Source organism: Salvelinus alpinus, chromosome 20 (genome assembly GCF_045679555.1).
Source record: "Salvelinus alpinus chromosome 20, SLU_Salpinus.1, whole genome shotgun sequence".
NCBI classification, from domain to species: Eukaryota; Metazoa; Chordata; class Actinopteri; order Salmoniformes; family Salmonidae; genus Salvelinus; species Salvelinus alpinus.
Window position 1 is genome coordinate 2,700,768 of NC_092105.1, and position 72,089 is coordinate 2,772,856.

The 72,089-nt window shown below is 39.3% G+C and overlaps 2 protein-coding genes across 3 annotated transcripts in view; one reads left to right on the forward strand and one right to left on the reverse strand.

The window, feature by feature from the left end:
• xrcc5 (X-ray repair complementing defective repair in Chinese hamster cells 5) overlaps positions 1–1,051 on the reverse strand; it is a 46,174-nt gene extending 45,123 nt beyond the window's left edge. For both annotated transcript variants that reach the window (XM_071354320.1, XM_071354319.1), the window contains exons 1-2: positions 927–1,051; positions 1–66 (exon numbers count right to left, since the gene is read on the reverse strand). The exon at positions 1–66 is cut by the window's left edge and continues 48 nt beyond it. In XM_071354320.1, the coding sequence (XP_071210421.1) occupies positions 1–66; positions 927–944 (84 nt within the window). In that variant the 5' untranslated portion in view covers positions 945–1,051. The remainder of the gene's footprint in view (positions 67–926) is intronic.
• A 17,715-nt stretch (positions 1,052–18,766) lies between these two features.
• LOC139547196 (uncharacterized) lies at positions 18,767–44,049 on the forward strand. The gene is made up of 5 exons (XM_071356287.1): positions 18,767–19,014; positions 19,251–19,401; positions 19,489–19,533; positions 43,319–43,346; positions 43,561–44,049. Exons 1-5 carry the CDS (start codon positions 18,857–18,859, stop codon positions 43,704–43,706), a joined length of 528 nt encoding a protein of 175 aa, XP_071212388.1. The 5' UTR covers positions 18,767–18,856; the 3' UTR covers positions 43,707–44,049.
• The last annotated feature ends 28,040 nt before the right edge of the window (positions 44,050–72,089 follow it).

Here is a 72,089-nt window from a genome sequence, read left to right on the forward strand (position 1 = left end):
CGGTTCCTGTCCCGGGGCAGAGTTGGACATGGAGAAACCCACATCCAGACACAGAACCAACGCTGTCTAGTTTAGCAACACAGAGATGACATACTTTTAATGATTCAAATACAATACACATACTGGTGTTGTGTTCTGACTCATAGTTAGTAATGCATGTAAACAGCAGCAGTTAGACCCATCCTTTGATCAAGAGGCTGTCTTTGTTTGGGAGAACACAAGGGCAAGGCCCACTTATCTCCAGAAGGGGGCGGGTTTACAGACACTAACACATTTCCTGGGCTGTATTCATTACACCGATGCAGTTGGAAAACTTATCTTAAACAGAAGCAAAAGGAATGGGGAAGGACCTACATTCTCTCAAGTTTCAATGTCACATGCACAAGTACAGTGAAACGCCTTCCTTGCAAGCTCTAAACCCAACAATGCAGTTGCAAAACTGAACGATCACACCCCTATGGTGTATTACGCCGATTCTATTGCGAAACGGTTTACTTCAAACTGAGTTTTCATTGACAAATTCAGGTAGCTAAGACCTTCCCCGTATCGTTTCAGTTTGGTTGTTAAACTGCATAAGGTTTCCGTCGCAAGACGTAATGAATACACCCCTGGATTGATGTGACGATATAGTGAGAAATGTAGCCATGGCGTAAATCACCAATATCATCACAAACAACTAACGTTAGCTAGCTAAAGTTCATTAGCTAACTTAGCTGAGTGATTCTAGCGGACTAAACTCCACGGTGAAGGACTTCGTTCACTTGGGAGTTTAGTCCGCTTGTTAACAAACTAATGGAAAAATGCACTACTAAAATGTAAGGACTAGCATCTAGATATTATTAATTATTTCATAATTATCTAGTGTTCTTGAACATAAATAAATAATAGCTTGCAAGATATGAGTCAATACATCTCGAAGAACTTGCCTTCGCTGAACGCGCCATCTTAATTTCCTTTCCCTCGCTTTTTCATGAGTCCGGAGGGGAAGCAAACGTAAGGTAGGAATGGTTCCTACTAGCTAGGCTTCCATCCAATTGTCGACAGATTTTCATGCGAATATTCTAAAATTCCGTATAAGAATCAGACCCTCATCACTGCACTTTCACCACCGTGTGAAGTTCATTGTGAGTTATTTAATCTGTAGCCTAATAAACTGCAAGATTTCCCAAATCCTAGTGGGAGGACCACACACCATATCATCCACTGACTCCAAGTTTCCTTCATATGATGGTCATTATATCAATATTTACACATTAGGGCATTTCCACCGCCATTCCTCGCATAATTAATTTTACAGACACAAATAGATCCCACCATGTAAAACTAACAAATTATCTGTCAGCATTTATAAAATTGTATTTTCCATCACAGCTGTCATTATTTTTTTTATATATTTAAAAAATATGTATACCTTTATTTAACTAGGCAAGTCAGTTAAAAAAAATCTTATTTACAATGACAGTCTACCAAAAGGCAAAAGGTCTCCTGCGGGACGGAGGGCTGGGATTAAAAATACAAATAAATGAAATATAAATATAGGACAAAACACCCATCATGACTAGAGAGACAACAACACTACATAAACAGTTACCTAAGACAACAACATAGCAAGGCAGCAACACATGACAACACAGCATGGTAGCAACACAACATGACAACAACATGGTAGCAACACAACATGGCAGCAGCACAACATGGAACAAACACTATTGGGCACAGACAACAGCACAAAGGGCAAGAAGGTAGAGATAAAAATACATCACGCGAAGCAGCCACAATTGTCAGTAAGAGTGTCCATGATTGAGTCTGAGTGAAGAAATTGAGATAAAACTGTCCAGTTTGAGTGTTTGTTGCAGCTCGTTCCAGTTGCTAGCTGCAGCGAACTGAAAGAGGAGTGACCCAGGGATGTGTGTGCTTTGGGCACCTTTAACAGAATGTGACTGGCAGAACGGGTGTTGTATGTGGAGGATGAGGGCTGCAGTAGATATCTCAGATAGGGGGGAGTGAGGCCTAAGAGGGTTTTATAAATAAGCATCAACCAGTGGGTCTTGCGGCGGGTATACAGAGATGACCAGTTTACAGAGTAGCATAGAGTGCAGTGACGTGTCCTATAAGGAGCATTGGTGGCAAATCTGATGGCCGAATGGTAAAGAACATCTAGCCGCTCGAGAGCACCCTTACCTGCCGATCTATAAATTATGTCTCCGTAATCTAGCATAGGTAGGATGGTCATCTGAATCAGGGTTAGTTTGGCAGCTGGGGTGAAAGAGGAGCAATTACGATAGAGGAAACCAAGTCTAGATTTAACTTTAGCCTGCAGCTTTGATACAGTTGAAGTCGGAAGTGTACATACACCTAAGCCAAATACATTTCAACTCAGTTTTTCACAATTCCTGACATTTAATCCTAGTAAAAATTACCTGTTTTAGGTCAGTTAGGATCACTACTTTATTTTAAGAATGTGAAATGTCAGAATAATAGTAGAGAGAAGGATTTATTTCAGCTTTTATATTCAACTTCAGACGTTCTTTAGAGAGGGCCATGTCCCTGAGTTCTCTCTCTGTTATTTTATTTAATTATTTAATTTCACCTTTATTTAACCAGGTAGTTAAGAACAAGTTCTCATTTACAACTGCGACCTGGCCAAGATAAAGCAAAGCAGTGCGACAAAAAACAACACAGAGTTACACATGGAATAAACGAAAGTACAGTCAATAACAATAGAAAAATCTATATACAGTAGATGGCGCCAAACCGTTGCGCTGTAGTTGAAGACGGACAGCCGCGCGCGCGTGGTCGCCTTAACAACACAGTCGACGCAGGTAGAAGCTAACGTTACGCTCAGTTCGCTAGCGTGTCAAGTGTCAGTTAGTCAGCTATAGCCAAGATTTAAAATACAGATTTAAAAAATATATATTTGTAGCCTAAACGTTTGTGTTGAAAGTGAGCTGTAGTTTCGTTTTCGCCTACCAATAACGTTTTAATTCTTTGTTTTACTGCTGCACCTTGCTTAAAGTTGTAATGCTAGCTAGCTAACAGCTTGCTAACTGTTAACCGTTTGACCGTCCCTGTTTGTAAGACCTATTGAAATGGATGACCATGATTCCCTGGGCAGTATGGACAGCTTACTTCTCCAGCTAGGTACGTTTTCAACTTTGACCTTTATTCCACTATACCTTAACCATAGCTAGTGACTTACAGGAGTTAAATGGCTAACTAGCTCATTTACTAACTGTTTGCTTTTCTTTGCTGATTTACAGCTCTGCAAACCAGGGACATCGCTCAGAAGAGGGATCAGATCAATCAACAGATTCAAAGTAAGTGATGGTGTAGCCTCACAGAAGGCAGCTAGCGATATGGGGTGACTGGCTATCTCATGGTGACAGGTTCAAGCCCTGCTCCAGCTGTTAACAGCTACATTGGTGTCAGAAGTGGGATAATGTTAGTCCATCGCTTTTATGTGAATTCTGCTCCACAGGGGACCATGGTACTTTTCAGAATGTGCTATAATGCCCGGGGGTGGTTGAATTCTGGGGGAAAGGCAATGATATAATCTGTACTTATAGACCAAATATTGTCATTACATCCAATAGGGATTTTGCTTTGTGATTACTGAATTGCACTTGACAGAATGCCAATGGAGATGTGGTTGGCAGGAACCACAGCTGCTAAGTAAAAGTATTGTATGAAGGTGGATTCCACCTCATCAGTTACCATTGCAGCAATGTCTGCTCACATTTAAGGAAATTGTCCTTATGGAACTGTCCACGGCCAGGATTCACAGGGCCAGGGTGTCCAGAAAAAAGCAGCAACGGACATTTCAGAACTTTTATCCAACAGTCCTGTACATCCATGAATGGATCTCTATCATTTGTAACTATTTCTGATGTATGTATTGTGATGTATGTTTAATAGATGTACTATGTAAGGTATATTTATGTATCTGTTTTTATTTCACAAGAGATTTTAAATATGCTTTCAGATTGCGGAGTGGGAGTTTTTAAAATATTCATACTATGGGGTCCCAAATTATTGACCCCCTTGAAAAAGATGAGCAATAATGACTGTGTAAAATAAATAATTCAAATTCTGAGGTACAGTTGAATTCGGAAGTTTACATACACCTTTGCCAAATACATTTAAACTCAGTTTTTCACAATTCCTGACATTTAAATCTCAGTAAAAATTCCCTGTAGAGTCACAAGCTTTATGTAGTCATTGCGTGCTAGGAATATGACCAAATACTACACTTTTGACCACATTATTTACAAGAATCTTTAGGGGTGTCAATAATTTTTACCCCAACCTTTTTGAGAGAAAACATTACTTGTTAAAGAAAATATCTGTCTCTGGGAAATTGTATTAGTATAATACAATCTCCCATTTTCTTTAGCATACAATGTAGCTCAGTGTTTGAATTATTTATTTTATAGAGTCATTATTGCTCATCCTTATCAGGGGGGGTCAATAATTTGGGACCCCACTCTATATACATACTGTATATACAGTACATTTGGAAAGTATTCAGACCCCTTGCCACGGCCGTTGTAAGGAGGAGACCAAGGCGCAGCGTGGTATGCGTACATTCTTATTTATTTTAACGAATGAACACTGAACAAACTAACAAAATAACAAAACGAACTGTGAAGCTATATGGATAGTGCTGACAGGCAACTAAACATAGAACAAGAACCCACGAACACCAAAGGGAAAATGGCTACCTAAATATGATCCCCAATCAGAGACAACGATAAACAGCTGCCTCTGATTGGGAACCATATCAGGCCACCATAGAATTACAAATCACCTAGACCTACAAACACCCTATACCTACAAAAACCCTAGACAGTACACATTTACATTTACATTTAAGTCATTTAGCAGACGCTCTTATCCAGAGCGACTTACAAGTTGGTGCATTCACCTTATGATGTCCAGTGGAACAACCACTTTACAATAGTGCATCTAACTCTAAGGGGGGGGGGGGGGGTTAGATGCACTATTACAAAAACTAACGTACCCACCCTCGTCACACCCTGACCTAACCAAAATATAAAGAAAACATAGAAATCTCAGGTCAGGGCGTGACACCCCTTGACTTTTTCCACATTTTGTTACGTTAAAGCCTTATTCTAAAATGTATTTTAATCGTCCATCCCTCCCCACATCAATCTACAGACAATAACCCATATTGACAAAGCAAAGACAGGTTTTTAGAAATGTTTGCAAATTTATAAAATAACAAAACCAGGCAATATCACATTTGCATAAGTATTCAGACCCTTTACTCTGTACTTTTGTTGAAGCACCTTTGGCAGCGATTACAGCCTCAAGTCTTCTTGGGTATGACGCGACAAGCTTGGCACACCGGTATTTGGGGAGTTTCTCCCATTCTCTCAAGCTCTGTCAGGTTGAATGGAGACAGCTATTTTCAGGTCTCTCCAGAGATGTTCGATCGGGTTCAAGTCCGGGCTCTGGCTGGGCCACTCAAGGACATTGAGACTTGTCACGAAGTCACTCCTGCGTTGTCTTGGCTGTGTGCTTAGGGTCATTGTTCTGTTGGAAGATGAACCTTCTCCCTCAGTCTGAGGTCCTGAGCTCTTTGGATCAAGTTTTCGTCAAGGATCTCTTTGTGCTTTGCTCCGTTCACCTTTCCCTCGATCCTGACTAGTCTCCCTGCCACTGAAAAACATCCCCACAGCATGGTGCTGCCACCACCATGCTTCACCATAGGGATGGTGCCAGGTTTCCTCCAGACATGACGCTTGGCATTCAGGAAAAAAAGTGCAATCCTGGTTTCATCAAACCAGAGAATGTTTTTACTTATGGTCTGAGAGTCCTTTAGGTGCCTTTTGGCAAACTCCAAGCGAGCTGTCATGTGTCTTTTAGTGAGGAGTGGCTTCCATCTGGTCACTCTAGTATACCATCTCTGGGAAGAGTCTTGGTGGTTCCAAACTTCTTCCATTTAAGAATGATGGAGGACACTGTGTTCTTTGAGACATTCAATGCTGCAGACATTTTTTGGTACCCTTCCCCAGATCTGTGCCTCGACACAATCTGCATTTCGAGTCTCATAGCAAAGTGTCTGAATTCTTATGTAAATAAGGTATTTCTGTTTTTTATTTTTAATACATTTGCAAAAATGTTTAAAAAAACTGTTTTCGCTTTGTCTTTATGGGGTATTGTGTAGATTGATGAGGAACAAATATAATTTAATCAATTTTAGAATAAGGCTGTAACGTAACAAAATGTGGAAAAAGTCAAGGGGTCTGAATACTTTCCTAATGCACGGTATAGGATCTATTGTATGAATCCTATCAATTGAAAAACTTGATGAAACAAAAAGAAGTGGGACAATCCTACAGTCTCTCAGGCCTTTAATAACATCATATCAAGGGCAGGCCATAGGTAACAATTTCTGTTGTGGTTGTCTTATGTTTTAGCTGTATGACGTTCATTAATCAGTTTATTTTATTGTCTCACCAGTCGGCAAAGCCAATGTTGCTGAGAAGAAATCCTACATCAAAGGGTTCCAGAAAAACATCAGGAAGCTTGAGGAGGAATCTTATCATAAGCAGAACATTGTGAAGCATCTCAAAGGCAATACGAAAAGGTAAAGTGTGTTGTGTTTTTTGTAGGTGGGTCTTTATAAATAATGGGGCCATTGTGTGACATTAGAATCAACATTTCAAAATGGTTTGAAACAAAAATAAGAAGGTTTTTCATGCAGTTCCACATGTGTACTTAGACTAGAGGAATGCAAGGGATAATATGCAAATTGCCCCATAACTATACATACTTTAAGCAGGGTTCATCAAGTCAAATTCAAGGACTTTCAGGGACTTTTTTTAAGTACTTCATTATAATTTCCAAGGACCTAAATGTTGTACAATTGGTTTCTATAACTGTACTTAATAGTTTAGAACCCCCTCCTCCTCAATAGAAGGTAGGCCATTACCACTTTAAGAATAAGGATATAGAACCCCCTCCTCCTCAATAGAAGGTAGGCCATTACCACTTTAAGAATAAGGATATAGAAGCCCCTCAATAGAAGGTAGGCCATTACCACTTTAAGAATAAGGATATAGAACCCCCTCAATAGAAGGTAGGCCATTACCACTTTAAGAATAAGGATATAGAACCCCCTCAATAGAAGGTAGGTCATTACCACTTTAAGAATAAGGATATAGAACCCCCTCAATAGAAGGTAGGCCATTACCACTTTAAGAATAAGGATATAGAACCCCCTCCTTCTCAATAGAAGGTAGGTCATTACCACTTTAAGAATAAGGATATAGAACCCCCTCCCCCCCAATAGAAGGTAGGTCATTACCACTTTAAGAATAAGGATATAGAACCCCCTCCCCCTCAATAGATGGTAGGCCATTACCACTAAGAATAAGGATATACATTTACATTTAAGTCATTTAGCAGACGCTCTTATCCAGAGCGACTTACAAATTGGTGCATTCACCTAATGACATCCAGTGTCATATGCCTCTACTAGGCATATAGAACCCCCTCCCCCTCAATAGAAGGTAGGTCATTACCACTAAGAATAAGGATATAGAACCCCCTCCCCCTCAATAGAAGGTAGGCCATTACCACTAAGAATAAGGATATAGAACCCCCTCCCCCTCAATAGAAGGTAGGTCATTACCACTTTAAGAATAAGGATATAGAACCTCCACCCCCCCAATAGAAGGTTAGTCATTACCACTTTAAGAATAAGGATATAGAACCCCCTCCTCCTCAATAGAAGGTAGGCCATTACCACTTTAAGAATAAGGATATAGAACCCCCTCCTCAATAGAAGGTAGGTCATTACCACTTTAAGAATAAGGATATAGAACCTCCACCCCCCCAATAGAAGGTAGGTCATTACCACTTTAAGAATAAGGATATAGAACCTCCACCCCCCCAATAGAAGGTTAGTCATTACCACTTTAAGAATAAGGATATAGAACCCCCTCCTCCTCAATAGAAGGTAGGTCATTACCACTTTAAGAATAAGGATATAGAACCCCCTCCCCCATTACCACTTTAAGAATAAGGATATAGAACCCCCTCCCCCTCAATAGGTTGGTACCCTAGTTTATAGAAAGACCCATGTACAGCCAGGCCTGTAGTGTAGGTTGGTACCCTAGTTTATAGAAAGACCCATGTACAGCCAGGCCTGTAGTGTAGGTTGGTACCCTCGTTTATAGAAAGACCCATTTACAGTCTAGTGTAGGAGTGCTGATCTAGGATCAGTTTTGCCCTTTACAGTATATGATAATGAATATCATCATATAGACAGGGGGACCTGATCCTGGACAGCACTCTGAGACACTTTGTGAATACAGCCCCTGCTGTGAATACAGCCCCTGCTGTGAATTCTTGTATCATGGTACCCCCCTCTCTTGCAGTCTAAAGGGAACTAACGGCCTCCTGCTGCATTATGAGAAGACGCTGCAGGCTGAATTGGAGAGGAGACGAGACAACTGTAATCAAGACATGTAGGCCTACATTCTGTCTTGACATTTACATCATGGTCATTTACAGTGAAAAAGCACAGAATTATTAGACAACCCGTATAATTGAATGGGTTATACTTAGGCCTCCAATGTGTCTGCTGTAGGAAAGTGTACCAGGAGAGAATAGAGCGCTACAGGAAGGTTTTCCAGCAGCACAAAGAGAGTTACTGCCAGAACCCTCTGGCCAAGCAGCTGCTGATGATCCAGTCAGAAAAAGAAGAGCTGGAAAGCAGCATTAAAGCTTGTGAGGACCAGATAACAGCCAAAGAGAAGGCTCTGCAGGATCTACTAGGTAACTACTAGGTATCTTACTAGGTATCTTACTAGGTAACTACTAGGTAACTACTAGGTAACTAACTAGGTAACTACTAGGTATCTACTAGGTATCTTACTAGGTATCTTACTAGGTAACTACTAGGTATCTACTAGGTAACTACTAGGTAACTACTAGGTAACTAACTAGGTAACTACTAGGTATCTACTAGGTATCTTACTAGGTATCTTACTAGGTAACTACTAGGTAACTACTAGGTATCTTACTAGGTAACTACTAGGTATCTACTAGGTATCTTACTAGCTATCTACTAGGTAACTACTAGGTATCTAACTAGGTAACTACTAGGTATCTTACTAGGTAACTACTAGGTATCTTACTAGGTATCTTACTAGGTAACTACTAGGTAACTACTAGGTATCTTACTAGGTAACTACTAGGTATCTACTAGGTATCTACTAGGTATCTACTAGGTAACTACTAGGTATCTACTAGGTAACTACTAGGTATCTTACTAGGTAACTACTAGGTATCTTACTAGGTATCTACTAGGTATCTTACTAGGTATCTTACTAGGTATCTACTAGGTATCTACTAGGTAACTACTAGGTAACTACTAGGTATCTTACTAGGTAACTACTAGGTATCTTACTAGGTATCTACTAGGTATCTACTAGGTATCTTACTAGCTATCTACTAGGTAACTACTAGGTATCTACTAGGTATCTACTAGGTATCTTACTAGCTATCTACTAGGTATCTTACTAGGTAACTACTAGGTATCTTACTAGGTATCTACTAGGTAACTAACTAGGTAACTACTAGGTAACTAACTAGGTAACTACTAGGTAACTAACTAGGTAACTACTAGGTAACTAACTAGGTAACTACTAGGTATCTAACTAGGTAACTACTAGGTATCTAACTAGGTAACTACTAGGTATCTAACTAGGTAACTACTAGGTATCTAACTAGGTAACTACTAGGTATCTAACTAGGTAACTACTAGGTATCTTACTAGGTATCTACTAGGTATCTTACTAGGTATCTACTAGGTATCTAACTAGGTAACTACTAGGTATCTAACTAGGTAACTACTAGGTATCTAACTAGGTAACTACTAGGTATCTTACTAGGTAACTACTAGGTATCTACTAGGTATCTTACTAGGTATCTACTAGGTATCTACTAGGTATCTTACTAGCTATCTACTAGGTAACTACTAGGTATCTAACTAGGTAACTACTAGGTATCTAACTAGGTAACTACTAGGTAACTACTAGGTAACTACTAGGTAACTACTAGGTAACTACTAGGTATCTTACTAGGTATCTACTAGGTATCTTACTAGGTAACTACTAGGTATCTACTAGGTATCTACTAGGTAACTACTAGGTATCTTACTAGGTAACTACTAGGTATCTTACTAGGTATCTTACTAGGTATCTACTAGGTATCTTACTAGGTAACTACTAGGTATCTACTAGGTATCTACTAGGTAACTACTAGGTATCTTACTAGGTATCTTACTAGGTAACTACTAGGTATCTACTAGGTATCTACTAGGTAACTACTAGGTATCTTACTAGGTAACTACTAGGTATCTTACTAGGTATCTACTAGGTAACTACTAGGTATCTAACTAGGTAACTACTAGGTAACTACTAGGTAACTAACTAGGTAACTACTAGGTAACTAACTAGGTAACTACTAGGTAACTAACTAGGTAACTACTAGGTAACTAACTAGGTAACTACTAGGTATCTAACTAGGTAACTACTAGGTATCTAACTAGGTAACTACTAGGTATCTAACTAGGTAACTACTAGGTATCTAACTAGGTAACTACTAGGTATCGTACTAGGTAACTACTAGGTATCTACTAGGTATCTTACTAGGTATCTACTAGGTATCTACTAGGTATCTTACTAGCTATCTACTAGGTAACTACTAGGTATCTAACTAGGTAACTACTAGGTATCTAACTACGTAACTACTAGGTATCTTACTAGGTAACTACTAGGTATCTTACTAGGTATCTACTAGGTATCTACTAGGTATCTTACTAGCTATCTACTAGGTAACTACTAGGTATCTAACTAGGTAACTACTAGGTATCTTACTAGGTATCTTACTAGGTAACTACTAGGTAACTACTAGGTATCTTACTAGGTAACTACTAGGTATCTACTAGGTATCTACTAGGTATCTACTAGGTAACTACTAGGTATCTACTAGGTAACTACTAGGTATCTTACTAGGTAACTACTAGGTATCTTACTAGGTATCTACTAGGTATCTTACTAGGTATCTTACTAGGTATCTACTAGGTATCTACTAGGTAACTACTAGGTAACTACTAGGTATCTTACTAGGTAACTACTAGGTATCTTACTAGGTATCTACTAGGTATCTACTAGGTATCTTACTAGCTATCTACTAGGTAACTACTAGGTATCTACTAGGTATCTTACTAGCTATCTACTAGGTATCTTACTAGGTAACTACTAGGCATCTTACTAGGTATCTACTAGGTATCTTACTAGGTATCTTACTAGGTATCTACTAGGTAACTACTAGGTATCTAACTAGGTAACTACTAGGTAACTACTAGGTAACTAACTAGGTAACTACTAGGTAACTAACTAGGTAACTACTAGGTAACTAACTAGGTAACTACTAGGTAACTAACTAGGTAACTACTAGGTATCTAACTAGGTAACTACTAGGTATCTAACTAGGTAACTACTAGGTATCTAACTAGGTAACTACTAGGTATCTAACTAGGTAACTACTAGGTATCTAACTAGGTAACTACTAGGTATCTAACTAGGTAACTACTAGGTATCTACTAGGTATCTTACTAGGTATCTACTAGGTATCTAACTAGGTAACTACTAGGTATCTAACTAGGTAACTACTAGGTATCTAACTAGGTAACTACTAGGTATCTTACTAGGTAACTACTAGGTATCTACTAGGTATCTACTAGGTATCTACTAGGTATCTTACTAGCTATCTACTAGGTAACTACTAGGTATCTAACTAGGTAACTACTAGGTATCTAACTAGGTAACTACTAGGTATCTTACTAGGTAACTACTAGGTATCTTACTAGGTATCTACTAGGTATCTACTAGGTATCTTACTAGGTATCTACTAGGTAACTACTAGGTATCTAACTATGTAACTACTAGGTAACTAACTAGGTAACTACTAGGTAACTAACTAGGTAACTACTAGGTAACTAACTAGGTAACTACTAGGTATCTAACTAGGTAACTACTAGGTATCTAACTAGGTAACTACTAGGTATCTAACTAGGTAACTACTAGGTATCTAACTAGGTAACTACTAGGTATCTAACTAGGTAACTACTAGGTATCTAACTAGGTAACTACTAGGTATCTACTAGGTATCTTACTAGGTATCTACTAGGTATCTAACTAGGTAACTACTAGGTATCTAACTAGGTAACTACTAGGTATCTAACTAGGTAACTACTAGGTATCTTACTAGGTAACTACTAGGTATCTACTAGGTATCTACTAGGTATCTACTAGGTATCTTACTAGCTATCTACTAGGTAACTACTAGGTATCTAACTAGGTAACTACTAGGTATCTAACTAGGTAACTACTAGGTATCTTACTAGGTAACTACTAGGTATCTTACTAGGTATCTACTAGGTATCTACTAGGTATCTTACTAGGTATCTACTAGGTAACTACTAGGTATCTAACTATGTAACTACTAGGTATCTTACTAGGTATCTTACTAGGTATCTACTAGGTAACTACTAGGTAACTACTAGGTAACTACTAGGTAACTACTAGGTATCTTACTAGGTATCTTACTAGGTATCTTACTAGGTATCTTACTAGGTAACTACTAGGTATCTACTAGGTAACTACTAGGTATCTTACTAGGTAACTACTAGGTATCTTACTAGGTATCTTACTAGGTAACTACTAGGTATCTACTAGGTATCTACTAGGTAACTACTAGGTATCTAACTAGGTAACTACTAGGTAACTAACTAGGTAACTACTAGGTAACTAACTAGGTAACTACTAGGTAACTAACTAGGTAACTAACTAGGTAACTAACTAGGTAACTACTAGGTATCTAACTAGGTAACTACTAGGTATCTAACTAGGTAACTACTAGGTATCGTACTAGGTAACTACTAGGTATCTAACTAGGTAACTACTAGGTATCTAACTAGGTAACTACTAGGTATCTTACTAGGTATCTACTAGGTATCTACTAGGTATCTTACTAGGTATCTACTAGGTAACTACTAGGTATCTAACTAGGTATCTAACTAGGTATCTAACTAGGTAACTACTAGGTATCTACTAGGTATCTACTAGGTAACTACTAGGTATCTTACTAGGTAACTACTAGGTATCTTACTAGGTATCTACTAGGTATCTACTAGGTATCTTACTAGGTATCTACTAGGTATCTACTAGGTATCTTACTAGGTAACTACTAGGACAATGATTCCTAACAGTAAACACAAGCACACCTGACTCAACTTGTCAACTAGTCATCAAGCCCTGGATGACTTCATTTAAAAAATGTTTTTTATTTATTTTACCTTTATTTAACTAGGCAAGTCAGTTAAGAACATATTATTTTTTACAATGAGGGCCTAGGAACAGTGGGTTAACTGCCTTGTTCAGGGGCAGAACGACATATTTTTACCTTGTCAGCTCGGGGAATCGATCTAGCAACCTTTCAGTAACTGGCTCAACCACTAGGCTACCTGCTGCCCCAAACCCCAATCAGGTGACTTTGCCCGAGGTTACAACAACAATGTGTGCTGTTGGCGGTACCGGAGGACTGGAGTTGGGAAACAGTATTTTTTTATTTGTTTAACTAGGCAAGTCAGAAACACTGTACTAGGTAACCAAATGGTAACCAATATCCTCTACTAGGTAACTAAACGTTTTAGTCCACTGAATATCCTGTGTTGTTGGTTTGATGTACAGTGCAAAGAAGTACAAGCTTATATCTTTCTTCCCTCAGGTCAAACATTGTCCATCGAAAACCCATTGGAAAGGTATCCTTTTGCACGGTTAATGTCAACCGAAATACACTGACATGCAAAATGATTAGGGTTGAGCCGATATATGATGAAATTGAATATCGTGATATTTGACATTGACAATATGTCAGAAAGTGCAAGAAGGTATATTGTGATGTTCAAGACCATACTCTATTTGAACAGTTTTATTTGTTAGGCTGTATCAATATGGTAAATGAAGTCTAAATAAATTAACTAAGCCTTATTTTTTCACCACACAAAGATTATTTACTGAGAATGTGATTATAATATTGTATAAAATATCAACTATTGTAGTCTGGAATGATCTAGTCATTACTAGGCCAAAATGATTATATCAGGTATTGCAATATTTGGAGTAGCATATTTAATTTCAGAATTAGTTAGGGTTAAGTTAAGGGTCAGTTCTAGATTTTGATGAGTGGTTTTACAGGTCAGGAGTGTCCTTATTGCCTCTGAAAGTGTGTCAGATAAGGTGAGCAGTTCTCAACTTTTCTGTCCAGCATCTCTGGTCTATTGACGGCAGCAGAGTCTCACAGACAGTCAGCGGCTCAGACTGAGGATGACCATCAGTCTCCACTAGACATCTCCTCCCTCCATCTCTCCCAGGTATCTATCTCCTCCCTCCATCTCTCCCAGGTATCTATCTCTGTCCTCCCTCCATCTCTCCCAGGTATCTATCTCTGTCCTCCCTCCAGCTCTCCCAGGTATCTATCTCTCTCCTCCCTCCATCTCTCCCAGGTATCTATCTCTGTCCTCCCTCCATCTCTCCCAGATATCTATTTCTCTCCTCCTCCCTCCATGTCTCCCAGGTATCTATCGCTCTCCTCCCTCCATCTCTCCCAGGTATCTATCGCTCTCCTCCCTCCATCTCTCCTAGGTATCTCTCTCTCTCATCCTCCTCCCATCTCTCCCAGGTATCTAGCTCTGTCCTCCCAGGTATCTATCTTTTTCCTCCCTCTTTTTCTCACAGGTATCTATCTATCTCTGTCTTCCCTCCATCTCTCTCAGGTAGCTATCTCTCCCAGGTATCTTTCTCCTCCCATCTCTCCAAGCCTAAGGTATCTATAGCCTGGGTGCTGGGACTCAGTTCAGTCTAGAGGGGTCAGTCATCTTCCTCTGGTCCTTTTGCAGGATGGCCATGAGAAACAAGGAGAGGGAATTGAAGAGCATCTAGAAAAGACCTTTGCTCACCCTCCATCACAAGGAGACACACACTGTGACCTGTGGTCATACCCAGAGGCAATGGGTAGGATCTTCAATGGTTAGGCTCTTCAGTGGGTAGGATCTTCAGTGGGTAGGATCTTCAGTGGGTAGGATCTTCAGTGGGTAGGATCTTCAGTGGGTAGGATCTTCAGTGGGTAGGATCTTCAGTGGTTAGGATCTTCAGTGGTTAGGATCTTCAGTGGTTAGGATCTTCAGTGGGTAGGTTCTTCAGTGGGTGGGATCTTCAGTGGGTAGGATCTTCAGTGGGTAGGATCTTCAGTGGTTAGGATCTTCAATGCTTCATTTCTGGGCTTTCACTTTGTGACCATCCTTGTTATCATGTGGGCCCATTTCCAGTTTAAATTGATTCTGGTGGTAAAATGTTTTAAATCCGTCCTCCAGATGAAATACACTCTTCAGACCAGGAGGAGGGAAGTTTACTAGAGGAACAGGTCTGCTCTTTATTATTAGAATATAATAATATCTTTATTCAACAACATGTGGCACTGCTGTAAAATCACACTCCAAGTAACATCAGCATCAGTTAGAAGAGAACATGGACACAGACCTATTCATTGATTAAGTACTGTGCTGTAGAGTCATTATTCTGTTATATACTGCATACAGTTGTGCGTCCCAAATGGCACCCTATTCCCTTAAAGTGTACTGTGCACTATTTTTGATCTGTGCCCAAGGCTCTGGTCAAAAGTAGTGCACTATGTAGGGAATTGGGTGCCATTTAGGAGGCCTCGTAACTTGTGTTATACAGTGCATTCTGAATGTATTCAGACCCCTTCACTTTTTCTACATTTTGTTACCTTACAGCCGTATTCTAAAATGGATTAAATATAATGTTTTCCTCATCAATATACACACACTACCCCATAATGGCAAAGCAAAAGCAGGTTTTTAGAAATGTTTGCTAATTTATTAAAAATAAAAAACAGAAATACTGCCACGGCCGTCGTAGGGAGGAGACCAAGGCGCAGTGTGATAAGTGTATATTCTTCTTTATTTAAAGAATGAACATTGAACAAAACGAACCGTGAAGCTAATATGGCTAGTGCAGACAGGCAACTAAACATAGAATAAGAACCCAAATACCAAAGGGAAAATGGCAACCTAAATATGATCCCCAATCAGAGACAACAATAAACAGCTGCCTCTGATTGGGAACCAATTCAGGCCACCATAACCCTACATATGCCTAGACTTACAAACACCCCTAGACATACAAAAACCCTAGACAATACAAAACAAGCATACCCACCCTCGTCACACCCTGACCTAACCAAAATAATAAAGAAATAATAGATAACTAAGGTCAGGGCGTGACAAATACCTTATTTATCGAAATTGAGCTCAGGTGCATCCTGTTTCCATTGATCATCCTTGAACTTAAATTAAATTGATTGGACATGATTTGGAAAGGCACACACCTGTCTATATAAGGTCCCACAGTTGATAGTGCATGTCAGAGCAAAAGCCAAGCCATGAGTTCGAAGGAATTGTCTGTAGAGCTCCGAAACAGAATTGTGTCGAAGCACAGATATGGGGAAGGGTACCAAAACATTGCTGCAGCATTGAAGGTCTCCAAGAACACAGTGGCCTCCATCATTCTTAACTTCTCTAGGGTAGGGGGCAGCATTCGGAATTTTGGATGAAAAGCGTGCCCAAATTAAACTGCCTGCTTCTCGGGCCCAGAAGATATGATATGCATATAACTGGTAGATTTGGATAGAAAACACTCTAAAGTTTCCAAAACTGTTAAAATAGTGTCTGAGTATAACAGAACTGATTTGGCCGGCAAAAACCTGAGAAAAATCAATTTGGGAAGAAGTTTTTGTTTTGTAGTTTTCTATTCAATGCCATTACAGTATCCATTGACTTAGGACTCAAGTTGCAGTTTCTATGCCTTCCACTAGATGTCAACAGTCTTTAGAAATTGTTTCAGGCTTGTATTCTGAAAAATTAGGAAGTAAGAGCAGTCTGAATGAGTGGACCCTGCCGTGTCACAGAGCTTTTTCATGCGCGCGACCGAGAGAGTGCCTTTCTTACCTTTTATATTGACGACGTTATTGTCCGGTTGAAATATTATTGATTATTTAGGCTAAAAACAACCTGAGGATTGAATATAAACATCGTTTGACATGTTTCTATGAACTTTATGGATACAATTTCGATTTTTTGTCTGCCTGTTTTGACTGCGTTTGAGCCTGTGGATTACTGAAGAAAACGCGCAAACAAAACAGGGGGTTTTGGATAAAGAGACTTTATCGAACAAAAGGAACATTTATTGAGTAATGAATGTCTGCTGAGTGCAACCATATGAAGATCATCAAAGGGATTAATTTTATCTCTATTTCTGACTTGTGTAACTCTTCTACTTGGATGGTTACTGTTTGTAATGATTTGTCTGCTGGGCTATGTTCTCAAATAATCGTAAGGTATGCTTTCGCCGTAAAGTATTTTTAAAATCTGACACCGTGGTTGGATTCACAAGAAGTTAATTTTTAAACCTATGTAAAATATGTTTTGTTTTCTGAATTTTTATAAAGAGTATTTCTGTATTTGAATTTGGCGCCCAGCAGTTTCACTGGCTGTTGAAGAGGTGGGAGGCTAACGTCTCACGTACCCAAGAGAGGTTAAAAGGAAGAAGTTTGGAACCACCAAGACTCTTCCTAGAGCTGAGCAGTCTGGGGAGAAGGGCCTTGGTCAGGCAGCTGACCAAGAACCCGATGGTCACTCTGGCAGAGCTCCAGAGTTCCTCTGTGGAGATGGGATGAACTTTCCAGTAGGACAACCATCTCTGCAGCACTCCACCAATCAGGCCTTTATGGTAGAGTAGCCAGAGGGAAGCCACTCCTCAGTAAACGGTACATGACAGCCCCTTGGAGTTTGCCAAAGGTCACCTAATGGACTCTCAGACCATGAGAAACAACATTCTCTCATCTGATGAAACCAAGATTGAACTCTTTGGCCTGAAAGACAAGCGTCACGTCTGGAGGAAACCTGGCACCAACCCTACGGTGAAGCATGGTGGTGGCAGCATCATGCTGTGGGGATGTTTTTCAGTGGCAGGGACTGGGAGACTAGTCAGGATCGAGGGAAAGATGAACAGAGCAAAGTACAGAGAGATCCTTGATGAAAACCTGCTCCAGAGCCCTCAGGATCTCAGAATGGGGCAAAGGTTCACCTTCCAACAGGACAACGACACTAAACACACAGCCAAGACAACACAGGAGTTGCTTCGGGACAAGTCTCTGAATGTCCTTGAGTGGCCCAGCCAGAGCCCGGACTTAAAGCCGATCAAACATCTCTGGAGAGTCCTGAAAATAGCTGTGTAGCAACGCTCCCCATCCAATCTGACAGAGCTTGAGAGGATCTGCAGAGAAGAATGGGAGAAACTCCCCAAATACAGGTGTGCCAAGCTTGTAGCGTCATACTCAAGAAGACTTGAGGTTGTAATCGCTGCCAAAGGGGCTTCAACAAAGTACAGAGTAAAGGGTCTGAATACTTATGTTAATGTGATATCTCCGTTTTTTTATTTTTTATAAATTCGCAAAAAAAATAAATTTTAAACAACATTTTTTTGCTTTGTCATTATGGGGTATTGTGTGTAGATTGATGAGGGGGGGAAACTATTTAATCAATTTTAGAATAAGGCTGTAACGTAACAAAAAGTCAAGGGGTCTGAATACTTTCCGAATGCCCTGTAAATATGCTATGTAACATCTGTTTGACTCTTTATAGAAGGAGCGTCTGAACACCTCCAGTACAGTGGGGATGGAAGAGGTGAAGGAGAGGGGGACTGAGGGAGGAGAGGAACAGCCTACATCCCTCATTACTGAGGAGGAGGAGAATGAAGGGATGGGAGCAGCATTCTCTCCTCAGACTCCTGCTAGAATGAAAGCTGTGTCCAGCACCCCAACCTTCTCCCTGAAGTAAGACATCACATGCATAGTTCAAACAGAAGTTAACCTAGGCTGGGTCTGAAATGGCACCCTATTTGGTGCACTACTTCTGACCAGGTCCCAGGTCAAAAGTAGTGCACCCTGGGCTCTGGTGAAAAGTAGTACACTACAGAGGGAAAAGGGTGTCATTTGAGATGCAGTCCTCCCAGTTGTATATAAATGCTTACTTACTTATGTATATGAATGAGTGTTTATAATATCTCCAGCAGTAGCCACAGTGGGTCACCTAGTCACCTAGACGGATCCACAGTGAAATCCCCAGGCTTCCTGTTCTCCATGAGCTCAGCTCCTAGCCCCACCACCACCGACTTCTCTGGCTTCCACTGTGGCTTTGAACTGGGCTCAGGCCAGGAGGAAGTGAGGGAACATCAAAAACACTTTTTTACAATGATGATCAATCCAATAACTCTTTATATTAAACTCTAATATTGTGTTTCATTGTAGGAGCCTCCTTTCCCCTTCAGCAGCTCATATTTCAGCAGTGAAAAGGTACCATTATATATGCTGTTATATGTTATTCTCTGTAGTGTCAGTATCAGACATAATGCTGAACTTGGCTCATTATATATGCTGTTATATGTTATTCTCTGTAGTGTCAGTATCAGACATAATGCTGAACTTGGCTCATTATATATGCTGTTATATGTTATTCTCTGTAGTGTCAGTATCAGACATAATGCTGAACTTGGCTCATTATATATGCTGTTATATGTTATTCTCTAGTGTCAGTATCGTACATAAGGCTGAACTTGGCTCATTATATATGCTGTTATATGTTATTCTCTGTAGTGTCAGTATCGTACATAAGGCTGAACTTGGCACATTATATATGCTGTTATATGTTATTCTCTAGTGTCAGTATCGTACATAATGCTGAACTTGGCTCATTATATATGCTGTTATATGTTATTCTCTGTAGTGTCAGTATCGTACATAAGGCTGAACTTGGCTCATTATATATGCTGTTATATGTTATTCTCTAGTGTCAGTATCGTACATAATGCTGAACTTGGCTCATTATATATGCTGTTATATGTTATTCTCTGTAGTGTCCGTATCAGACATAATGCTGAACTTGGCTCATTAAATATGCTGTTATATGTTATTCTCTGTAGTGTCAGTATCGTACATAAGGCTGAACTTGGCTCATTATATATGCTGTTATATGTTATTCTCTGTAGTGTCAGTATCAGACATAATGCTGAACTTGGCTCATTAAATATGCTGTTATATGTTATTCTCTGTAGTGTCAGTATCGTACATAAGGCTGAACTTGGCTGATTATACAGTATATGCTGTTATATGTTATTCTCTGTAGTGTCAGTATCGCACATAAGGCTGAACTTGGCTCATTATATATGCTGTTATATGTTATTCTCTGTAGTGTCAGTATCGTACATAAGGCTGAACTTGGCTCATTATATATGCTGTTATATGTTATTCTCTGTAGTGTCAGTATCAGACATAATGCTGAACTTGGCTCATTATATATGCTGTTATATGTTATTCTCTGTAGTGTCAGTATCGTACATAAGGCTGAACTTGGCTGATTATACAGTATATGCTGTTATATGTTATTCTCTGTAGTGTCAGTATCAGACATAATGCTGAACTTGGCTCATTATATATGCTGTTATATGTTATTCTCTGTAGTGTCAGTATCGTACATAAGGCTGAACTTGGCTCATTATATATGCTGTTATATGTTATTCTCTGTAGTGTCAGTATCAGTACATAATGCTGAACTTGGCTCATTATATATGCTGTTATATGTTATTCTCTGTAGTGTCAGTATCAGTACATAATGCTGAACTTGGCTCATTATATATGCTGTTATATGTTATTCTCTGTAGTGTCAGTATCAGTACATAATGCTGAACTTGGCTCATATACAGTATATGCTGTTATATGTTATTCTCTGTAGTGTCAGTATCGTACATAAGGCTGAACTTGGCTCATTATATATGCTGTTATATGTTATTCTCTGTAATGTCAGTATCGTACATAAGGCTGAACTTGGCTCATTATATATGCTGTTATATGTTATTCTCTGTAGTGTCAGTATCAGTACATAATGCTGAACTTGGCTCATTATATATGCTGTTATATGTTATTCTCTGTAGTGTCAGTATCGTACATAAGGCTGAACTTGGCTCATTATATATGCTGTTATATGTTATTCTCTAGTGTCAGTATCGTACATAATGCTGAACTTGGCTCATTATATATGCTGTTATATGTTATTCTCTGTAGTGTCAGTATCGTACATAAGGCTGAACTTGGCTCATTATATATGCTGTTATATGTTATTCTCTGTAGTGTCAGTATCGTACATAATGCTGAACTTGGCTCATTATATATGCTGTTATATGTTATTCTCTGTAGTGTCAGTATCAGACATAATGCTGAACTTGGCTCATTAAATATGCTGTTATATGTTATTCTCTGTAGTGTCAGTATCGTACATAAGGCTGAACTTGGCTGATTATACAGTATATGCTGTTATATGATATTCTCTGTAGTGTCAGTATCAGACATAATGCTGAACTTGGCTCATTATATATGCTGTTATATGTTATTCTCTGTAGTGTCAGTATCAGACATAATGCTGAACTTGGCTCATTATATATGCTGTTATATGTTATTCTCTGTAGTGTCAGTATCGTACATAAGGCTGAACTTGGCTCATTATATATGCTGTTATATGTTATTCTCTGTAATGTCAGTATCGTACATAAGGCTGAACTTGGCTCATTATATATGCTGTTATATGTTATTCTCTGTAGTGTCTGTATCGTACATAATGCTGAACTTGGCTCATTATATATGCTGTTATATGTTATTCTCTGTAGTGTCAGTATCGTACATAAGGCTGAACTTGGCTCATTATATATGCTGTTATATGTTATTCTCTAGTGTCAGTATCGTACATAATGCTGAACTTGGCTCATTATATATGCTGTTATATGTTATTCTCTGTAGTGTCAGTATCGTACATAAGGCTGAACTTGGCTCATTATATATGCTGTTATATGTTATTCTCTAGTGTCAGTATCGTACATAATGCTGAACTTGGCTCATTATATATGCTGTTATATGTTATTCTCTGTAGTGTCAGTATCAGACATAATGCTGAACTTGGCTCATTAAATATGCTGTTATATGTTATTCTCTGTAGTGTCAGTATCGTACATAAGGCTGAACTTGGCTCATTATATATGCTGTTATATGTTATTCTCTGTAGTGTCAGTATCGTACATAAGGCTGAACTTGGCTGATTATACAGTATATGCTGTTATATGTTATTCTCTGTAGTGTCAGTATCAGTACATAATGCTGAACTTGGCTGATTATACAGTATATGCTGTTATATGTTATTCTCTGTAGTGTCAGTATCGTACATAAGGCTGAACTTGGCTCATTATATATGCTGTTATATTTTATTCTCTGTAGTGTCAGTATCGTACATAAGGCTGAACTTGGCTCATTATATATGCTGTTATATGTTATTCTCTGTAGTGTCAGTATCGTACATAAGGCTGAACTTGGCTGATTATACAGTATATGCTGTTATATGTTATTCTCTGTAGTGTCAGTATCAGACATAATGCTGAACTTGGCTCATTATATATGCTGTTATATGTTATTCTCTGTAGTGTCAGTATCAGACATAATGCTGAACTTGGCTCATTATATATGCTGTTATATGTTATTCTCTGTAGTGTCAGTATCGTACATAAGGCTGAACTTGGCACATTATATATGCTGTTATATGTTATTCTCTGTAGTGTCAGTATCGTACATAATGCTGAACTTGGCTCATTATATATGCTGTTATATGTTATTCTCTGTAGTGTCAGTATCGTACATAAGGCTGAACTTGGCACATTATATATGCTGTTATATGTTATTCTCTAGTGTCAGTATCGTACATAATGCTGAACTTGGCTCATTATATATGCTGTTATATGTTATTCTCTGTAGTGTCAGTATCGTACATAAGGCTGAACTTGGCTCATTATATATGCTGTTATATGTTATTCTCTAGTGTCAGTATCGTACATAATGCTGAACTTGGCTCATTATATATGCTGTTATATGTTATTCTCTGTAGTGTCAGTATCAGACATAATGCTGAACTTGGCTCATTAAATATGCTGTTATATGTTATTCTCTGTAGTGTCAGTATCGTACATAAGGCTGAACTTGGCTCATTATATATGCTGTTATATGTTATTCTCTGTAGTGTCAGTATCAGACATAATGCTGAACTTGGCTCATTAAATATGCTGTTATATGTTATTCTCTGTAGTGTCAGTATCGTACATAAGGCTGAACTTGGCTGATTATACAGTATATGCTGTTATATGTTATTCTCTGTAGTGTCAGTATCGTACATAAGGCTGAACTTGGCTCATTATATATGCTGTTATATGTTATTCTCTGTAGTGTCAGTATCGTACATAAGGCTGAACTTGGCTCATTATATATGCTGTTATATGTTATTCTCTGTAGTGTCAGTATCAGACATAATGCTGAACTTGGCTCATTATATATGCTGTTATATGTTATTCTCTGTAGTGTCAGTATCGTACATAAGGCTGAACTTGGCTGATTATACAGTATATGCTGTTATATGTTATTCTCTGTAGTGTCAGTATCAGACATAATGCTGAACTTGGCTCATTATATATGCTGTTATATGTTATTCTCTGTAGTGTCAGTATCGTACATAAGGCTGAACTTGGCTCATTATATATGCTGTTATATGTTATTCTCTGTAGTGTCAGTATCAGACATAATGCTGAACTTGGCTCATTATATATGCTGTTATATGTTATTCTCTGTAGTGTCAGTATCGTACATAATGCTGAACTTGGCTCATTATATATGCTGTTATATGTTATTCTCTGTAGTGTCAGTATCAGACATAATGCTGAACTTGGCTCATTATATATGCTGTTATATGTTATTCTCTGTAGTGTCAGTATCGTACATAAGGCTGAACTTGGCTCATTATATATGCTGTTATATGTTATTCTCTGTAATGTCAGTATCGTACATAAGGCTGAACTTGGCTCATTATATATGCTGTTATATGTTATTCTCTGTAGTGTCAGTATCGTACATAATGCTGAACTTGGCTCATTATATATGCTGTTATATGTTATTCTCTGTAGTGTCAGTATCGTACATAAGGCTGAACTTGGCACATTATATATGCTGTTATATGTTATTCTCTAGTGTCAGTATCGTACATAATGCTGAACTTGGCTCATTATATATGCTGTTATATGTTATTCTCTGTAGTGTCAGTATCGTACATAAGGCTGAACTTGGCTCATTATATATGCTGTTATATGTTATTCTCTAGTGTCAGTATCGTACATAATGCTGAACTTGGCTCATTATATATGCTGTTATATGTTATTCTCTGTAGTGTCAGTATCAGACATAATGCTGAACTTGGCTCATTAAATATGCTGTTATATGTTATTCTCTGTAGTGTCAGTATCGTACATAAGGCTGAACTTGGCTCATTATATATGCTGTTATATGTTATTCTCTGTAGTGTCAGTATCAGACATAATGCTGAACTTGGCTCATTAAATATGCTGTTATATGTTATTCTCTGTAGTGTCAGTATCGTACATAAGGCTGAACTTGGCTGATTATACAGTATATGCTGTTATATGTTATTCTCTGTAGTGTCAGTATCGTACATAAGGCTGAACTTGGCTCATTATATATGCTGTTATATGTTATTCTCTGTAGTGTCAGTATCGTACATAAGGCTGAACTTGGCTCATTATATATGCTGTTATATGTTATTCTCTGTAGTGTCAGTATCAGACATAATGCTGAACTTGGCTCATTATATATGCTGTTATATGTTATTCTCTGTAGTGTCAGTATCGTACATAAGGCTGAACTTGGCTGATTATACAGTATATGCTGTTATATGTTATTCTCTGTAGTGTCAGTATCAGACATAATGCTGAACTTGGCTCATTATATATGCTGTTATATGTTATTCTCTGTAGTGTCAGTATCGTACATAAGGCTGAACTTGGCTCATTATATATGCTGTTATATGTTATTCTCTGTAGTGTCAGTATCAGACATAATGCTGAACTTGGCTCATTATATATGCTGTTATATGTTATTCTCTGTAGTGTCAGTATCGTACATAATGCTGAACTTGGCTCATTATATATGCTGTTATATGTTATTCTCTGTAGTGTCAGTATCAGACATAATGCTGAACTTGGCTCATTATATATGCTGTTATATGTTATTCTCTGTAGTGTCAGTATCGTACATAAGGCTGAACTTGGCTCATTATATATGCTGTTATATGTTATTCTCTGTAATGTCAGTATCGTACATAAGGCTGAACTTGGCTCATTATATATGCTGTTATATGTTATTCTCTGTAGTGTCAGTATCGTACATAATGCTGAACTTGGCTCATTATATATGCTGTTATATGTTATTCTCTGTAGTGTCAGTATCGTACATAAGGCTGAACTTGGCTCATTATATATGCTGTTATATGTTATTCTCTAGTGTCAGTATCGTACATAATGCTGAACTTGGCTCATTATATATGCTGTTATATGTTATTCTCTGTAGTGTCAGTATCGTACATAAGGCTGAACTTGGCTCATTATATATGCTGTTATATGTTATTCTCTAGTGTCAGTATCGTACATAATGCTGAACTTGGCTCATTATATATGCTGTTATATGTTATTCTCTGTAGTGTCAGTATCAGACATAATGCTGAACTTGGCTCATTAAATATGCTGTTATATGTTATTCTCTGTAGTGTCAGTATCGTACATAAGGCTGAACTTGGCTGATTATACAGTATATGCTGTTATATGTTATTCTCTGTAGTGTCAGTATCGTACATAAGGCTGAACTTGGCTCATTATATATGCTGTTATATTTTATTCTCTGTAGTGTCAGTATCGTACATAAGGCTGAACTTGGCTCATTATATATGCTGTTATATGTTATTCTCTGTAGTGTCAGTATCGTACATAAGGCTGAACTTGGCTGATTATACAGTATATGCTGTTATATGTTATTCTCTGTAGTGTCAGTATCAGTACATAATGCTGAACTTGGCTCATTATATATGCTGTTATATGTTATTCTCTGTAGTGTCAGTATCAGACATAATGCTGAACTTGGCTCATTATATATGCTGTTATATGTTATTCTCTGTAGTGTCAGTATCGTACATAAGGCTGAACTTGGCTCATTATATATGCTGTTATATGTTATTCTCTGTAATGTCAGTATCGTACATAAGGCTGAACTTGGCTCATTATATATGCTGTTATATGTTATTCTCTGTAGTGTCAGTATCAGTACATAATGCTGAACTTGGCTCATTATATATGCTGTTATATGTTATTCTCTGTAGTGTCAGTATCGTACATAAGGCTGAACTTGGCTCATTATATATGCTGTTATATGTTATTCTCTGTAGTGTCAGTATCAGTACATAATGCTGAACTTGGCTCATTATATATGCTGTTATATGTTATTCTCTGTAGTGTCAGTATCGTACATAAGGCTGAACTTGGCTCATTATATATGCTGTTATATGTTATTCTCTAGTGTCAGTATCGTACATAATGCTGAACTTGGCTCATTATATATGCTGTTATATGTTATTCTCTGTAGTGTCAGTATCAGACATAATGCTGAACTTGGCTCATTAAATATGCTGTTATATGTTATTCTCTGTAGTGTCAGTATCGTACATAAGGCTGAACTTGGCTCATTATATATGCTGTTATATGTTATTCTCTGTAGTGTCAGTATCGTACATAAGGCTGAACTTGGCTCATTATATATGCTGTTATATTTTATTCTCTGTAGTGTCAGTATCGTACATAAGGCTGAACTTGGCTCATTATATATGCTGTTATATGTTATTCTCTGTAGTGTCAGTATCGTACATAAGGCTGAACTTGGCTGATTATACAGTATATGCTGTTATATGTTATTCTCTGTAGTGTCAGTATCAGACATAATGCTGAACTTGGCTCATTATATATGCTGTTATATGTTATTCTCTGTAGTGTCAGTATCAGTACATAATGCTGAACTTGGCTCATTATATATGCTGTTATATGTTATTCTCTGTAGTGTCAGTATCGTACATAAGGCTGAACTTGGCTCATTATATATGCTGTTATATGTTATTCTCTGTAATGTCAGTATCGTACATAAGGCTGAACTTGGCTCATTATATATGCTGTTATATGTTATTCTCTGTAGTGTCAGTATCGTACATAATGCTGAACTTGGCTCATTATATATGCTGTTATATGTTATTCTCTGTAGTGTCAGTATCGTACATAAGGCTGAACTTGGCTCATTATATATGCTGTTATATGTTATTCTCTAGTGTCAGTATCGTACATAATGCTGAACTTGGCTCATTATATATGCTGTTATATGTTATTCTCTGTAGTGTCAGTATCGTACATAATGCTGAACTTGGCTCATTATATATGCTGTTATATGTTATTCTCTAGTGTCAGTATCGTACATAATGCTGAACTAGGCTCATTATATATGCTGTTATATGTTATTCTCTGTAGTGTCAGTATCAGACATAATGCTGAACTTGGCTCATTAAATATGCTGTTATATGTTATTCTCTGTAGTGTCAGTATCGTACATAAGGCTGAACTTGGCTCATTATATATGCTGTTATATGTTATTCTCTGTAGTGTCAGTATCGTACATAAGGCTGAACTTGGCTGATTATACAGTATATGCTGTTATATGTTATTCTCTGTAGTGTCAGTATCGTACATAATGCTGAACTTGGCTGATTATACAGTATATGCTGTTATATGTTATTCTCTGTAGTGTCAGTATCGTACATAAGGCTGAACTTGGCTCATTATATATGCTGTTATATTTTATTCTCTGTAGTGTCAGTATCGTACATAAGGCTGAACTTGGCTCATTATATATGCTGTAATATGTTATTCTCTGTAGTGTCAGTATCGTACATAATGCTGAACTTGGCTGATTATACAGTATATGCTGTTATATGTTATTCTCTGTAGTGTCAGTATCAGACATAATGCTGAACTTGGCTCATTATATATGCTGTTATATGTTATTCTCTGTAGTGTCAGTATCAGACATAATGCTGAACTTGGCTCATTATATATGCTGTTATATGTTATTCTCTGTAGTGTCAGTATCGTACATAAGGCTGAACTTGGCACATTATATATGCTGTTATATGTTATTCTCTAGTGTCAGTATCGTACATAATGCTGAACTTGGCTCATTATATATGCTGTTATATGTTATTCTCTGTAGTGTCAGTATCGTACATAAGGCTGAACTTGGCTCATTATATATGCTGTTATATGTTATTCTCTGTAGTGTCAGTATCGTACATAAGGCTGAACTTGGCTCATTATATATGCTGTTATATGTTATTCTCTGTAGTGTCAGTATCAGACATAATGCTGAACTTGGCTCATTATATATGCTGTTATATGTTATTCTCTGTAGTGTCAGTATCGTACATAAGGCTGAACTTGGCTGATTATACAGTATATGCTGTTATATGTTATTCTCTGTAGTGTCAGTATCAGACATAATGCTGAACTTGGCTCATTATATATGCTGTTATATGTTATTCTCTGTAGTGTCAGTATCGTACATAAGGCTGAACTTGGCTCATTATATATGCTGTTATATGTTATTCTCTGTAGTGTCAGTATCAGACATAATGCTGAACTTGGCTCATTATATATGCTGTTATATGTTATTCTCTGTAGTGTCAGTATCGTACATAATGCTGAACTTGGCTCATTATATATGCTGTTATATGTTATTCTCTAGTGTCAGTATCGTACATAATGCTGAACTTGGCTCATTATATATGCTGTTATATGTTATTCTCTGTAGTGTCAGTATCGTACATAAGGCTGAACTTGGCTCATTATATATGCTGTTATATGTTATTCTCTGTAGTGTCAGTATCAGACATAATGCTGAACTTGGCTCATTAAATATGCTGTTATATGTTATTCTCTGTAGTGTCAGTATCGTACATAAGGCTGAACTTGGCTGATTATACAGTATATGCTGTTATATGTTATTCTCTGTAGTGTCAGTATCGTACATAAGGCTGAACTTGGCTCATTATATATGCTGTTATATTTTATTCTCTGTAGTGTCAGTATCGTACATAAGGCTGAACTTGGCTCATTATATATGCTGTTATATGTTATTCTCTGTAGTGTCAGTATCGTACATAAGGCTGAACTTGGCTGATTATACAGTATATGCTGTTATATGTTATTCTCTGTAGTGTCAGTATCAGACATAATGCTGAACTTGGCTCATTATATATGCTGTTATATGTTATTCTCTGTAGTGTCAGTATCAGACATAATGCTGAACTTGGCTCATTATATATGCTGTTATATGTTATTCTCTGTAGTGTCAGTATCGTACATAAGGCTGAACTTGGCTCATTATATATGCTGTTATATGTTATTCTCTGTAATGTCAGTATCGTACATAAGGCTGAACTTGGCTCATTATATATGCTGTTATATGTTATTCTCTGTAGTGTCAGTATCGTACATAATGCTGAACTTGGCTCATTATATATGCTGTTATATGTTATTCTCTGTAGTGTCAGTATCGTACATAAGGCTGAACTTGGCTCATTATATATGCTGTTATATGTTATTCTCTAGTGTCAGTATCGTACATAATGCTGAACTTGGCTCATTATATATGCTGTTATATGTTATTCTCTGTAGTGTCAGTATCGTACATAAGGCTGAACTTGGCTCATTATATATGCTGTTATATGTTATTCTCTAGTGTCAGTATCGTACATAATGCTGAACTTGGCTCATTATATATGCTGTTATATGTTATTCTCTGTAGTGTCAGTATCAGACATAATGCTGAACTTGGCTCATTAAATATGCTGTTATATGTTATTCTCTGTAGTGTCAGTATCGTACATAAGGCTGAACTTGGCTCATTATATATGCTGTTATATGTTATTCTCTGTAGTGTCAGTATCGTACATAAGGCTGAACTTGGCTCATTATATATGCTGTTATATTTTATTCTCTGTAGTGTCAGTATCGTACATAAGGCTGAACTTGGCTCATTATATATGCTGTTATATGTTATTCTCTGTAGTGTCAGTATCGTACATAAGGCTGAACTTGGCTGATTATACAGTATATGCTGTTATATGTTATTCTCTGTAGTGTCAGTATCAGACATAATGCTGAACTTGGCTCATTATATATGCTGTTATATGTTATTCTCTGTAGTGTCAGTATCAGACATAATGCTGAACTTGGCTCATTATATATGCTGTTATATGTTATTCTCTGTAGTGTCAGTATCGTACATAAGGCTGAACTTGGCTCATTATATATGCTGTTATATGTTATTCTCTGTAATGTCAGTATCGTACATAAGGCTGAACTTGGCTCATTATATATGCTGTTATATGTTATTCTCTGTAGTGTCAGTATCGTACATAATGCTGAACTTGGCTCATTATATATGCTGTTATATGTTATTCTCTGTAGTGTCAGTATCGTACATAAGGCTGAACTTGGCTCATTATATATGCTGTTATATGTTATTCTCTAGTGTCAGTATCGTACATAATGCTGAACTTGGCTCATTATATATGCTGTTATATGTTATTCTCTGTAGTGTCAGTATCGTACATAAGGCTGAACTTGGCTCATTATATATGCTGTTATATGTTATTCTCTAGTGTCAGTATCGTACATAATGCTGAACTTGGCTCATTATATATGCTGTTATATGTTATTCTCTGTAGTGTCAGTATCAGACATAATGCTGAACTTGGCTCATTAAATATGCTGTTATATGTTATTCTCTGTAGTGTCAGTATCGTACATAAGGCTGAACTTGGCTCATTATATATGCTGTTATATGTTATTCTCTGTAGTGTCAGTATCGTACATAAGGCTGAACTTGGCTGATTATACAGTATATGCTGTTATATGTTATTCTCTGTAGTGTCAGTATCGTACATAATGCTGAACTTGGCTGATTATACAGTATATGCTGTTATATGTTATTCTCTGTAGTGTCAGTATCGTACATAAGGCTGAACTTGGCTCATTATATATGCTGTTATATTTTATTCTCTGTAGTGTCAGTATCGTACATAAGGCTGAACTTGGCTCATTATATATGCTGTTATATGTTATTCTCTGTAGTGTCAGTATCGTACATAAGGCTGAACTTGGCTGATTATACAGTATATGCTGTTATATGTTATTCTCTGTAGTGTCAGTATCAGACATAATGCTGAACTTGGCTCATTATATATGCTGTTATATGTTATTCTCTGTAGTGTCAGTATCAGACATAATGCTGAACTTGGCTCATTATATATGCTGTTATATGTTATTCTCTGTAGTGTCAGTATCAGACATAATGCTGAACTTGGCTCATTATATATGCTGTTATATGTTATTCTCTGTAGTGTCAGTATCGTACATAAGGCTGAACTTGGCTGATTATATATGCTGTTATATGTTATTCTCTAGTGTCAGTATCAGTACATAATGCTGAACTTGGCTCATTATATATGCTGTTATATGTTATTCTCTGTAGTGTCAGTATCAGTACATAATGCTGAACTTGGCTCATTATATATGCTGTTATATGTTATTCTCTGTAGTGTCAGTATCGTACATAATGCTGAACTTGGCTCATTATATATGCTGTTATATGTTATTCTCTGTAGTGTCAGTATCAGACATAATGCTGAACTTGGCTCATTATATATGCTGTTATATGTTATTCTCTGTAGTGTCAGTATCGTACATAATGCTGAACTTGGCTCATTATATATGCTGTTATATGTTATTCTCTAGTGTCAGTATCAGACATAAGGTTCAACTTGGCTCATTATATATGCTGTTATATGTTATTCTCTGTAGTGTCAGTATCAGACATAATGCTGAACTTGGCTCATTATATATGCTGTTATATGTTATTCTCTGTAGTGTCAGTATCGTACATAAGGCTGAACTTGGCACATTATATATGCTGTTATATGTTATTCTCTAGTGTCAGTATCGTACATAATGCTGAACTTGGCTCATTATATATGCTGTTATATGTTATTCTCTGTAGTGTCAGTATCGTACATAAGGCTGAACTTGGCTCATTATATATGCTGTTATATGTTATTCTCTAGTGTCAGTATCGTACATAATGCTGAACTTGGCTCATTATATATGCTGTTATATGTTATTCTCTGTAGTGTCAGTATCAGACATAATGCTGAACTTGGCTCATTAAATATGCTGTTATATGTTATTCTCTGTAGTGTCAGTATCGTACATAAGGCTGAACTTGGCTGATTATACAGTATATGCTGTTATATGTTATTCTCTGTAGTGTCAGTATCGTACATAAGGCTGAACTTGGCTCATTATATATGCTGTTATATGTTATTCTCTGTAGTGTCAGTATCGTACATAAGGCTGAACTTGGCTCATTATATATGCTGTTATATGTTATTCTCTGTAGTGTCAGTATCAGACATAATGCTGAACTTGGCTCATTATATATGCTGTTATATGTTATTCTCTGTAGTGTCAGTATCGTACATAAGGCTGAACTTGGCTGATTATACAGTATATGCTGTTATATGTTATTCTCTGTAGTGTCAGTATCAGACATAATGCTGAACTTGGCTCATTATATATGCTGTTATATGTTATTCTCTGTAGTGTCAGTATCGTACATAAGGCTGAACTTGGCTCATTATATATGCTGTTATATGTTATTCTCTGTAGTGTCAGTATCAGACATAATGCTGAACTTGGCTCATTATATATGCTGTTATATGTTATTCTCTGTAGTGTCAGTATCGTACATAATGCTGAACTTGGCTCATTATATATGCTGTTATATGTTATTCTCTGTAGTGTCAGTATCGTACATAATGCTGAACTTGGCTCATTATATATGCTGTTATATGTTATTCTCTGTAGTGTCAGTATCAGACATAATGCTGAACTTGGCTCATTATATATGCTGTTATATGTTATTCTCTGTAGTGTCAGTATCAGACATAATGCTGAACTTGGCTCATTATATATGCTGTTATATGTTATTCTCTGTAGTGTCAGTATCGTACATAAGGCTGAACTTGGCTGATTATATATGCTGTTATATGTTATTCTCTAGTGTCAGTATCAGACATAATGCTGAACTTGGCTCATTATATATGCTGTTATATGTTATTCTCTGTAGTGTCAGTATCAGACATAATGCTGAACTTGGCTCATTATATATGCTGTTATATGTTATTCTCTGTAGTGTCAGTATCAGACATAATGCTGAACTTGGCTCATTATATATGCTGTTATATGTTATTCTCTGTAGTGTCAGTATCGTACATAAGGCTGAACTTGGCTCATTATATATGCTGTTATATGTTATTCTCTGTAGTGTCAGTATCGTACATAATGCTGAACTTGGCTCATTATATATGCTGTTATATGTTATTCTCTGTAGTGTCAGTATCGTACATAAGGCTGAACTTGGCTCATTATATATGCTGTTATATGTTATTCTCTAGTGTCAGTATCGTACATAATGCTGAACTTGGCTCATTATATATGCTGTTATATGTTATTCTCTGTAGTGTCAGTATCGTACATAAGGCTGAACTTGGCTCATTATATATGCTGTTATATGTTATTCTCTAGTGTCAGTATCGTACATAATGCTGAACTTGGCTCATTATATATGCTGTTATATGTTATTCTCTGTAGTGTCAGTATCAGACATAATGCTGAACTTGGCTCATTAAATATGCTGTTATATGTTATTCTCTGTAGTGTCAGTATCGTACATAAGGCTGAACTTGGCTCATTATATATGCTGTTATATGTTATTCTCTGTAGTGTCAGTATCGTACATAAGGCTGAACTTGGCTCATTATATATGCTGTTATATTTTATTCTCTGTAGTGTCAGTATCGTACATAAGGCTGAACTTGGCTCATTATATATGCTGTTATATGTTATTCTCTGTAGTGTCAGTATCGTACATAAGGCTGAACTTGGCTGATTATACAGTATATGCTGTTATATGTTATTCTCTGTAGTGTCAGTATCAGACATAATGCTGAACTTGGCTCATTATATATGCTGTTATATGTTATTCTCTGTAGTGTCAGTATCAGACATAATGCTGAACTTGGCTCATTATATATGCTGTTATATGTTATTCTCTGTAGTGTCAGTATCGTACATAAGGCTGAACTTGGCTCATTATATATGCTGTTATATGTTATTCTCTGTAATGTCAGTATCGTACATAAGGCTGAACTTGGCTCATTATATATGCTGTTATATGTTATTCTCTGTAGTGTCAGTATCGTACATAATGCTGAACTTGGCTCATTATATATGCTGTTATATGTTATTCTCTGTAGTGTCAGTATCGTACATAAGGCTGAACTTGGCTCATTATATATGCTGTTATATGTTATTCTCTAGTGTCAGTATCGTACATAATGCTGAACTTGGCTCATTATATATGCTGTTATATGTTATTCTCTGTAGTGTCAGTATCGTACATAAGGCTGAACTTGGCTCATTATATATGCTGTTATATGTTATTCTCTAGTGTCAGTATCGTACATAATGCTGAACTTGGCTCATTATATATGCTGTTATATGTTATTCTCTGTAGTGTCAGTATCAGACATAATGCTGAACTTGGCTCATTAAATATGCTGTTATATGTTATTCTCTGTAGTGTCAGTATCGTACATAAGGCTGAACTTGGCTCATTATATATGCTGTTATATGTTATTCTCTGTAGTGTCAGTATCGTACATAAGGCTGAACTTGGCTGATTATACAGTATATGCTGTTATATGTTATTCTCTGTAGTGTCAGTATCGTACATAATGCTGAACTTGGCTGATTATACAGTATATGCTGTTATATGTTATTCTCTGTAGTGTCAGTATCGTACATAAGGCTGAACTTGGCTCATTATATATGCTGTTATATTTTATTCTCTGTAGTGTCAGTATCGTACATAAGGCTGAACTTGGCTCATTATATATGCTGTTATATGTTATTCTCTGTAGTGTCAGTATCGTACATAAGGCTGAACTTGGCTGATTATACAGTATATGCTGTTATATGTTATTCTCTGTAGTGTCAGTATCAGACATAATGCTGAACTTGGCTCATTATATATGCTGTTATATGTTATTCTCTGTAGTGTCAGTATCAGACATAATGCTGAACTTGGCTCATTATATATGCTGTTATATGTTATTCTCTGTAGTGTCAGTATCAGACATAATGCTGAACTTGGCTCATTATATATGCTGTTATATGTTATTCTCTGTAGTGTCAGTATCGTACATAAGGCTGAACTTGGCTGATTATATATGCTGTTATATGTTATTCTCTAGTGTCAGTATCAGACATAATGCTGAACTTGGCTCATTATATATGCTGTTATATGTTATTCTCTGTAGTGTCAGTATCAGACATAATGCTGAACTTGGCTCATTATATATGCTGTTATATGTTATTCTCTGTAGTGTCAGTATCGTACATAATGCTGAACTTGGCTCATTATATATGCTGTTATATGTTATTCTCTGTAGTGTCAGTATCAGACATAATGCTGAACTTGGCTCATTATATATGCTGTTATATGTTATTCTCTGTAGTGTCAGTATCGTACATAATGCTGAACTTGGCTCATTATATATGCTGTTATATGTTATTCTCTAGTGTCAGTATCAGACATAAGGTTCAACTTGGCTCATTATATATGCTGTTATATGTTATTCTCTGTAGTGTCAGTATCAGACATAATGCTGAACTTGGCTCATTATATATGCTGTTATATGTTATTCTCTGTAGTGTCAGTATCGTACATAAGGCTGAACTTGGCACATTATATATGCTGTTATATGTTATTCTCTAGTGTCAGTATCGTACATAATGCTGAACTTGGCTCATTATATATGCTGTTATATGTTATTCTCTGTAGTGTCAGTATCGTACATAAGGCTGAACTTGGCTCATTATATATGCTGTTATATGTTATTCTCTAGTGTCAGTATCGTACATAATGCTGAACTTGGCTCATTATATATGCTGTTATATGTTATTCTCTGTAGTGTCAGTATCAGACATAATGCTGAACTTGGCTCATTAAATATGCTGTTATATGTTATTCTCTGTAGTGTCAGTATCGTACATAAGGCTGAACTTGGCTGATTATACAGTATATGCTGTTATATGTTATTCTCTGTAGTGTCAGTATCGTACATAAGGCTGAACTTGGCTCATTATATATGCTGTTATATGTTATTCTCTGTAGTGTCAGTATCGTACATAAGGCTGAACTTGGCTCATTATATATGCTGTTATATGTTATTCTCTGTAGTGTCAGTATCAGACATAATGCTGAACTTGGCTCATTATATATGCTGTTATATGTTATTCTCTGTAGTGTCAGTATCGTACATAAGGCTGAACTTGGCTCATTATATATGCTGTTATATGTTATTCTCTGTAGTGTCAGTATCGTACATAATGCTGAACTTGGCTCATTATATATGCTGTTATATGTTATTCTCTGTAGTGTCAGTATCGTACATAATGCTGAACTTGGCTCATTATATATGCTGTTATATGTTATTCTCTGTAGTGTCAGTATCAGACATAATGCTGAACTTGGCTCATTATATATGCTGTTATATGTTATTCTCTGTAGTGTCAGTATCAGACATAATGCTGAACTTGGCTCATTATATATGCTGTTATATGTTATTCTCTGTAGTGTCAGTATCGTACATAAGGCTGAACTTGGCTGATTATATATGCTGTTATATGTTATTCTCTAGTGTCAGTATCAGACATAATGCTGAACTTGGCTCATTATATATGCTGTTATATGTTATTCTCTGTAGTGTCAGTATCAGACATAATGCTGAACTTGGCTCATTATATATGCTGTTATATGTTATTCTCTGTAGTGTCAGTATCAGACATAATGCTGAACTTGGCTCATTATATATGCTGTTATATGTTATTCTCTGTAGTGTCAGTATCGTACATAAGGCTGAACTTGGCTCATTAAATATGCTGTTATATGTTATTCTCTGTAGTGTCAGTATCAGACATAATGCTGAACTTGGCTCATTATATATGCTGTTATATGTTATTCTCTGTAGTGTCAGTATCGTACATAAGGCTGAACTTGGCTCATTATATATGCTGTTATATGTTATTCTCTAGTGTCAGTATCGTACATAATGCTGAACTTGGCTCATTATATATGCTGTTATATGTTATTCTCTGTAGTGTCAGTATCAGACATAATGCTGAACTTGGCTCATTAAATATGCTGTTATATGTTATTCTCTGTAGTGTCAGTATCGTACATAAGGCTGAACTTGGCTCATTATATATGCTGTTATATGTTATTCTCTGTAGTGTCAGTATCGTACATAAGGCTGAACTTGGCTGATTATACAGTATATGCTGTTATATGTTATTCTCTGTAGTGTCAGTATCGTACATAATGCTGAACTTGGCTCATTATATATGCTGTTATATGTTATTCTCTAGTGTCAGTATCAGACATAAGGTTCAACTTGGCTCATTATATATGCTGTTATATGTTATTCTCTGTAGTGTCAGTATCAGACATAATGCTGAACTTGGCTCATTATATATGCTGTTATATGTTATTCTCTGTAGTGTCAGTATCGTACATAAGGCTGAACTTGGCACATTATATATGCTGTTATATGTTATTCTCTAGTGTCAGTATCGTACATAATGCTGAACTTGGCTCATTATATATGCTGTTATATGTTATTCTCTGTAGTGTCAGTATCGTACATAAGGCTGAACTTGGCTCATTATATATGCTGTTATATGTTATTCTCTAGTGTCAGTATCGTACATAATGCTGAACTTGGCTCATTATATATGCTGTTATATGTTATTCTCTGTAGTGTCAGTATCAGACATAATGCTGAACTTGGCTCATTAAATATGCTGTTATATGTTATTCTCTGTAGTGTCAGTATCGTACATAAGGCTGAACTTGGCTGATTATACAGTATATGCTGTTATATGTTATTCTCTGTAGTGTCAGTATCGTACATAAGGCTGAACTTGGCTCATTATATATGCTGTTATATGTTATTCTCTGTAGTGTCAGTATCGTACATAAGGCTGAACTTGGCTCATTATATATGCTGTTATATGTTATTCTCTGTAGTGTCAGTATCAGACATAATGCTGAACTTGGCTCATTATATATGCTGTTATATGTTATTCTCTGTAGTGTCAGTATCGTACATAAGGCTGAACTTGGCTGATTATACAGTATATGCTGTTATATGTTATTCTCTGTAGTGTCAGTATCAGACATAATGCTGAACTTGGCTCATTATATATGCTGTTATATGTTATTCTCTGTAGTGTCAGTATCGTACATAAGGCTGAACTTGGCTCATTATATATGCTGTTATATGTTATTCTCTGTAGTGTCAGTATCAGACATAATGCTGAACTTGGCTCATTATATATGCTGTTATATGTTATTCTCTGTAGTGTCAGTATCGTACATAATGCTGAACTTGGCTCATTATATATGCTGTTATATGTTATTCTCTGTAGTGTCAGTATCGTACATAATGCTGAACTTGGCTCATTATATATGCTGTTATATGTTATTCTCTGTAGTGTCAGTATCAGACATAATGCTGAACTTGGCTCATTATATATGCTGTTATATGTTATTCTCTGTAGTGTCAGTATCAGACATAATGCTGAACTTGGCTCATTATATATGCTGTTATATGTTATTCTCTGTAGTGTCAGTATCGTACATAAGGCTGAACTTGGCTGATTATATATGCTGTTATATGTTATTCTCTAGTGTCAGTATCAGACATAATGCTGAACTTGGCTCATTATATATGCTGTTATATGTTATTCTCTGTAGTGTCAGTATCAGACATAATGCTGAACTTGGCTCATTATATATGCTGTTATATGTTATTCTCTGTAGTGTCAGTATCAGACATAATGCTGAACTTGGCTCATTATATATGCTGTTATATGTTATTCTCTGTAGTGTCAGTATCGTACATAAGGCTGAACTTGGCTCATTAAATATGCTGTTATATGTTATTCTCTGTAGTGTCAGTATCAGACATAATGCTGAACTTGGCTCATTATATATGCTGTTATATGTTATTCTCTGTAGTGTCAGTATCGTACATAAGGCTGAACTTGGCTCATTATATATGCTGTTATATGTTATTCTCTAGTGTCAGTATCGTACATAATGCTGAACTTGGCTCATTATATATGCTGTTATATGTTATTCTCTGTAGTGTCAGTATCAGACATAATGCTGAACTTGGCTCATTAAATATGCTGTTATATGTTATTCTCTGTAGTGTCAGTATCGTACATAAGGCTGAACTTGGCTCATTATATATGCTGTTATATGTTATTCTCTGTAGTGTCAGTATCGTACATAAGGCTGAACTTGGCTGATTATACAGTATATGCTGTTATATGTTATTCTCTGTAGTGTCAGTATCGTACATAATGCTGAACTTGGCTGATTATACAGTATATGCTGTTATATGTTATTCTCTGTAGTGTCAGTATCGTACATAAGGCTGAACTTGGCTCATTATATATGCTGTTATATTTTATTCTCTGTAGTGTCAGTATCGTACATAAGGCTGAACTTGGCTCATTATATATGCTGTTATATGTTATTCTCTGTAGTGTCAGTATCGTACATAAGGCTGAACTTGGCTGATTATACAGTATATGCTGTTATATGTTATTCTCTGTAGTGTCAGTATCAGACATAATGCTGAACTTGGCTCATTATATATGCTGTTATATGTTATTCTCTGTAGTGTCAGTATCAGACATAATGCTGAACTTGGCTCATTATATATGCTGTTATATGTTATTCTCTGTAGTGTCAGTATCAGACATAATGCTGAACTTGGCTCATTATATATGCTGTTATATGTTATTCTCTGTAGTGTCAGTATCGTACATAAGGCTGAACTTGGCTGATTATATATGCTGTTATATGTTATTCTCTAGTGTCAGTATCAGACATAATGCTGAACTTGGCTCATTATATATGCTGTTATATGTTATTCTCTGTAGTGTCAGTATCAGACATAATGCTGAACTTGGCTCATTATATATGCTGTTATATGTTATTCTCTGTAGTGTCAGTATCGTACATAATGCTGAACTTGGCTCATTATATATGCTGTTATATGTTATTCTCTGTAGTGTCAGTATCAGACATAATGCTGAACTTGGCTCATTATATATGCTGTTATATGTTATTCTCTGTAGTGTCAGTATCGTACATAATGCTGAACTTGGCTCATTATATATGCTGTTATATGTTATTCTCTAGTGTCAGTATCAGACATAAGGTTCAACTTGGCTCATTATATATGCTGTTATATGTTATTCTCTGTAGTGTCAGTATCAGACATAATGCTGAACTTGGCTCATTATATATGCTGTTATATGTTATTCTCTGTAGTGTCAGTATCGTATATAAGGCTGAACTTGGCACATTATATATGCTGTTATATGTTATTCTCTAGTGTCAGTATCGTACATAATGCTGAACTTGGCTCATTATATATGCTGTTATATGTTATTCTCTGTAGTGTCAGTATCGTACATAAGGCTGAACTTGGCTCATTATATATGCTGTTATATGTTATTCTCTAGTGTCAGTATCGTACATAATGCTGAACTTGGCTCATTATATATGCTGTTATATGTTATTCTCTGTAGTGTCAGTATCAGACATAATGCTGAACTTGGCTCATTAAATATGCTGTTATATGTTATTCTCTGTAGTGTCAGTATCGTACATAAGGCTGAACTTGGCTGATTATACAGTATATGCTGTTATATGTTATTCTCTGTAGTGTCAGTATCGTACATAAGGCTGAACTTGGCTCATTATATATGCTGTTATATGTTATTCTCTGTAGTGTCAGTATCGTACATAAGGCTGAACTTGGCTCATTATATATGCTGTTATATGTTATTCTCTGTAGTGTCAGTATCAGACATAATGCTGAACTTGGCTCATTATATATGCTGTTATATGTTATTCTCTGTAGTGTCAGTATCGTACATAAGGCTGAACTTGGCTGATTATACAGTATATGCTGTTATATGTTATTCTCTGTAGTGTCAGTATCAGACATAATGCTGAACTTGGCTCATTATATATGCTGTTATATGTTATTCTCTGTAGTGTCAGTATCGTACATAAGGCTGAACTTGGCTCATTATATATGCTGTTATATGTTATTCTCTGTAGTGTCAGTATCAGACATAATGCTGAACTTGGCTCATTATATATGCTGTTATATGTTATTCTCTGTAGTGTCAGTATCGTACATAATGCTGAACTTGGCTCATTATATATGCTGTTATATGTTATTCTCTGTAGTGTCAGTATCGTACATAATGCTGAACTTGGCTCATTATATATGCTGTTATATGTTATTCTCTGTAGTGTCAGTATCAGACATAATGCTGAACTTGGCTCATTATATATGCTGTTATATGTTATTCTCTGTAGTGTCAGTATCAGACATAATGCTGAACTTGGCTCATTATATATGCTGTTATATGTTATTCTCTGTAGTGTCAGTATCGTACATAAGGCTGAACTTGGCTGATTATATATGCTGTTATATGTTATTCTCTAGTGTCAGTATCAGACATAATGCTGAACTTGGCTCATTATATATGCTGTTATATGTTATTCTCTGTAGTGTCAGTATCAGACATAATGCTGAACTTGGCTCATTATATATGCTGTTATATGTTATTCTCTGTAGTGTCAGTATCAGACATAATGCTGAACTTGGCTCATTATATATGCTGTTATATGTTATTCTCTGTAGTGTCAGTATCGTACATAAGGCTGAACTTGGCTCATTAAATATGCTGTTATATGTTATTCTCTGTAGTGTCAGTATCAGACATAATGCTGAACTTGGCTCATTATATATGCTGTTATATGTTATTCTCTGTAGTGTCAGTATCAGACATAATGCTGAACTTGGCTCATTATATATGCTGTTATATGTTATTCTCTGTAGTGTCAGTATCGTACATAATGCTGAACTTGGCTCATTATATATGCTGTTATATGTTATTCTCTGTAGTGTCAGTATCAGACATAATGCTGAACTTGGCTCATTATATATGCTGTTATATGTTATTCTCTGTAGTGTCAGTATCGTACATAAGGCTGAACTTGGCTGATTATACAGTATATGCTGTTATATGTTATTCTCTGTAGTGTCAGTATCAGACATAATGCTGAACTTGGCTCATTATATATGCTGTTATATGTTATTCTCTGTAGTGTCAGTATCGTACATAAGGCTGAACTTGGCTCATTATATATGCAGTTATATGTTATTCTCTAGTGTCAGTATCAGACATAAGGTTCAACTTGGCTCATTATATATGCTGTTATATGTTATTCTCTGTAGTGTCAGTATCGTACATAAGGCTGAACTTGGCTCATTATATATGCTGTTATATGTTATTCTCTGTAGTGTCAGTATCGTACATAATGCTGAACTTGGCTCATTATATATGCTGTTATATGTTATTCTCTGTAGTGTCAGTATCGTACATAAGGCTGAACTTGGCTCATTATATATGCTGTTATATGTTATTCTCTGTAGTGTCAGTATCGTACATAAGGCTGAACTTGGCTCATTATATATGCTGTTATATGTTATTCTCTGTAGTGTCAGTATCAGACATAATGCTGAACTTGGCTCATTATATATGCTGTTATATGTTATTCTCTGTAGTGTCAGTATCGTACATAATGCTGAACTTGGCTCATTATATATGCTGTTATATGTTATTCTCTGTAGTGTCAGTATCGTACATAAGGCTGAACTTGGCTGATTATACAGTATATGCTGTTATATGTTTTTCTCTGTAGTGTCAGTATCAGACATAATGCTGAACTTGGCTCATTATATATGCTGTTATATGTTATTCTCTGTAGTGTCAGTATCAGACATAATGCTGAACTTGGCTAATTTATTACCGTTTTATTTTTGTCATCTTAGAAACCATCAGGATCCAAATCGCCATCAGGTGGGAAATTGTGTCTGCTATTAATAAAGTTCTGCTTGTCATACTTTTCAAAAGTCATTCTTTTTTAGTTGGAGTGCTGATCTAGAATCAGTTTTGCCTTTAAAATGAAAATGACTGGACATGGGGAAACTGATCCTATATCGGCGACATTTTATAAATACAGACCCTGATGTGATTCTTCCTCTGTGTAATAGCAATATGTATGTTGTTGAAGGCTTCCTGTTTGCTCGGCCCGAGTCGGAGAAGTCAGAAGATGGATTTGAGTTCCCCTTCAGCTCTAAGAGTCCTGGTCAACCGTCAACCAGCAGAGAGAAAGGATCAGGGGCTGGGGACTCCTTCCCTTTCTCCTTTAACTTCTAGCACATCTTACTGTAAAGATTAATGTATGCTTCAAATGGCACCCTATTCCCTATATAGTGCTCTACTTTTGCTCAGGGCCATGTAGTGTACTAGGGCAATAGGGTGCCATTTGGATGCATCCTGAGATTCTTCCACGTTACTGTACATGAGTTCATTTCCTGTTTGGTTATTTCTAGAAATATGCAGAGGACTTCAACATAACGCTTTGTTCTCTATGATATGTTGTTGTTATGCACTGCAGATCTGTTTTATCGCTTGTTAATATTTACTTTAGTCATTAGTTGAATCAACTGTTGTATGAAAAGTACTACCTCATAAGATAAAGTACCATCTAGACTTAAACTTCGCTGTTTGTTCATACATCATTTATAATTATTTAAAACTTAATTGTATTGATATTTAACTAAATAAAATCAGATAATCTGTATAGAACTCTTGAATGTTTTTATTTGACATTGTTGCCATCTGTATCAAAATTAATCACAATGATATTAATTCACATTTCTAATTTGGGGACTATCACTATTCTAAACACGTCTTTTACAGACAGACTTGCTGAAGCAACACAAATACTACCAGAATGGTAATTCTCATGTTCAGTGTTCCGATTATACTGTAGGTGTCGGTGATCTGGCACACACACTGAATAACGGGTCATATATGATCACAAAACATACAGTTGTCAAGTTGTCTGGATGTCCTTTGCGTGGTGAACCATTCTTGATACACATAGGAAACTGTTGAGCGTGAAAAACCCAGCAGCTTTGCAGTTCTTGACACAAACCGGTGCACCTGGCACCTACTACCATACCCTGTTAAAAAGGCACTTAAATATTTTGTCTTGCCCATTCACCCTCTGAATGGCACACATACACAATCCATGTCTTAATTGTCTCAAGGCTTAAAAATCCTTCTTCAACCGGTCTCCTCCCCTTCATCTACACTTATTAAAGTAGATTTAACAAGTGACATCAATAAGGGATCATAGCTTTCACCTGAATTCACCTGGTCAGTCTATGTCATGGACAGAGCAGGTGTTCCTAATGTTCTGTAAACTCAGTGTAGACCAAAGAGCGTAATAGATAGTGTAATCAAATAGTTACAATATCGTCTAGTGTACTAGACATGTTACACAGTACGGCTGGGAATCACCAGGGACCTCACGATACAATATTATCACGATACTTTGGTGGCGATACGATATATTGTGATTATCACGATTCTATATGTATTGAGATTCAATACTGATTTAATTGTAATTCGCTGTTCCAAACATATTGCACACCATATGTCTGCACCATACATTTGCTGCAGAAGGACAAGAGTGAGCATGAGAGAAAGAGTTGATCAGTCATGGAAATAAAAGTGCTGAAAAAAAATTGGAACACAGAGAATTGAGTTCACAATTGAGTTCACAAGTGCCGATGAATCCCTGAAGAGGCTGCAGTAAACCTTTCCATTTGATAGAGAGCCCAGAGCCCAAGCTGTGCTATAAATTCTCGGACAACCCAAAGATTCCTAGAGGCCCTTCCAGACTCCTTCCACCTACCCAAGGATGTCAGAGTACAAAAATCGGTTAACCACCTAACTGAGGATCTAAATTTAACCTTGCGTAATACCCTAGATGCAGTCGCACCCCTAAAAACAAAAAACATTTGTCATAAGAAACTAGCTCCCTGGTATACAGAAAATACCCGAGCCCTGAAGCAAGCTTCCAGAAAATTGGAACGGAAATGGCGCCACACCAAACTGGAAGTCTTCCGACTGGCTTGGAAAGACAGTACCGTGCAATGTACCGTGTCCTGAGTCTGCACAACACTGCCAGGACCTAGGATCAAGGGAGACACTCAAGTTCTTTTAATACTATATCGTAACACAATGATGAAAATAATCATGGCCTCTAAACCTTCAAGCTGCATACTGGACCCTATTCCAACTAAACTACTGAAAGAGCTGCTTCCTGTGCTTGTCCCTCCTATGTTGAATATAATAAACAGCTCCCTATCCCCCGGATGTGTACCAAACTCACTAAAAGTGGCAGTAATAAAGCCTCTCTTGAAAAAGCCAAACCTTGACCCAGAAAATATAAAAAAAACTATTGGCCTGTATCGAATCTCCCATTCCTCTCAAAAATTGTAGAAAAAGCTGTCGCGCAGCAACTCACTGCCTTCCTGAAGACAAACAATGTATATGAAATGCTTCAGTCTGGTTTTAGACCCCATCATAGCACTGAGACTGCACTTGTGAAGGTGGTAAATTACCTCTGCATCTGTCCTCGTGCTCCTAGACCTTAGTGCTGCTTTTGATACCATCGATCACCACATTCTTTTGGAGAGATTGGAAACCCTAATTGGTCTACACGGACAAGTTCTGGCCTGGTGTAGATCTTATCTGTTGGAAAGATATCAGTTTGTCTCTGTGGATTGTTTGTCTTCTGACAAATCAACTGTACATTTCGGTGTTCCTCACGATTCTAGGGCTGATCAAGCCACCGTCCCAGCCATAGTCTTCCAGGTGTCATCTACTGTAGCTGTACAGTTTCCTTTTCTGTCGCATCAGCCTGAATTTCTTTAAGGTCAGTATACACTATTACTGGTAGGGCACTGGAACCAATATATACTTCAAAATATTGCAGAGCTAACAACAAAGCTAGAGCTTCTTGTTCGATGGTTGCATAGTTAGCCTGACATTTGTTAAACTTTACAGGGGTATTACATAAGAGTGCTTTAGCAGTATCAAAAGCTACCTGACAATCAGGGGTCCACTCAAACGATCTAGCCAGACTGAGCAAATCGGTCAATGGAGCAACTGCCGCAGAGACATTTTTACAGAAACTAAGGTAGTAGCCAACCATCCCTAAAAAGCGGTGTAGCTCTCGTCTGGCGGTAGGTGCGGGGAATGCAGTTATAGCCAAGACCTTGGCATCAACAGGTGCGCCTGTCCATGGCCGACCTCTTTGCCGAGATAGGTAACAGTGGTCTTTCCAAACTCGCACTTTGCCAAGTTCAGGGTCAGAGAAGCAGCTGCCAAATGCTTACATACTACCCTTAGAGAGTTGACATGATCTGACCACTCAGATGAATAAATCACCAGATCATCAAGATAAGCACTACAGTTGGGTACTACAGCTAATACGGAGTTAACCAGTCGTTGGAAAGTGGCTGGTGCATTCCGCATCCCAAAAGCCATGACTGAGTACTGTAGGAAGTTGTCTGGGGTTACAAAGGCAGAAATCTCAGAAGCTCGTGAGGTTAACGGAACCAGCCAGTAACCTTTTAAAAGATCTAACTTAGTTACATACGTGGCAGCACCAACAGTGTTGATACAGTCGTCCAGTCTGGGTAACAGGAATGAATCTGGCATTGTGACAGAATTTACCTTTCGATAATCCGTACATAACCTGGAAGTACCATCAGGTTAAGGAACCAGAAATCAAGGAGAATTCCAAGGGCTTGAACTTGGCGTAGCCAGGACATTCTTCAACAAATATCTCACATCATCCGTCATTATCTTCCTCTTAGAAGCATTGACACGATATGGGTGTTGCTTGATAGGGGCAGCAGTTCCAACATTAATGTCATGTTCCAACACGTTTGTGCGATTAGGAACGTCAAATAAAGAGACATGGTAAACTGTGTAGTAGCCTCACAATATCGTCGGCCTGTCCGTCCGTTAAAATGAACCAGACCTGACTGGAGAGACAGCAGCATTTCTGAGTTGGGCAATCTAACGCACTGCTGCTGAGTATTGCGCAACTCTAATCCATCTCCATCAACATCGTCAATAGGACAGTCCACTATCATAGCAGTAGAAGCAGAGGAGACAGCAGTACCTGCCGCTGTTTTTGAACTATCTACCTGGGTGATGGGTCGGGTGTGGTATGCTTTCAACATGTTAATGTGGCACACACGATATTGGCGTTTTCTATCAGGAGTTTGAAGCACATAATCAGTTTCACTTCATTTCTTTTCAATTAAATAAGGACCAGAGAAACGAGCTGACAGTGAAGATCCTGGAACAGACAATAACACCAGTACTTGGTCACCCGGCTGTAGTGGATGAGAAACAGACTGTTTATCATAGTGTCTTTTCATACTCCTCTGCGAGGAAGACAGAGCTTCCTTTGCGAGAGCGCAGGCTTCGTGTAGGCGCTCACGATAACGACTAACGTAGTCCAACACATTCTCATCTCCCGCACACAACTCTTGGGACAAAAACTGTTCTTTAAGGACTTTCATTGGTCCTCTCACTGTGTGACCAAACACTAGTTCAGCCGGGCTGAACCCTAGGGACTCCTGCACAGTTTCACAAGCAGCAAACAAAACTAGAGGAACCTCATCCCAATCTTTCTCAGCCCCACACTACCCTCTGTAGTGCCTTGTGGTCGGATGCCAAGCAGTTGCCACACCAGGCGGTGATGCAGCCAGTCTAGACGATCTCAATGGTGCAGCTGTAGAACTTTTTGAGGATCTGAGAGCCCATGTTGAATCTTTTCAGCCTCCTGAGGGGGAAGAGGAATTGTCATGCCCTCTTCACAACTGTGTTGGTGTGTGAACCATATTATTTATTTTCCCCCCCAATTTCGTGGTATACAATTGATAAACTCAGTCCCTTTTTCAGGACCCTGTCTTTCAAAGATATTTCGTAAAAATCAAAATAACTTCACAGATCTTCATTGTAAAGTGTTTAAACACAGTTTCCCATGCAATTGTGCGCAGTCCACTATCACATGAGTCTCCCAGTCGCGGCCGGCTGTGACAGAGTCTGGTGCAGTGCCTTAGACCACTGCGCCACTCAGGAGGCGCACATGATGTGGAAACCGAGGAACTTGAAGCTCTCAATCTGCTCCAATACAGCCCTGTCGGTGTATTTATATTTGTATTTATTAAGGATCACGTGTGTGTGTGTGTGTGTGTGTGTGTGTGTGTGTGTGTGTGTGTGTGTGTGTGTGTGTGTGTGTGTGTGTGTGTGTGTGTGTGTGTGTGTGTGTGTGTGTGTGTGTGTGTGTGTGTGTGTGTGTGTGTGTGTGTGTGTGTGTGTGTGTGTGTGTGTGTGTGTGTGTATGCATGTCTCTTCACAGTCCCTGCTGTTCCAGAATGTGTATTTTTATCGTTTTTTAAAATCTGATTTTACTCCTTGCATGAGTTACTTGATGTGGAATAGAGTTCCATGTAGTCATGGCTCTGTGTAGTACTGTGCGTCTCCAATAGTCTGTTCTGGACTTGGGGACTGTGAAGAGACCTCTGGTGGCATGTCTTGTGGAGTATGCATGGGTGTCTGAGCTGTGTGCCAGTAGTTTAAACAGACAGCTCGGTGCATTCAACATGTCAATACCTCTCATAAATACAAGTAGTGATGAAGTTAATCTCTCCTCTACTTTGAGCCAGGAGAGATTGACATGCATATTATTAATGTTAGCTCTCTGTGTACAACCAAGGGCCCGCCGTGCTGCCCTGTTCTGAGCAAATTGCAATTTTCCTAAGTCCCTCTTTGTGGCACCTGACCACACAACTGAACAGTAGTTTGTATGCCTTATGACTAATGAGTCGTGGTGTGATCATAACAACATACAGGAACTCAAGTCCTTTTGTTCACCTGACTTAGAATTCCTCACAATCAAATGTCGACCGCATTATCTACCAAGGGAATTCTCTTCGATTATAATCACAGCCATATATATTCCCCCCAAGCAGACACATCGATGGCCCTGAACGAACTTTATTTGACTCTATGTAAACTAGAAACCACATATCCCGAGGCTGCATTTATTGTAGCTGGGAATTTTAACAAACCTAATCTGAAAATAAGGCCCCCTAAATTTTATCAGCATATCGAAAGTGCGACCCGGGCTGGCAGCATTCTGGATCATTGCTACTCTAACTTCCGCAACGCATACAAAGCCCTCCCTCGCCCTCCTTTCGGCAAATCTGACCACGACTCCATTTTGTTGCTCCCAGCCTATAGACAGAAACTAAAACAGGAAGCGCCTGTGCTCAGGTCTGTTAAACGCTGGTCCGACCAATCTGATTCCACGCTTCAAGATTGCTCGATTCGATGACCGAGTTTAGACTATTAAAACCTTCCCCAACCAGAAACCGTGGATTGATGGCAGCATTCGCGCAAAACTGAAAGCGCGAACCACAGTTTTTTTTTTTTTACAGTCAATCACAGACTATAAAAAGAAAACCAGCCCGGTCGCGGACACCGACTTCTAGCTCCCGAACAAACTAAACAACTTCTCTGCTCGCTTTGAGGACAATAGAGTGCCACTGACACGGCCCGCTACCAAAACCTGCGGGCTCTCCTTCACCACAGCCAACGTGAGTAAAACATTTAAACGTGTTATCCATCGCATGGTTGCCGAGCCAGACGGCATCCCTAACCGCATCCTCAGAGCATGCGCAGACCAGCTGGCTATTGATGAATGGTAATCTACTATTGAGCTACTGATGGATGGTACCCTACAATTGGTAAATGGCACCCTACTATTGAACGAGCTATTGGTAAAATGGTACCCTACTATTCAACGAGCTATTGGTAAATGGCACCCTACTATTGAACGAGCTATTGGTAAATGGCACCCTACTATTGAACGAGCTATTGGTAAATGGCACCCTACTATTGAACGAGCTATTGATAAATGGTACCCTACTATTGAACGAGCTATTGATAAATGGTACCCTACTATTGAATGAGCTATTGATAAATGGTACCCTACTATTGAATGAGCTATTGGTAAATGGTACCCTACTATTGAATGAGCTATTGGTAAATGGTACCCTACTATTGAATGAGCTATTGGTAAATGGTACCCTACTATTGAATGAGCTATTGATAAATGGTAGTCTACTATTGAACGAGCTATTGATAAATGGTAGTCTACTATTGAACGAGCTATTGATAAATGGTAGTCTACTATTGAACGAGCTATTGGTAAATGGTACCCTGCTATTGAATGAGCTATTGGTAAATGGTACCCTACTATTGAATGAGCTATTGGTAAATGGTACCCTACTATTGAATGAGCTATTGGTAAATGGTACCCTACTATTGAATGAGCTATTGGTAAATGGTAGTCTGTGATTGATTGAGCTATTGGTAATTGGTACCCTACTACTGAGCTATTGGTAAATTGTAGTCTATTATTGATAGAGCTATTGGTAAATGGTACCCTACTATTGAATAAGCTATTGGTAAATGGTACCCTACTATTGAATGAGCTAGACAGTAGATCTAGCTGGTCTGTCCTAATATAAAATAGACAGTAGATCTACCTGGTCTATCATAATATAAAATAGACAGTAGATCTAGCTGATCTGTCATAATATAATAGAGACAGTAGTTCTAGCTGGTCTGTCGTAATATAATAAAGACAGTAGATGTAGCTGGTCTGTCATAATATAATATATATAATAGATCTAGCTGGTCTGTTATAAAATAGTAGAGACAGTAAATCTAGCTGGTCCTTCGTAATATAATTGAGACAGTAGATCGAGTTGGTCTGCCATAATATAATTGAGACAGTAGATCTAGCTGGTCTGTCGTAATAGGCAGTAGATATAGCTGGTCTGTCATAATATAATAGAGACAGTAGATGTAGCTGGTCTGTCATAATATAATAGAGACAGTAGATCGAGCTGGTCTGTCATAATATAATAGAGACAGTAGATCTAGCTGGTCTGTCCTAATATAATAGAGACAGTAGATCTAGCTGGTCTGTCATAATATAATAGAGACAGTAGATCTAGCTGGTCTGTCATAGAATAATAGAGACAGTAGATCTAGCTGGTCTGTCATAATATGAAATAGACAATAGGTCTAGCTGGTCTGTCATAATATAATAGATCTAGCTGGTCGGTCATAAAATAGTAGATGTAGCTGGTCTGTCATAAATTAAGAGACAGTTGATCTAGCTGGTCTTTTGTAGTATAATTGAGACAGTAGATCTAGCTGGTCTGCCATATTATAATTGAAACAGTAGATCTAGCTGGTCTTTCATAGTATAATAGAGACAGTAGATATAGCTGGTCTGTCATAATATAGAGACATTAGATATATCTGGTCTGTCATATATTAAGAGACAGTCGATCTAGCTGGTCTTTTGTAGTATAATTGAGACAGTAGATCTAGCTGGTCTGCCATATTATAATTGAAACAGTAGATCTAGCTGGTCTTTCGTAGTATAAAATAGACAGTAGATCTACCTGGTCTATCATAATATAAAATAGACAGTAGATCTAGCTGGTCTGTCGTAATATAAAAGAGGTAGTAGATCTAGCTGGTCTGTCATATATTAGATACAGTAGATCTAGCTGGTTTGTCATATAGTAGAGAGAGTAGATCTAGCTAGTCTATCATAATATAATAGAGACAGTAGATCTAGCTGGTCTTTTGTAATATAATTGAGAGAGTAGACATAGCTGGTCTGTCATTATATAATAGAGACAGTAGATCTAGCTGTTCTGTCATAATATAATAGAGACAGTCAATCTAGCTGGTCTGTCATAATATAATAGATCTAGCTGGTCGGTCATAAAATAGTAGACGTAGCTGGTCTATCGTAATATAATAGACAGTAGACGTAGCTGGTCTGTCATAATATAATAGACAGTAGACGTAGCTGGTCTGTCGTAATATAATAAAGACAGTCGATCTAGCTGGTCTGCCATATTATAATTGAGACAGTAGATCTAGCTGGTCTGCCATATTATAATTGAGACATTAGATCATTAGACCACTGGACATCATAAGGTGAATGCACCAACTTGTAAGTCGCTCTGGATAAGAGCGTCTGCTAAATGACTTAAATGTAAATGTAAATGTAAATCTAGCTGTTCTGTCATAATAGAGACATTAAATCTAGCTGGTCTTTCGTAGTATAATAGAGACAGTAGTTATAGCTGGTCTGTTATAATAAAGACATATGTAGCTGGTCTGTCATAATATAGTAAAGATAGATCTAGCTGGTCTGTCGTAATATATTAGAGACAGTAGATGTAGCTGGTATGTCGTAATATAATAAAGACAGTAGATGTAGCTGGTCTGTCATAATATAATAGAGACAGTATATCTAGCTGGTCTGTCATAATATAATAGAGACAGTATATCTAGCTGGTCTGTCATAATATAGAGACAGTAGATCTAGCTGGCCTGTCATAATATAAAAGAGGCAGTAGATCTAGCTGGCCTGTCATAATATAATAGAGGCAGTAGATCTAGCTGGTCTGTCATAATATGAGACAGTAGATGTAGCTGGTCTGTCATAATATGAGACAGTAGATGTAGCTGGTCTGTTATAATATAAAAGAGACAGTAGATCTAGCTGGTCTTTCGTAGTATAATAGAGACAGTAGATGTAGCTGGTATGTCGTAATATAATAAAGACAGTAGATGTAGCTGGTCTGTGATAATATAATAAAGACATATGTAGCTGGTCTGTCATATAGTAAAGATAGATGTAGCTGGTCTGTCATAATATAATAGAGACAGTAGATGTAGCTGGTCTGTCATAATATAATAGAGACAGTAGATGTAGCTGGTCTGTCATAATATAATATATACACTGCTCAAAAAAATAAAGGGAACACTTAAATAACACAATGTAACTCCAAGTCAATCACACTTCTGTGAAATCAAACTGTCCACTTAGGAAGCAACACTGATTGACAATAAATTTCACATGCTGTTGTGCAAATGGAATAGACAACAGGTGGAAATTATAGGCAATTAGCAAGACACCCCCAATAAAGGAGTGGTTCTGCAGGTGGTGACCTCAGACCACTTCTCAGTTCCTATGCTTCCTGGCTGATGTTTTGGTCACTTTTGAATGCTGGCGGTGCTTTCACTCTAGTGGTAGCATGAGACGGAGTCTACAACCCACACAAGTGGCTCAGGTAGTGCAGCTCATCCAGGATGGCACATCAATGCGAGCTGTGGCAAGAAGGTTTGCTGTGTCTGTCAGCGTAGTGTCCAGAGCATGGAGGCGCTACCAGGAGACAGGCCAGTACATCAGGAGACGTGGAGGAGGCCGTAGGAGGGCAACAACCCAGCAGCAGGACCGCTACCTCCGCCTTTGCGCAAATCGTTTTTTAAATCGTGATTGGCGGGGCCCATAGCTTCCTATGGATGCGAACTTTTTTGAACAGGGGGTAATTGTTGCCTATCACGAGAGACGGTATGAGGCAAAATGTGGGACCTCTAGCCCCTCGGGAAGAATTTTTTATACGTTTTTGAAAATTTCAGAAATTGGTCGAAAAAGTGACAGTGTCTACTTTTTACTTTCGCTCCAGAGACTAAGTCCAACAATGGGCCTGGTATTATTTTGTTTTACCAGGCACGATTTTTCAATTCGGTTTTTATTCCATTTGGGGGGCATCCAGACCTCCATGCCCGCTATGGGAGTACCATACTACGGCCCCAAGTCAATGGGTATATATCAAAAAATATTCTAAGTCCAAACTTCTCAGAAATTAGGCTGTTTTATTGTGGGCCCGGTATTATTTTCGGTTACGAGGCATGATTTTCAAAACGGTTTTTAATACATAATGACACAAAATACAAGGGTAAATTTCAAACAAATATACTTTATTTAATCAGTGAATCATGGATTGATTTGTCCCTCAATTAGTGTCCGGGCCCAGCTGGCATTATGAGGCAAATTATGGTACCAGTAGTGTCTTGCCTGTGTTTCAAGGGAATGGAACACATGGCTGGCAACGGATCCACGTTCTGTAACCGATTCTTGATTGAAGTTGAATGTTGCAACGCTTCGAAGTGTACCGAAAGTCACTTTATGTACAATGCCAAACTTGGCAAATATCCTGCCCACATACTCACAGAGATTACCGTACATTTGACCGCAGGATGTGAAAAAGAAGAGTTCTGTGTCTGAGGTCATTCCACTCAGATGAGGCCTGATCTGATGGAATCGTTTAAGCCAATTGTATTCCTCCTCAGATAACAATTATGCATTCCCCGAAGCTATAGTTCGTTTTGTTGCTTGCAACGCACATCTGATAACCCCCACTTTCCGGGGTTACTTCAGTAAATTCCCTCTCACTGAACATGGTGACTGGGGATCGTCAAGTGCCATTAAATATGGCCAACCGGCTGGACATGAGCCGCAAACCTACGTCTGTCACAATTCCTCCATCATAAAACCAGCTGACAAAGGTTCAGCAATTGTTATCATGGATAAAAAAAACAATACCTTTTTGAAGCAGAAAGACAACTCCAAAAGACGGAATTTTATCACAAAATCCCAGGACACATCTATCTTCGATCAACAGCACTCATAAGAAGAGAATTAAAACAATTAGAATGTAAGAACCACATCACCTCCAGACAACAGGACTACCTCACAGGCAAAAAACCCACTAGAAGCAGGAGCTTCTACCTACTTCCGAAAATCCATAAGGACCCCTCCTCCTGGCCTCTCCCATTTGAAGTCCCACCAGGGAGACCGATCGTCTCGGATTGCGGTAGCGAAACATATGCAATATCACAATGGATGGACATACACCTACGCCCATTGGCATCAAAACACAATAGTTATATCAAAGACACCTCCGACTTTATCGGCAAAGTTGCCAACACACCTGTAACCACGGAAGACTTCCTCTACACCATGGACATCGAGAGCCTCTACACCAACATTGAAGTGGAACCAGGCCTCACAGCAGTTAGAACCTATCTACTACGATACCCACAACCAGGAAGACCAGATGACCACCTTTTACATATTATTTAAATAGCACTCACCCGCAACGACTTTGAATTCAACGGCAGAACCTATCTACAGGTAAAAGGAGTGGCGATGGGTAAAAGAGTCGCACCGGCATACACGGACATCTACTTAGCAGAATGGGAAAACACTGTCTACCCCCTATGCCCACTCAAACCATTTCGCTTCTACCGATACCTGGATGACATATGGGGTATATGGAAACTAAGCGTATCCTAAATAACCACCACCCCTCCATCCACCTGACGCACAAAATAAACCGCTTTGAAGTACACTTCCTGGACACCATAACCTACAAAGGACCCAACCTCCTCAAGGAAGGCAGATACAAAAATGTACTTCAAGAAAACAGACACGCATGCCCTCCTGCATGCTACCAGCTTTCACCCTCCACACACCAGTGGAGACATACTAAAATCTCAATTCCTGAGATACAAAAAGGAAATACACCCTCTCCAAGGCTTTAATAAGAAAAAGAGGATATACCCGCACAGCACTCAAAAAAGCAAACCATAACCTCAGGACACACTTACGGAGAGGCAAACCCAAAGAAACCAACAAAATCATACCAATCATCATGACCTACAACTCACCAAGCTGCCGGGCGGCGACCCGAATTAAGAAGAGGCTACTGTCAAAGCAACTAATCCCTCGCCACACACCGATCCTGGCATTCAAAATAAATAAAAAGCTGAGGGATACCTTGGTACGCAGCCGCCTCTAAACCAAAGAAACTCACCGGGACCTACAGGCTTAGGATGGACCTCCTACATCCCTTTGGATATTAGCACCACCAGCTGGATCACCACCGAAACTTCAAACAACAAGGCACTCCTGGACACACACTACACCTACACAACCCAAACTCCATAACAAAAGGGGTCATTAGCACCGTAAAAATAGATCTTTAATAGCATTTCAGAGTTACCGTGACCACAGACTCTTAAAAATGTACTTTAAATTTATCCTAAATGATCTCTTGGATCCTGTACAAATAATCACTAGGTAACTAATATATATTTAATTAAAACCGAGTATGTATCTACGAGAATGATGGACAAAGAGTTGATGCATGACAACCGTAGAGAAGGTTCACCTTCTGGGTTTTTGTCTGCTCAAACCACAAGAACTCAATGACAGACCGTATTGGTATGGATACATGGCAAGCAACTGAGACACCCGACCCGCACAGGGTACACAACTCAACCACGTTGCCTGATCCTACACCAAGCACGCCGCGACAGCACCACCTAGATGTGAATACACGGCAATCGCTTCAGAGTAAGAATCCTGGAAGGGAATTACTCTTAAAACGCATTGACGAAAGAAAACATCCAGGACCCAACGACGGACACGGAGTGACACCTGGCCAACCAGCAGTGGAGGACGGCACCGGGGACAATTCCCTCTTTGGTGGCCTGTTTTCACCACCGTTGACATCTTGACCAATAGAATGACTCCCCTAACCTTTACCTGAACCTTAACCACACCCTTACCCTAACCCTAACACCTAACCCCTACCTGGACTTAAAACGGACAAAAGACCAAGGATGAAGACACCTAAAACCAACGCACCCCAAAACCAACTCTACTAAAGTGGGCAACTATAGGGTTCTACAACCTGGACGGATCTGTGGCCGGACACCTCGACTCCCCCATTCGGCAAGCGGAGTGCAACCCTCCCCCCGGTCTCTGCATTAGCCTGAAGGCATCAGATCGACCTTGTGGATTCCTTAACTTCTCTAGGATAGAGGGCAGCATTTTCACATTTGGATGAAAAGCATACCCAAATTCAACTGCCAGCTACTCATCCGCAGAATATAAGATATGCATAAGATTTGGATAGAAAACACTCAGAAGTTTCTAAAACTGTTTGAATCATGTCTGTGAGTATAACAGAACTTATTTAGCAGGCGAAACCCCGAGGACAAACCATTGAGATCTTTTCAATGGATTTTCAGACAAATCAGACATGTTAGCTGGATTCACAACAAGTGTAGCTTTAATTTGGTGTCTTTCATGTGTGATTTCATGAAAGTTGGATTTTTATAGTAATTTATTTGAATATGGCGCTCTGCATTTTTACTGGCTTTTGGCCAAGTGGGATGTTAGCGTCCCACATATCCCAGAGAAGTTAACAAAAACCTAACCCCTAACCCACGCGTCAATGCTGTGTAGTGCACCCATTCCCCTTTCCCCCACTTCGGCTTCCACGTGTCAGAGATGGAAGTGGATCAACCGACTCAAAACTAGAACCCCAACCCTAACCCTAACCCCAGCCGTGGTCACTAGATGGTTCCACCAGTCCAGATAACAACACTAACTACAGCCACTAGATGGATCCACCAGTCCAGATAACAACACTAACTACAGCCACTAGATGGTTCCACCAGTCCAGATAATAACACTAACTACAGACACTAGATGGTTCCACCAGTCCAGATAACAACACTAACTACAGCCACTAGATGGTTCCACCAGTCCAGATAACAACACTAACTACAGCCACTAGATGGTTCCACCAGTCCAGATAACAACACTAACTACAGCCACTACATGGTTCCACCAGTCCAGATAACACTAACTACAGCCACTAGATGGTTCCACCAGTCCAGATAACAACACTACCTACAGCCACTAGATGGTTCCACCAGTCCAGATAAGAACACTAACTACAGACACTAGATGGTTCCACCAGTCCAGATAACAACACTAACTACAGCCACTAGATGGATCCACCAGTCCAGATAACAACACTAACTACAGCCACTAGATGGTCCCACCAGTCCAGATAACTACACTAACTACAGCCACTAGATGGTTCCACCAGTCCAGATAACTACACTAACTACAGCCACTAGATGGTTCCACCAGTCCAGATAACAACACTAACTACAGCCACTAGATGGTTCCACCAGTCCAGATAACAACACTAACTACAGCCACTAGATGGTTCCACCAGTCCAGATAACTACACTAACTACAGCCACTAGATAGTTCCACCAGTCCAGATAACTACACTAACTACAGCCACTAGATGGTTCCACCAGTCCAGATAACAACACTAACTACAGCCACTAGATGGATCCACCAGTCCAGATAACTACACTAACTACAGCCATGTCCACTAGATGGTTCCACCAGTCCAGATAACAACACTAACTACAGCCACTAGATGGTTCCACCAGTCCAGATAACAACACTAACTACAGCCACTAGATGGTTCCACCAGTCCAGATAACAACACTAACTACAGCCACTAGATGGTTCCACCAGTCCAGATAACAACACTAACTACAGCCACTAGATGGTTCCACCAGTCCAGACAACAACACTAACTACAGCCACTAGATGGTTCCACCAGTCCAGATAACAACACTAACTACAGCCACTAGATGGATCCACCAGTCCAGACAACAACACTAACTACAGACACTAGATGGTTCCACAAGTCCAGATAACAACACTAACTACAGCCACTAGATGGTTCCACCAGTCCAGATAACAACACTAACTACAGCCACTAGATGGTTCCACCAGTCCAGATAACAACACTAACTACAGCCACTAGATGGTTCCTCCAGTCCAGATAACAACACTAACTACAGCCTCTAGATGGTTCCACCAGTCCAGATAACAACACTAACTACAGCCACTAGATGGTTCCACCAGTCCAGATAACAACACTAACTACAGCCACTAGATGGTTCCACCAGTCCAGATAACAACACTCACTACAGCCACTAGATGGTTCCTCCAGTCCAGATAACAACACTAACTACAGCCTCTAGATGGTTCCACCAGTCCAGATAACAACACTAACTACAGCCACTAGATGGATCCACCAGTCCAGATAACTACACTAACTACAGCCACTAGATGGTTCCACCAGTCCAGATAACAGCACTAACTATAGCCACTAGATGGTTCCACCAGTCCAGATAACAACACTAACTACAGCCACTAGATGGATCCACCAGTCCAGATAACTACACTAACTACAGCCACTAGATGGTTCCACCAGTCCAGATAACAACACTAACTACAGCCACTAGATGGTTCCACCAGTCCAGATAACAACACTAACTACAGCCACTAGATGGTTCCACCAGTCCAGATAACAACACTAACTACAGCCACTAGATGGTTCCACCAGTCCAGATAACAACACTAACTACAGCCACTAGATGGTTCCACCAGTCCAGATAACAACACTAACTACAGCCACTAGATGGTTCCACCAGTCCAGATAACAAAACTAACTACAGCCACTAGATGGTTCCACCAGTCCAGATAACTACACTAACTACAGCCACTAGATGGATCCACCAGTCCAGATAACAACACTAACTACAGCCACTAGATGGATCCACCAGTCCAGATAACAACACTAACTACAGCCACTAGATGGTTCCACCAGTCCAGATAATAACACTAACTACAGCCACTAGATGGTTCCACCAGTCCAGATAACAACACTAACTACAGCCACTAGATGGTTCCACCAGTCCAGATAACAACACTAACTACAGCCACTAGATGGTTCCACCAGTCCAGATAATAACACTAACTACAGCCACTAGATGGTTCCACCAGTCCAGATAACAACACTAACTACAGCCACTAGATGGTTCCACCAGTCCAGATAACAACACTAACTACAGCCACTAGATGGTTCCACCAGTCCAGATAACTACACTAACTACAGCCACTAGATGGTTCCACCAGTCCAGATAACAACACTAACTACAGCCACTAGATGGTTCCACCAGTCCAGATAACAACACTAACTACAGCCACAAGATGGTTCCACCAGTCCAGATAACAACACTAACTACAGCCACTAGATGGTTCCACCAGTCCAGATAACAACACTAACTACAGCCACTAGATGGTTCCACCAGTCCAGATAACAACACTAACTACAGCCACTAGATGGTTCCACCAGTCCAGACAACAACACTAACTACAGCCACTAGATGGTTCCACCAGTCCAGATAACAACACTAACTACAGCCACTAGATGGATCCACCAGTCCAGATAACAACACTAACTACAGCCACTAGATGGTTCCACCAGTCCAGATAACAGCACTAACTACAGCCACTAGATGGTTCCACCAGTACAGATAACAACACTAACTACAGCGATGGCACTAGATGGCTCCACATGTCCAGATTTCAGCAATAGCTACAGCCACTAGATGGATCCACCAGTCTTTAGACTAGTTGAGTATCTGTAGCATCAGCATGCTGAGAAAGAGGACAAGTACATTAGATTGTCTATTTTGAGAAACAAATGCCTCAAAAGTCCTCAACTTGCAGCTTCATTAACTTATTTGGGACTGGGGGGCAGTATTGAGTAGCTTGGATAAGAAGGTGCCCAGAGTAAACTGCCCGCTACTCAGGCCCAGAAACTAGAATATGCATATAATTAGTAGATGTGGATAGAAAACACTCTGAAGTTTCTAAAACTGTTTGAATGACGTCTGTGAGTATAACAGAACTCATATGGGAGGCAAAAACCTGAGAAATATCCAAGCAGGAAGTGGGAAATCTGAGGTTTGTAGTTTTTCAAGTCATTGCCTATCGAATATACAGTGTCTATGGGGTCATATTGCACTTCCTAAGGCTTCCACTAGATGTCAACAGTCTTTAGAATCTTGTTTGAGGCTTCTACTGTGAAGTAGGAGAGAATAAGAGCTGATTGAGTAAGAGGTCTTGCAGAATGCCATGAGCTCAGTCTCGCGCGCACCCGTGAGAGTTAGCTGTGTTCCATTGCATTTCTAAAGACAATGGAATTGTCCGGTTGAAACATTATTGAAGATTCATGATAAAAACATCCTAAAGATTGATTATATACATCGTTTGACATGTTTATACGAACTGTAATATAACTTTTTGGACTTTTCGTCTGAACTTTCGAATGGACTTGCCCGCGCCTCCTGAGTTTGGATTTGTGAACTAAACGCGCGAACAAAAAGGAGGTATTTGGACATAAATGATGGACTTTATCGAACAAAACAAACATTTATTGTGGAACTGGGATTCCTGGCAGTGCATTCTGATGAAGATCATCAAAGGTAAGTGAATATTTCTAATGCTATTTCTGACTTTTGTGACACCTCTCTTTCTTTGGAAAATGGCTGTATGTTTTTCTGTGGCTAGGTGCTAACCTAACATAATCGCAAGGTGTGCTTTCGCCGTAAAGCCTGTTTGAAATCTGACACAGCGGTTGCATTAAGGAGAAGTTTATCTATATTTCCATGCATAAATCCTCTCTAGGGTATGTGGAAAGCTAGCGTCCCACCTGGCCAACATCCAGTGAGATTGCAGAGCGCCAATTTCAAATACAGAAATACTCATTATAAAAATGCTGAAAACAAAACATATTTTACATAGGTTTAAAGATGAACTTCTTGTGAATCCAACCACGGTGTCAGATTCTTTAAATGCTTTACGGCGAAAGCATACCTTACGATTATTTGAGAACATAGCCCAGCAGACAAATCATTACAAACAGTAACCAGCCAAGTAGAAGAGTTACACAAGTCAGAAATAGAGATAAAATTAATCCCTTACCTTTGATGATCTTCATATGGTTGCACTCAGGAGACATTCATTTACTCAATAAATGTTCCTTCTGTTCGATAAAGTCTCAAACACCTCCGTTTTGTTCGCGCATTTTCTTCAGTAATCCACAGGCAAAACGCAGTCACAACAGGCAGACAAAAAATCCAAATTGTATCCGTAAAGTTCATAGAAACATGTCAAACGATGTTTATATTCAATCCTCAGGTTGTTTTTAGCCTAAATAATCGATAATATTTCAACCGGACAATAACGTGTCGTCAATATAAAAGGTAAAGATGAAAGGCACTCTCTCGGTCGTGCGCATGAAAAAGCTCTGTGACACGGCAGGGTCCACTCATTCAGACTGCTCTTACTTCCTCATTTTTCAGAATACAAGCCTGAAACAATTTCTAAAGACTGTTGACATCTAGTGGAAGGCATAGGAACTGCAATTTGAGTCCTAAGTCAATGGATACCGTAATGGCATTGAATAGAAAACTACAAAACCAACAAAAAAAACGACTTCCTGAATGGATTTTTCTCAGGTTTTCGCCTGCCAAATCAGTTCTGTTATACTCACAGACACTATTTTAACAGTTTTGGAAACTTTAGAGTGTTTTCTATCCAAATCTACAGATATGCATATCATATCTTCTGGGCCCGAGTAGCAAGGCAGTTTAATTTGGGCATGCTTTTCATCAAAAATTCCGAATGCTGCCCCCTACCCTAGAGAAGATAACACTTGTATCTTTTATCATTGTTTATTATGAGTATTTCTATAATTTGATGTGGCTCTCTGCACTTTCACCAGATGTTTGTTTGAGACAATGCATTTCTGACCATAACACACCAATTTCAAATGAGGTTTTTGGACATAAATATTAACTTTATCGAACAAAACACAAATTTATTGTGTAACATGAAGTCCTGGGAGTGCCATCTGATGAAGATCATCAAAGGTTAGTGATTAATTTAATCGCTATTTCTGACTTTTGAGAGTGCTCTCATTGGCTGGAAAATGGCTTTATGGTTTTCTGTGACTAGGTGCTGACCTAACATAATCGTTTGGTGTGCTTTCGCCGTAAAGCCTGTTTGAAATTGGACACTGTGGCTGGATTTACAAGAAGTTTATCTTCAAAATGGTGTAAAATCTTGTGTTTGAGGAATTTTAATTATGGGATTGATTTCTGTTGTTTTGAATTTGGCTAGCGTCCCACATTTCCCAGAGAGGTTAAATAGAACAACACACCGGTCTCAACGTCAACAGTGAAGAGGGATGGGATGCTGGCCTTCTAGGCAGAGTTCCTCTGTCCAGTGTCTGTGTTCTTTTGCCCATCTTAATCTTTTCTTTTTTTTGGCCAGTCTGAGATATGGCTTTTTCTTTGCCACTCTGCCTAGAAGGCCAGCTTCCCAGAGTCACCGCTTCACTGTTGACGTTGAGACTGGTGTTTTGCGGGTGGTATTTAATGAAGCTGCCAGTTGAGGACTTGTGAGGTGTCTGTTTTTCAAACTAGACACTCTAATGTACTTGTCCTCTTGCTCAGTTGTGCGCCGGGGCCTCCCACTCCTCTATCTATTCTGGTTAGAGACAGTTTGCGCTGTTCTGTGAAGGGAGTAGTACAGTGAGTTGTACTAGATTTTCAGTTTCTTGGCAATTTTTTTTATAGAATAATCTTAATTTCTCAGAACAAGAATGGACTGATGAGTTTCAGAAGAAAGGTCTTTGTTTCTGGCCATTTTGAGCCTGTAATCGAACCCACAAATGCTGATGCTCCAGATACTCAACTAGTCTAAAGAAGGTCAATTTTATTGCTTCTTTAAATCAGGACAGCAGTTGTCAGCTGTGCTAACATAATTGAAAAAGGGTTTTCCAATGATCAGTTAGCCTTTTAATATGATAAACTTGGATTAGCTATCACAACGTGCCATTGGAACACAGGAGTGATGGTTGCTGATAATGGGCTTCTGTACGTCTTTGTAGATATTCCATAAAAAATCAGCCGTTTCCAGCTACAATAGTCATTTACAACATTAACAATGTCTACACTGTATTTCTAATCAATTTGATGTTATTTTAAATGGACAAAAATTTGCTTTTCTTTAAAAAAACAAGGACAATTCTAAGTGACTCCAAACTTTTGAACGGTAGTGTAGAGGTCACGCCCTGATCTGATTCACCTGTCCTTGTGCTTATCTCCACCCCCTCCAGGTGTCGCTTATAATCCCAGGTGTATTTAACACTGTTTCCTGTCTCTCTGTGCCAGTTCGTCTTGTTTTGACAAGCCAACCAGCGTTTTTCCTAGTTCCTGTTTTTCCCAGTCTCTGTTTTTTCCCTAGCCCTCCTGGTTTTGACCTTTGCCTGTCCTGACGCCAAACCCGCCTGTTCTAACCTCGAGCCTGCCTATCTATCCCCTTGTACTGTTTGGACTCTGACCTGGTTTGTGAGCTCTCGCCTGTCCCCGACCTGCCTTTTGCCTACCCTTTAAATATATATATATATATATCAGAGCTTTACTATCTGCCTCCTGTGTCTGCATTTGGGTCTCACCGTGTGCCCCTTATAGTACGAACTGGCCATGACAGATCCAGCAGACTTGGACCATCTCTGTTATGTTGTCTCCCTTCAGGGAGCCACCATTGGGAGGCATGAGGAGCTACTGCGGGACCTTTTGGAAGGGTTCAAGGCAATAATGGAGCAAATCTGTGAATTAGCTCATAGGCAGCACGCCACATCTGAGACCTCCCATCCACCCAGTAAAATTTCTACTAATAGTGGATTTGTTCAACCTACCCCGGCTCCCCGAGAACCCTGCTTACCTTCTCCGGAATGTTATGCAGGCAATCCTGGTACCTACCGGGCGTTCCTTTCCCAATGCTCCCTCATTTTTGAACTCCAGCCTTTTTCGTTCCCGTTGGACTGATCGAAGATAGCGGTTTTAATCACGCTAATGTCCGGAAGGGCGCTCTCCTGGGCAACGGCTGTGTGGGAGCAGCAATCCGCTGTGTGCCATAGCCTGGAGGAATTCATGGCAGAAGTGAGGAAGGTTTTCAATTCTCCGGTGCCCGGGAGGGAGGCAGCTCGAAAACTACTGCAGGTACATCAGAACTCCCATAGTGCGGCAGACTACGCAGTATATTTTCACACATTGGCTGCCGAGAGTTCCTGGAATCCGGAGGCTCTGTTTGACACCTTCCTCCACGGAATGTCGGAGGGGATAAAGGACGAGCTCGCAGCTCGGGAAATATGACAGGACCTCGATTCCCTCATCGCCCTGTTAATTAGGATTGATGGGTGCCTATGAGAACGCAGGTGTGAGAGGAGGTTGGGTCTCGGGAACACTTGTTCGTCTGCTGATTCTGGCGCACGTCCTAAGGATTCCAAAAATCCTTGAAGTGTGTATTTCCGAGGAGAGTCGAAAACACCCTAGGTTCCCCGAGAATCATTGGCGGCGGGTGAGTTGGATACTCCTGAGCCCATGCAACTGGGAATAGCTAGGTTATCGGTTGGGAAAGGCTCACGTAGGCTGAATTCTAACTGTTGTCTGCATTGTGGAGGGGCGGGACATTATGTAGCCACTTGCCCTGTTAGGAAACCCTTGTCTCTGGTCGGTACAAGTACTCTGGTGAGCCTGACTGGGAGTCCCCTAATTTCCCTCACCCGCACACCTTTTTTTGTGATTCTGCTGTGGGGAGACCAGTCCAAGTCTCTCCGGGTGCTCGTTGACTCTGGGGCTGATGAAAGTTTTATGGATGCTACCATGGTTTCTGAATTCGGTATTCCCACTCAATTTCTCTCTGTCCCCATGGATGCTAGGGCACTGGATGGCCACTCGATTGGAAGAGTCACCCATAGCACAGTGCCTGTTCATATACGGGTATCAGGAAACCACAGTGAGACCATACAGTTCCTCCTCATCGATTCCCACCATGTTCCTGTGGTTTTGGGATTTTCTTGGTCCAGAAACACAAACCTGTTATTGACTGGACCACGAGCTCCATCCTGGGTTGGAGCCCGTTTAGCAAACCTAGGTATCACATGACAGCAACAAACGCTGACACTTATGAAAGACAATACTTTTACTTTCGAATTCCGTACATTCAGTGTGGAAGACGTCAAAACATTATTGTTGTCTATCAACAATGACAAGCCACTGGGGTCTGACAATCTGGATGGAAAATCACTGAGGATAATAGTGGACGATATTGCCACTCCTATTTGTCACATCTTCAATTTAAGCATACTAGAAAGTGTGTGCCCTCAGGCCTGGAGGGAAGCAAAAGTTGTTCCGCTACCCAAGAATAGTAAAGTCCCCTTTACTGGCTCAAATAGCTGACCAATGTGTCTTACCCTTAGTAAACCTTTGGAAAAAATTGTGTTTGACCAGATACAATGCTATTTCACAGTAAACAAATTAACAACAGACTTTCAACACACTTACAGGGAAGGACACTCAACAAGCACAGCTCTTACACAAATGACTGGCTGAGAAATTGATGATAAAATGATTGTGGGGGCTGTCTTGTTAGACTTCAGTGCAGCTTTTGACATTATCGATCATAGTCTGCTGCCGGAAAAACTTGTGTTATGGCTTTACACCCCCTGCTATAATGTGGATAAAGAGTTACTTGTCTAACAGAACACAGAGGGTGTTCTTCAATGGAAGCCTCTCAAACATAATCCAGGTAGAATCAGGAATTCCACAGGGTAGCTGTTTAGGCCCAATTACTTTTTTCAATCTTTACTAACGACATGCAACTGGCTTTGAGTAAAGTGTGTCTATGTATGCGGATGACTCATCACTATACACATCAGCTACTACAGCAACTGAAATGACACCAACACTTAACAAAGAACTGTAATTCGTTTCGCAACCCCTCTTTTTACTTTTTATTTTTTGTCTCGCTACTGTATATAGCCTGTCTTTTTACTGTTGTTTTATTTCTTTACTTACCTATTGTTCACCTAACACCTTTTTTACACTATTGGTTAGAGCCTGTAAGTAAGCATTTCACTGTAAGGTCTACACCTGTTGTATTCGGCGCACGTGACAAATACAAATGATTTGATTTGTCATCGTCAAAACATATTGATAGATGGGGAGAAGTCTGTCCTTATTAAAGTGTTGCTCTGCCTTTTTAACAACACTATCAACAAGACAGGTCATATAGGCCATAGTTTTTTTTCACCTAGACTACTGTTCAGTAGTGTGGTCAGGTGCCACAAAGAGGGACTTGGGAAAATTTCAGTTCGCTCAGAGCAGGGCAGTATGGTTGGCTCAGAGCAGGGCAGCATGGTTGGCCCTTAAAAGTACACGGAGAGCTAACATGCATGCCAGTCTCTCATGGCTCAAAGTGGAAGAGAGATTGACTTCATTTTGTAAGAGGTATTGACAAGCTGAATGTACCAAGCTATCTGTTTAAAATACTACCACACAGCTCGGACACCAATGCATACCCCACAAGACATGACACCAGAGGTCTCTTCACTGTCCCCAAGTCCAGAACAGACTACGGGAGCAGCACAGTACTACATAGAGCCATTACTACATGGAAATCTATTCCACATAAGGTAACTGATGCAAGAAGTAGAATCCGATTTTAAAAACAGGTAAAAATACACCCTTTGGAACAACGGGGACTCTGAAGAGACTCACACAAAGGTACAGACACATGCATACGCATACATTGTGATATTGTTGTATGGTGGTATTAAACATTTTGGATTGTATATATGTAGTGGTGTGATAATGATATATGATGTACTGTTTTATATGCATTTTACATTTACATTTAAGTCATTTAGCAGACGCTCTTATCCAGAGCGACTTACAAATTGGAAAGTTCATACATATTCATCCTGGTCCCCCCGTGGGGAATGAACCCACAACCCTGGCGTTGCAAGCGCCATGCTCTACCAACTGAGCCACACGGGACCATATGCAATATAAGCACTTTAATATGTTTGGACCCCAGCAAGAGTAGCTGCTGCCTTGGCAAATACAAAATACCCTGCATGAATCTGCAGGTAGCTAACCAACCACATTCAATGTTAGCTAGCTAACATTATGCTATAACTAGCAATGCAAATCGCTCTGAGATACTAATAATATTACTACATAGATCATACACGTAACGTTAGCTAGCGAGTACAAAAAACAACAACTTTCTGACAGAATTAGAAACGTGTAATATCTGAAAATGTAGCTAGCTAGACTCTTACCCGTTTACATGGATGGATGCTTCTCACTCTGTCACGGATGCCATGGTTGCCCTTAGTTTGAAGATGTTATCCGGAGACAGGATTTAGAACCCAGACTGTAACAGAACATTATAATAGAACCCAGGCTATAACAGAACATTATAACAGAACTCATGATATAACAGAACCCAGGATATAACATAACATTATATCAGAACCCAGGCTATAACAGAACCCAGGCTATAACAGAACTCAGACTATAACAGAACATTATAACAGAACCAAGGATATATAATAGAACCCAGACTATAACAGAACATTAGAACAGAACCCAGGATACAACAGAACCTAGACGTCAACAGAACCCAGGCTATAACAGAACACAATAACAGCACCTAGCTTATAACAGAATACTATATAAGAACCCAGGCTATAACAGAACATTATAACAGAACCCAGAGTACAACAGAACCCAGTCTATAAGAGAGCACTATAACAGCACCTAGCTTATAACAGAATACTATATCAGAACCCAGGCTATAACAGAACCCAGGTTATAACAACACCTTAATTAGTTGAGCTCTGACCACCATAGTGCTAAATGAAGAGCAGATAAGATGTTATTAAGGCAGAGAACCACTCCTGAGACCCAGCTCTTTACACTAGAAACTTCATTTCCTATGCACAATTGAACTCATTCCCAGGAGGGAGAAGAGATTTAGGATCAACAGAATGGATTGGAGTTGAAATTGCATTTAATAAAAGCGAAGTTAAGACACAACTTGATTAATAAAGTATAATGGAGTCTGTAGGGAAATGTAAGGGACTGGTTTCATATGTGGGGTATAACCGCTTAAACACAGTTAATCTCTGTTTTAGTCTCTGTTAGAATATCTCTGTCATGTTTTTGTTTCTGAGAGAGTGAAGTTGGACGGACCAGCCTTGAAGCTCTAATGGAGCAGAGATACAGAGACATCAACAATAACAACAGCACCTACACAGGATCACATACTTGGACTCTCTTTGCTTAGTGTACACCACAACCATCAGTAACAGCATTACATCATACTACATACAACTGTACTCCCAGCTCTTCCTTTGGAGTGATAGAACCCAGTGTCCACTATAGGTATAATGTCGGGAGTTACTTGTGGTGATAGAACCCAGTCTGTTGCTGGTGGGGATAGAACCCATTCTGTTGCTGGTGGTGATAGAACCCAGTCTGTTGCTGGTGGGGATAGAACCCATGTATGTTGCTGGTGGGGATAGAATCCAGTCTGTTGCTGGTGGGGATAGAATCCAGTCTGTTGCTGGTGGTGATAGAACCCAGTCTGTTGCTGGTGGGGATAGAACCCAGTCTGTTGCTGGTGGGGATAGAACCCATGTATGTTGCTGGTGGGGATAGAACCCATGTATGTTGCTGGTGGTGATAGATCCCAGTCTGTTGCTGGTGGGGATAGAACCCAGTCTGTTGCTGGTGGGGATATAACCCATTCTGTTGCTGGTGGTGATAGAACCCAGTCTGTTGCTGGTGGGGATAGAACCCATGTATGTTGCTGGTGGGGATAGAATCCAGTCTGTTGCTGGTGGGGATAGAATCCAGTCTGTTGCTGGTGGGGATAGAACCCAGTCTGTTGCTGGTGGGGATAGAACCCAGTCTATTGCTGGTGGGGATAGAACCCAGTCTGTTGCTGGTGGGGATAGAACCCATGTATGTTGCTGGTGGGGATAGAACCCATGTATGTTGCTGGTGGGGATAGAACCCATGTATGTTGCTGGTGGTGATAGATCCCAGTCTGTTGCTGGTGGGGATAGAACCCAGTCTGTTGCTGGTGGGGATATAACCCAGTCTGTGGCTGGTGGTGATAGAACCCTGTCTGTTGCTGGTGGTGATAGAACCCAGTCTGTTGCTGGTGGTGATAGAACCCAGTCTGTGGCTGGTGGTGATAGATCCCAGTCTGTGGCTGGTGGTGATAGAACCCATTCTGTTGCTGGTGGTGATAGAACCCAGTCTGTGGCTGGTGGTGATAGAACCCAGTCTGTGGCTGGTGGTGATAGATCCCAGTCTGTTGCTGGTGGTGATAGAACCCAGTCTGTTGCTGGTGGTGATAGAACCCTGTCTGTTGCTGGTGGGAATAGAACCCAGTCTGTTGCTGGTGGGGATAGAACCCAGTCTGTTGCTGGTGGTGATAGAACCCAGTCTGTTGCTGGTGGTGATAGAACCCAGTCTGTTGCTGGTGGTGATAGAACCCAGTCTGTTGCTGGTGGTGATAGAACCCAGTCTGTTGCAGGTGGGGATAGAACCCATTCTGTTGCTGGTGGGGATAGAACCCATTCTGTTGCTGGTGGGGATAGAACCCAGTCTGTTGCTGGTGGGGATAGAACCCATTCTGTTGCTGGTGGGGATAGAACCCAGTCTGTTGCTGGTGGTGATAGAACCCATTCTGTTGCTGGTGGGGATAGAACCCATTCTGTTGCTGGTGGGGATAGAACCCAGTCTGTTGCTGGTGGGGATAGAACCCAGTCTGTTGCTGGTGGGGATAGAACCCATTCTGTTGCTGGTGGGGATAGAACCCATTCTGTTGCTGGTGGGGATAGAACCCATTCTGTTGCTGGTGGGGATAGAACCCAGTCTGTTGCTGGTAGGGGGGAGAACCCAGTCTGTTGCTGGTGGGGATAGAACCCTGTCTGTTGCTGGTGGTGATAGAACCCAGTCTGTTGCTGGTGGTGATAGAACCCTGTCTGTTGCTGGTGGTGATAGAACCCTGTCTGTTGCTGGTGGTGATAGAACCCTGTCTGTTGCTGGTGGTGATATATCCCAGTCTGTTGCTGGTGGTGATAGAACCCTGTCTGTTGCTGGTGGGAATAGAACCCATTCTGTTGCTGGTGGTGATAGAACCTAGTCTGTTGCTGGTGGTGATAGGACCCAGTCTGTTGCTGGTGGGGATAGAACCCTGTCTGTTGCTGGTGGTGATAGAATCCAGTCTGTTGCTGGTGCTGATAGAACCCTGTCTGTTGCTGGTGGTGATAGAACACTGTCTGTTGCTGGTGGTGATAGAACCCTGTCTGTTGCTGGTGGTGATAGAACCCTGTCTGTTGCTGGTGGGAATAGAACCCATTCTGTTGCTGGTGGTGATAGAACCTAGTCTGTTGCTGGTGGTGATAGGACCCAGTCTGTTGCTGGTGGGGATAGAACCCTGTCTGTTGCTGGTGGTGATAGAATCCAGTCTGTTGCTGGTGGTGATAGAACCCTGTCTGTTGCTGGTGGTGATAGAACCCTGTCTGTTGCTGGTGGTGATAGAACCCTGTCTGTTGCTGGTGGTGATAGAACCCTGTCTGTTGCTGGTGGGGATAGAACCCAGTCTGTTGCTGGTGGTGATAGAACCCAGTCTGTTCCTGGTGGTGATAGAACCCTGTCTGTTGCTGGTGGTGATAGAACCCAGTCTGTTGCTGGTGGGGACAGAACCCAGTCTGTTGCTGGTGGTGATAGAATCCAGTCTGTTGCTGGTGGTGATAGAACCCTGTCTGTTGCTGGTGGGGATAGAACCCTGTCTGTTGCTAGTGGTGATAGAACCCAGTCTGTTACTGGTGGTGATAGAACCCAGTCTGTTGCTGGTGGTGATAGAACCCAGTCTGTTGCTGGTGGTGATAGAACCCAGTCTGTTGCTGGTGGTGATAGAACCCTGTCTGTTGCTGGTGGGGATATAACCCATTCTGTTGCTGGTGGTGATAGAACCCAGTCTGTTGCTGGTGGTGATAGAACCCTGTCTGTTGCTGGTGGTGATAGAACCCAGTCTGTTGCTGGTGGGGATAGAACCCTGTCTGTTGCTGGTGGTGATAGAACCCATCCTGTTGCTGGTGGTGATAG

Coding starts and splice junctions, on each gene's coding strand:
- LOC139547196 (XM_071356287.1), top strand. CDS start 18,857: ATGGAAGAGGTGAAGGAGAGGGGGACTGAGGGAGGAGAGGAACAGCCT. Junction 19,534..43,318: donor CATATTTCAGCAGTGAAAAG/GTACCATTATAT, acceptor TTGTCATCTTAG/AAACCATCAGGATCCAAATC. Junction 43,347..43,560: donor AGGATCCAAATCGCCATCAG/GTGGGAAATTGT, acceptor ATGTTGTTGAAG/GCTTCCTGTTTGCTCGGCCC.